The following is a 72,089-nucleotide window of genomic DNA, read 5'->3' on the forward strand; positions in this document are numbered from 1 at the left end:
GTTACACACCCGTAAAAGCTGTGTTCGTTTACGGAACACAATTTAAGATATTTTGGATGAAAACCGGGAGGCTCATGACCGTCCCATTGATTGCCAGGTAAATACCATTGTCAAAACGCAGAAAAGTATGAAAGACACCATCAAAATATTCCATCTGCCATCAGTGGTTCAATGAAAAAAAGATTTTATTCAACAATTTGCCTCCTCCACGTCAACGTAGCGCCATTTTTGAGACTATCTGCTGGATGCTGGATAAGCTGTTTTCGTTCAAATCAAAGCATAAATATACATAGAATCCGTGTGGTGCGGCTGACCATGGGCATCTGAATCATTGTATGTGCTGTGGGACAGGACCCACCCACTTTTGAAGACCAATGATATTGGACCCACCCACTTTTACCGTCTCCAATTCAGCAAATACATGAGAAATGCCCTAGTAAATTAAACTCCATTTAGCTACAGTCTTGAATTGTACACTAGTTCTTTCAAATCCATTCCACATGACCCATATAAATTCTGTTTTTTTTCACTGGTTACTCACGCCTGCTGCATGGCCACGACACACATCTGAGCTTACCTGTTGCTCAAATACACCTAACCCTACCCTATACTTTATTTCAACTTTTGATTGTTTCCTTTATTTTTATCTTCTCTGAAAACAAATGACTTTCCGTTGTGATATGAGAAGTGAAAAGGGACAAGAACGATTTCGGCAAAAGGCAGACGCAAACTCAGGTCTCTCGTGAGCAAAAACAATATGCTATGTGCATTATCATTTACACCACTGGAAATGTTGTTTAACTGCTGTCTTTTGTAATGTTGTTACACTAGCAGGCAGAGGTAATGTAGTCCCTACCAACACTGCGGCCTATTTGCACTGTGCAAAAAGACACTCCATTTATTAAAAGGCGGCAGACCACAGTAAATGGCATATACTCCAGTAATTATTTTCTGAGGGAGGACCCACCCACATTTATTTTGCTTCCAACGCAGTTTGTGTCCAGCGGATATTTTCCAAAACAGCGCTATGCTGTTGCGGAGGAGATGAATTCTTAAATAAAATCTTTTTTTTTTTTTTTTTGCGCAAAAAAAAAAAAGTATTGTCGTCACTTCATAAAATTCAGATTTACCCAATGATGGCAATGGACTATTTTTGCGATGTCTTTCATACTTTTCTGGGTCTTGACAGTGGCATTCACCTGGCAGTCAATGGGACAGTGATAAGCCTCCCGGTTTTCATGCGAAATATCTTAAATTGTGTTCCGAAGACTAACAAAGCTTTTACGGGTTTGAAACGACATGGGGGTAAGTGATTACTGACAAAATTTTCATTTTGGGGTGGAGTAACCCTTTAAGATCTGGCCAATCAAATTAAAGGGGTTTACTGCCCACAGAAGCAGAGTGCAAATTTCAGTGCAAAGTGTCAAATAAGAAATCAAAATTTTAAAACAAACCCCAAATCAAATGAATAACACAATGAAAGAAATCTATTTCAATTTAAAATTACTTTATTTTAATCATGATCCAAACAAAGATGTACTACACTATACTACATAAAACATCTGTACGAAACAAAAAAAGATGGGCTGAATGAGATTTATAGATTCACTCGCAGATTCACTCTCTGCCAGCAGGTGGCACTTATGGAACAGCAGTGATACAGTGTTTCCTTGGTTACCACTGTAAACAAAGCTGTGCTGCGGTTATGAACACTAATTAATTATGCATTATATAGAGACAAGATGAAAAAAAAAAAAAATACCATCTAAAGTTTTCTAAATAAAGTCATTTCCCCTCAGAGATACATTCTTATAAACTCCCACCCCCAACTGTATCACCCCCATCATTTAACATCTCAATAGATGTGAATCGTCACATATTTGTATCGATTTCCAACTGGCTCGGGATGCATTGTTACATCCCTACATTTCAAATTTGGTTTCTGTGCTGCATTTGATGTGTAAAGATGATTGGACTGTGTAGTTTATTTTAAATGCAATCTTATATTATCTGTTCTATACTTCTTTGTTCTATACTAATGTTCTACACTCTTTTCTGGTAAATAATATTATTTTTGGTAAAAACTTCAAAAAAATAATGTATTGATTATAATTTTATTATTAGTAGACTAGAACACATGGATATGTTACATTTCGTCAAGGGCTTGTTTACATTTATACTTTTTTATGGTACACTACTGAATGGCAAAGTTGCATGTTTAAGAAAATGTTCTTAAGTAAAATTGTTGTTTTTTTGTGTGGGAAATTAATAATTTAGATTATTCAGTTAATCTATAAATTAGTCAATAGATTAATCTATATAAAAATAGTCATTAGTGGCAGCCCTAGAATGGATTAGGAATGAATAGAAAAATGTGGCGTATGATGCTTTCATGTGGGGTAGTAAAGGGAGAATGTGAATGGAATGTCATACCAAAATCGAAGTCAAGTCTCCAGTTCACGAATCCAAGTCAGTTTTGTGACTTAAGTGCGACTAGAGTCCAAGTCGCAGACTCGAGTTCCCATCTCTGTGTGTCTGTGATGGTAATGTATTGGGCATATATTATCATTGCATATATGCAGTGCGTGGGGTGCCAAACAGAGAGGGGAGCCACTTTGCTGAAATCATTCTGTGAAATTCTTTGTTAATGATATAAATAACAAAAAGCTTTATTTAAAAAAAAATCATTTCAAAATCATCCTACATCACTGCAGAAGTACTGACCCAGTCTTTTCAAAGTGAACATGCAAAGAAGATCAAACACCCTTAACAAAAAAGGGTAAAACAGTGATATAGGACTATTTTGAAGTTGAGGGAGAACACGAGATGGGAATTTCTCGACATACCATAACTGTCATGAACTGTAAAAAAAAAAACACTTCAGGCAGAGCGAGACAAGACGAGCATTTGACATTAAAATGTATGTAAATTGTACTATTTTTATGATCGCTTTGCTAAATGAGACCCTTTTTCCTCGGCTGGGATCATTTACAACCTCATTTGGGATTGTTTGAAGCCACATTTAAACTACATTTTGGAAGTTCAAACTTGGGGCACCATAGAAGTCCACTATAAGGAAAACAATCCTGAAATGTTTTCTTCTTTTCTTCAAAAAATATAATTTTATTACAACTGAAGAAAGAAAGACATAAACATCTTGGATGACAAGGGGTGAGTACATCATCTGTCAATTTTTGTTCTGGAAGTGGACTTCTCATTTAACTGCCTTTTTCTCCAGCTGTATAAACACAGATGCTAAATGCTGCTGCTAATATGCTTAATATTTCGCTCCTGCATACAATGCAAACTGCTAACAACAAGGAGATTGTGTAAGCAGCACTAAACACCCATATGAAAACAGCGGTACAACCCGTGTTTTTAATAGCAAAGGGAACATATAGGAATTCCATGAGTGATGGACAGGAGCGTTGAAGTTTATGGCAGTTAGAAGAAATCTCTAGCATTAAAGAGATAGTTCACCCAAAAATGAAAATTTTGTCATTAATTACACACCCTTATGTCGTTCCAAACCCGTAAGCCTTTGTTCATCTTTGGAACACAAATTAAGTCATTTTTGATCAAATCTGAGAGCTCTCTGACCCTGCATCTTACAGGTTTGGAACAACATGAAAGTGAGTAATTACTGACAGAATTTTCATTTTTAGGTGAACTATCCCTTTAATTGTGATCATGGCTTGTCTTGATGAACGATGAAGTTTGATGTTTGTCGTAAGAGTAAGTCACACCACAGGACTGTGGTGGTTAATCAGCTGTCTGTGAACATGTCAAACTAAAGACCAAAAACGTCTCGGTTACGTATGGTAACCCTCATTCCCTGATGGAGGGAACAGAGACGTTGTGTCGAGTAGTGTATGACACTATGGGTCACTCTTGGGAGCCCAAACACCTCTGATAGTTTGAGAAAAGGCCAATGAAATTGGGTGTGCAGAATTTGCATAGCTGGCCATGCCCCGGGCAACCGGGTATAAATAGGGCAGCGCACACTCTGCTCACTCATTCTGTTCTGAGGAGTCGAGCGTCTCAACTCACTCAGAGGCAGTCCAGAGTTGTGGCATGGAGGACACAACATCTCCGTTCCCTCCATCAGGGAACGAGGGTTACCATACGTAACCGAGACGTTCCCTATCTGTCGTACACTCCGAGTTGTGTCGAGTAGTTTACGACACTAGGGGTCCCTATATACTCACGCCCCAAGTCTGGCCGCGTCACGAGTGATCGTGCGCAGATAGTAACAAGCCAAAGTGTTAACATAAGTGCAGCTCACCTCTTCGTGACCTTCCAACGTCCAAGAACTGACCTGTCACAGCAGTGTCCTGCAGCCGGGCCTTTCCTCAGTGGAACGGCTGAGTGTCTTGAGAATGTTGGAAAAGTGCCTGTTTCCCGTAGGAAAAAGGCACTACGGAGATCACAACCTGCCCAGAGCGGGTGTATAAAGTGAATATTATTAGATATGAGACCTGAAGTGGGTTTCACGCTAGGGGAGACTACCAAATTCAGATCTTAAAGACAAACCTGCCTTTAGGGGAAACACCGCACCGCAGAGAGTTATAGGTGGAATTACATACATGGGGCCACATAAGGAGCCACTACATATGGGGCACAAATCCAACAAAGAGTTAGTAAAGTAACCATACCTTGTGTTGGGTTTTTGCAGCGAGTTCTTCTGCCGAACTCTGCCACGTCCAGAAGTGCCAAGTGATGGAGAAGGTGTTCAGGGTTCACGTCAGGAAACTTACTGAAACTTAGAAGCGTAATCACCATTAGGGGAAGTGCTTAAGCAAGGTCTACACCCAACCAGAGTGCTGAGCCAAGAGCTTGCGTTTAAAACTCTAGCCAACACCAGTTCCATGCACAAATTGGCAAGTGAATTAGGTGTAGCCCAACCTGCAGCTCTGTGGATGTCTGTTAACGAGGCCCCATTTGCAAGAGCTGCCAAGGCAGCGATGCCCCTGGTCGAGTGGGTTCTCACTCCCAGTGGGCAGGGCAAGCCTCTGGCCTGGTAGGCTGTACGGATCGCATCCACAAGCCAGTGGGAGATCCTTTGTTTGGAGACAGCCTTCCCATTCCGCTGTCCTCCATAACAGACAAACAGCTGACCGGAACGTCTGAAGTGCTGAGAACGTTCCAGGTAATGCGTGGGACACGGACCGAGCATAATAGGGTCAGGTTGGGGTCATCTTCCTGGTAAGGAATTGCTTGCAGGGTCACCACCTAATCTCTAAAGGGAGTGGTGGTTACCATGGGCACGTACTCAGGCTGGGTTCCCAGAACAACGTGAGAGTTCACCGGCACGAATTCCAGGCACGAATGTTGACGGAGAGGGCTTGAAGATTTCCCACTCTTAACAGAGGTAAGCGCAATCAGGGAGGCCGTCTCCAGGCACCTCTTAACAAATCATGCCCCACTGATCTGCCTTCTACCAGGTCATGGTGGCTGTACATGGACCTTGATGTAGAAGCAGAAAGGTGCCTATCCAGGCCTCCTTGGAGGAGGGATAGCACAGATTTGATGCCGCAACTCCGTGGGTTCTACCCTTAGGAAGAACACCTGCGCCATTCCCAGGACATGCCACCGCCTGGTGGAGGGGGCTCAGTCCTGTATAGGGTGCTTACCACTGTGGGTGGAAGGTTTCTGGAAGCTTCCTGGTCACGTCCAGGGACCATAGAAGGCAGTTCCAGAAATCTGGGCACGGGTGCCAGATTGTGCCCTTTCCCTGAGGAAGGAGGTTCCTTCTCAGGGGGGGTGTGTCGATGGTAGGAGCATGAGCTCCGAGAACCAAATTCCGTTGGGCCGAACAGGGCTACCAAGAGAATCTGTTTCGAGACCTTCCCGACATTGCCCGACGTGTCTGTGCAATAAGGCTCACTGGGGAATAAGCGGTACGGTCAGCTGAGTGTCAATGGATCTGAACCGAGGGAGTCCTCGGTCAGGCCGTATTACCACAGAGGCTGCATACCCGCATATTACCGTGCATATTACCACCGAACCCCGAGGCTGCATACCTGTTGCACATGGCACCCCAGCTTGACTTGGAAGCAACTGTTGAGACACAGTGCGTCTAGACACTTGTCCCAGAGGCAAGCTTGCCCGCAGAACTAATGTGTCCCCAAGGGCTGAAGGTTTGGAACACAAAGTGTGATGTACACACAATGTGAGTCTGGTGCCACGCCCATCTCGGGACTCGGTATGAAGTCAGTGCTACAGCGGTTCCACATGCATTGGGTCCAGCAGCGTGACCGTGGCTGAAGATGCCATATGTCCCAGAAGCCCTGGTACATGAAGAGGGCCGCTGTGCTGAAGCAGAGTGCACTCACGCACTACAGCACTGACTATGCACAGTCCTAGGCAAGAAGTGAAGAACCGTGACCGAGTCTAGCCGTCACATGGAGGGCTATTGCTGCAAGATAACCGAGAGGGGGACCTGTACACTGACCAGGCAGTGACTGTCTGCAGGAAGACAGACAGTCAGAAATGGTTTTGTGCCAAACCCATCTCTTATCCCCAGGTCGAGAGTGGATCTGGGTGGGTCAGTTAGCCCGCCAGCTCTGGATTGCTCATCTGAGGAAAAAAACTAGAAACCTAACGAGGGTTCTAGCAAGCCTACTGACAAGCTGGTGTTGCCACCTTCCCGCAAGAACTTTGACCGTTGGGCGGGTCTGGCCGGAGGCCCGGCTGTCACGGGGCCTCAGGAGTTCTATAGGGGGCCGTCCGTGGCAACGAACAGACAGGAGTAGTCGGGGGTAGAGGGCTGAAGCCCGACCCACGGCTGAGGCTGGATATATGATAGCCTCTGTCTGCTCTTTTTAACTACCATAAAGGACTTGCGTGCAAATTCTATCACAGTGTCACCAGAAAGACCGACCTGGGAAATGGGGGGGGTAAGAAGCGGACTTCAAATTTCCCACATTTCTGACAGGTGAAGCCACAGGTGGCGCTCCTGGACCAACAAAGTGGACATCGCCCTTCCCAGAGCATGCGCCACGACTTCAAAGCTCAGAGAGCGTAATCGGTCATTGTACGCAGTTTCTGTAGCTCTAGGTTGGAACCACCCTCGTACAGAACTCACAACGCCGCAGCCTGAATGCCAAGGGGATGGCCGTGGCATGTAAGGCAGACGCAGCTTGTCCAGAAGCCATATAAGCCTTGCCCGGGAAGAACTTACAGGCCCTGGACGGGAGTCATGGGAGGAACCCCACAAGCGGCGGTGTTTTGCGGGGAGTACACCGCAATCTCCCCCTCCGCCTGGGAACCTCTGAAACCCCCTCGCTGGACCCCCATTGAGGGTGGTGAAGGAGGAGAAGTTGGTATATCGCGTTCCAACCGTTTTTTTTTGTTGTTGTTTTTTTTAAACTGGCTTTCCGCGATTTCATCGACTTCTCGTGCACTTCCGAGAAACAGGCACTGGAAACAAGCGTACAGGTCATTACCCAGATGTCTATTAATCAACTCCTCCTTGGCTGCCCGTTTCAGGCACGGCCGCCATTTTAGCGTCCGCCTCAAACTGAGAATCAGCCCCCCCCGCAGAGGTTTGCGATGCTGACGCTTCAGCTTTAACAGCTTATGCCCTCCTAGCGATGCTGCAGCTAACCATTTTTCGCCCATTTAGGAGCTCCAAATAAGAAAGTCAGCTGTACTGAGACAGACTCGTACCCGGAAGTAGAAGGACCGGAACGGGAAGCAGTCGGGCCAAAGCGCGCCCATGATCATGTTCTCGCAAGCAAAACATAAATCAACCACAAACGCTGCATCAGCGTGAGCATAACTCAACACTGAACACAACGGTCATGTCGATCGTTTGGGAAGGTAAGCCGTAACCAGGATGACACGGAGGAAAAGATATGTTTACCAACACCCAATCCCACCGCGCCAGCTCTTTCAGAGAAATTACTCTTTTAGAAGGAAGATTGCTCTTCAAGATCGCCGTCGACGCACGCAGGGGAACTCTCACAACACTCATCTGTGTATGAGAAAGGAGAGACCACTGCTTGTACCATGGATCCAACAACAAAAAGGTGAATGGTGCAGCTTCTCACAGAGAGACGCTGTATTCGACTCCGAAGAAACAGAATGAGTGAGCAGAGCATGCGCTGCCCTATTTATACCCGGTTGCCCGGGGGCGTGGCCAGCTATGCAAATTCTGCACACCCAATTTCATTGGCCTTTTCTCAAACTATCAGAGGTGTTTGGGCTCCCAAGAGCGACCCCTAGTGTCGTACACCACTCGACACAACTCAGAGTGTACGACAGATAGGGAACCACAGATTTTAGCCTAGGATCGGAGGAATCTTTTAGAATTTGCAAAATTTGTCTCAGACGGCCAAATCATGGGCAGAATCTTATGCTGCGTTCAAGTCCTCCTGGGACATTCGTACTTACGAGTTGAGAAGTCATCATTATAACATCAGGTGCTTTCAAGTCACTTTGGTCGGAACAAGATGGCAATTTACCATTTCTACATGAAAGTCAACATTTTTTTTTAACTCTGCATCAACAAAATGAATAAAGACTGGATCATTGTGCTTTTGCTTTTTTCAGTTTTTATTAAATTTATGAAGGTGATGCGAACTGCATCATAGATAATTATACAATAACATAATATTTTGTATATGTAACTTATATAGTTTTATTGTACATTAAAAAAATAATCAGTTTATGCATTTCAACAAATTTGCCGTCAATACAGATGCTGCATATATTGTCTTTCCAACACATTTTTTCACTCACACGCCCACAACTCGGAAACTCAGGGCTTAAAGAAAATTTCAAGTTTCCCACACGCAATAACAACTTTGCGGTGGCGTTCATATGCGTTGAGCTGGTAAATCCGATATATCCGACATGACTTGAATGCACCATTACAGTGTGTGCCTGGCTTAAAGAAGAACTCCACTTCCAGAACAACAATTTCGTAATACATTAATACAAAAGAACAATTTAAAAATTGTGTTAGCTAATGAATGTACATATATTGAAAAATTACCATACAGAACACGAGCAGAGAAAATACTTAAGGCTGGAATACACTATGACTTTTAAAACATAAACATATTTTTAAACACTGGGCGTCATACACTTACTGACTTGGTAATAATCACAGAGGAAATACTGGCCATCATACACTAAATGACTGTGGATCATACACTACCGGACTTCAAAGTTGTTGCATGACTCATGCAGAAACATGTGCCTTGTTGCTAGGAGACATGTGATCATTGAAAACAATATGTGTTCTAAAATCAGCTTAAAATATCAAACATGTTTGATATCCTCCAGAAAAATAATAAAAAATAAAAATCCTACATCCACATCCTAGATTCTGCCTCTTATCCTTGGCAGTGTTGTGCAAGATACTCTGGAAATGTAATTGAATTATTGATTACTGATTTGTCTTTTTAAAAGTAATCTAGTTACTGTTCTGATTACTTTATTTCAAAAGTAATTAGTTACATTTCTAGTTATGTAACTTTTTTTCTGTACATCTATAAAATAGTAAGTCTTTTGTGTTGCCTAGCCACAACATCCCAACATAAATACTCCCGATAAAATATGTTATTAAAGCATAGTATCTGCCTCAGGGTGCTTACCAGTCAAAGCAGGTCTCAGGTAAAGGACGTCGACTGTACTACACCCTTTTTACAATCTAGATGATGAAACTGCATTATTTTGGCAAAGATGTAATGCAACGGTAACATATAGAGATTTAGGCTTGTTACTATTGCTGCGTTCACGTCATATCGTAATTACCATAATGTCGAGATGACAACATGTGACGTTCTACTCGGAGCTGTTCATGTCCTCAGGCTCGGAATTATGCTTTTCTATGGTAACACTATCAACGGCTAAACAGAGCCTACGTTGTGTCAGGTGGTACAGCGGTCATGTAGTACAAGTCGTAGCTCTCAGAAGACTCCCAGTTCACAAGTTGTAATTACAAGTTCTACGAGGATGTGAACGCTTTTTACAAGTTGGAATCTCGTAATTACAGGAATTCCCATATGGCATGAACGCACCTTATAATAGGTTGTTTGCAATCACGTGATTCTGAGGACATGCGAAATGCAGATGGAGGACAGGAAGTGATTTTTCTCTATTGTAATCAATAGCAGAATCTCAAAATGATTTTGTTTTTAGTTGTTTATGGACATCGGTCAAACCGAGAAATTTCATTTCGTATCGTGTATGAAGATTTGCTGTTCATAAGGATGAAAAGGCAAGAAATTGACTGAAAAAAGCAGGGAAAAGTGGCTTGTAAACCTGCGTCTATGGTCAGGAGGAGAGTCAGATAATGCTTGTGTGTGCGAATGGTTAATAAAAGATATAATAATATTAATATATAAAGAAATATCTAAATAGATACAAGGTGAGACAGTGAGAATTCACTCAATGCTAAATGCCACACATAGACACAATGTAAATAAGACATATTTGCAATTGATTACAATGGAACCTTGTGAGATTGCGATAAATTGAAGTGAGTGACAGCTTTCTAGCGACTATATAAAAGCGCTATTTGCTCGCTTTCTAGGCTATAATCAATTCAGAATTTGAAAAAATGTTTCACTTTACATGCTGCTAACAGGGCCAATAGCCAAAAACCCTGTACAGCAGTAGTTTCAGGAGTGACATATATCCTGCATCCTTCATATAAATGTGTTTCTTTTTTATCAGGCTTAGTTGCAAGGAATGAGGCAAAAGGGTAATCCACTAGACAGGCGAGAGTTTATACGAGGGGCAAAACAGAGTCCAAAAACAACAAGACAAAGGGTAATCCAAGGCAAGATCAGGACACGGATGACTAGACTATGAAGAAACAAGACTAAAAGATACTCGGATGGCTAAGTAGCTAACACAGGGTGCGTTACACGCTAAACAATACTCGGCCAATAGGAGAAGGAAGTCTGAGGCTTATATAGAGTGTGTGATTGGATGCAGCGGTGTGTCATCAGCGTAAAGAATGATGGGGAAGGTAGTCCGGGGTGTGGTGCATCAGTCTGTGTAATGTGAATGGCAAGGCGACCTCTGGTGGTAAGCGGACTGGAGTTCAGGACCAGATTCATGACAATTGCAATCTCACAATGTTTCGTTATAATCAATGATGCTCTCGAAACTACAAATATAATATCTTACATTGTGTCTACATGTGGCGTTTAGCATTAAGTGAATTCTCACTGTCTCACCCTGTATCTATTTATATATTTATTTATTAATATCTTAACATATTATTATATCTTTTCTTAACCATTTGTACACACAAGCATTATCCGACTCTCCTCCTGACCACAGACGGAGGTTTACAAGCCACTTTTTCCTGCGCTTTTCAGTCAATTTCTTGCCTTTCCCCCCCTTATGAACAGCACATTTTCATACATGATAAAAGCTCTTGTGGTTTCTCGGTTTGACTGATTTGAGCATCCTTAAAATACCATACTTAAAAAAAAAAAAATCAAATAACAGTAACACATTACTAATTAATGCATTACTGCCCAACACTGGTCCTTGGGAAAAACTCAAAATTATTAGGGTTTCTTAAAAAGAGCAAAATTAAGGCAAGTTATTGTCAGGATAATGGACTTGTTTTGTCTTGTTTTGCCCCTGTCTCTGTTCCTGGTTTTCTTGTCCTTGTTTAATTTGATTATGAATCCAATCCAATCCAATGTTTCCCAATCACCATGTGTATTTAAGTTCCTGTCCTTGCTTTTTGTCTCTGTCACGTCTACCAGTTATGTGTGTGTGTTTGTCCATGTGTCTATTGTGAATTCATCCCTGTGTTCCGTGGATTAAAGACCGTTTACATTTATTTGTGCCTCCTGCATGCTCCCTCGTCCCTCCAGCTCCACCTTTGTCTGGCGCAGACCATCCCACGCCTTGGGACTCCATTCCTCCGGCTGCGCCTCATCCCTCCGGCTCCGTCAGGCTCCTCCATCCCTTCGGCTCCACCTTTGTCCTCTGTCGCTCTGGCTCCACCATGGCCCCCCGGATACACTCCTCCACGTCAGTCGCCAGCGCCATCGGCTCCACCTCGGTCCTCCGGATCCTCCTCATCACCCTGGCTCATCGGCTCTCCGTCTCCACCTCAGGCTCCTCCGCACCTGCTCCGCCGCCATTGGTCGGCCCCCCGGAGTCATCAGCCCTTCCTCCTCCATGGCTCCTCCCTCTGTCGTCTCCACCATGGGCCTGGGGATGTCTAATTCTCAGTCATGTTGACATTGCTAACTCCCTTTGTCTGATCCATAACGTTAGCCATTCTTCTTGCCCCCTCCTGCCTTGCTCCGTGGTAGCTTCGCAGACTAGCCTACATTTGTGGTGTGTCGACGCGCTGCCCACAAGGCTATTGGTGCCAGCGACTGCCCACGTTTTAACCCTGCTTGTTGACCTGATTCGGATTTACTCCCTGGAGTGGTTTGTGCTTTTATTAAAAGCTCTGAAAAGGGAGTCAAACTTGCCTGGTGTTTTGTCACAATAGATGTCTTAGAGATGAGCAACCAACTTAAAAAAACTTATGGTGTTTCAGATGTGAGTGCACAAATAAAACAGATGACAGAGTGATAATGTACATGTGCTGTCAAAGCAAATCTGCTAAATTCTCATTTTCAGGCACAATATTCATATTCGCTGATGTCATTTTGCCGTCAGTTTTGCATTAAGTTTTATCAAGCTGATGTTTTCTTTCTTTTCAGAATCAGAGGTTGCAGTTGTTATTACAGTCTGTCATGGCAACTGACCACATTGAGCTCCCAGCTGTTAGTTAAACAAAGAGTCTACCTGTTACTGTAAAAAATTAAGGGTGTGCAGAGGGTGGAGTATTAAAATTACTGAGATTTCAATATTGTTCTCTGAACTGAAAGTATTTTCTTTATAGACCTACTGGTCTTGAGGATATTTGTTAAAGTCTGAATGGTGCAGAGGTAACATGGCTGATGTTCGAAAAAGCTCTCTACAGCATTATAAAAAGATTTCTAGAATTGTTCTTCTAAGTGGGAGGGTAAATTGATTACCAATCCAAAGGAGGTGGTTGAAATTTGTAATCAATATTTTTTACTGTGGCATATAAATTAAACAGTAAACTTCCAGAACAACCACATATTTTTAATGAAAAGCAAGTGCTGTCATTAAGTACAGTATGTGAATGTGAAGTTTTATGTACACTGAAATAAATCAACAAATAAATAGATTGAACTTAAAAAAGTAAGTGTTCTTGCTGCTTTAAAAAATTAAGTTTAGCCAACTTGAAATAGTGTGTTGTACTAATCAACAACTTGGAAATGTATGTTCATTACACTTAAAAATTTAAGGTAGCAAGAAAACATACTAGAAGTTGAAACAAAATTTTTTTAGTAGTGTAACCAATACAATTTTTCCACCTTCTCTTTAAGCTTCAAATTTGTAAACTATCAATCTGTTCCAAAATGTAAATATTGTGTATTCCTGTGTTATATGGATGTCCCTGAAGTGATTATGATTTTCAGCATGCTTGTAAATAACTCTTTATTTATTTACAAGTCTTTATTTTGTATGTATTTATTTACTAAACTCAAATGTCAGCCAGCTGCTGTGATGCAAACAAGATTTTAACAGTATAATTTCATTTGACTCGTTTATGTGAACTTGCATGAACTTCATCCTGAACTCAGAATACTACTATCACAAAACAGCCACATTTGGCAGAGCACATCATGAGTATTTTGTTGAGCTGCTGTAGTGGCTGCAAGGAGTTTGAACATGCATGAGATAAGCAAGCAGAACACAATACTAGAACACCCTGTGTTACACTGGGAACTTCAACTGTAGATATCTAATTTGTTTTTATGTTTTTTTTTTTTTTTTTTTTTTTCAATATTTACTGGTCTGAGGAAAAAGAAGGAAGTGCATTAATACAGTCATGTCACATGTTTGAATGTACTGCAGTTTTGCATTGTTGTCACTGCTGTATCAATTGATTGGAGCTATATACTATTGGTGAATTCAGCAGAAGGAGTTTGAATTAGGCCAACAAAATGGCATGTAATAATAAATGATCTTTATAGCCTAACTTTAATCCAACATTGTAAAGCTTTAAGAAGAATATATAAATTTGTGTAACATGAAAAAGTGTACCTGCTGTACGTTACTTACTCATTAGTTAACCATAAACCATTACCATCATTTACAGACTACTGAAAATGTTAATTTTAAATTATTTGTACAGTATTATTGCTATGTATTAAAGTATATTCCTAAATACTTACTAATATTAATATTTACTAATATTAGCTGCAAAGTTAATATGAGTGGAAAGTGAACACTTTAACCATTTACTAATTTTAAATCAGCAGCACAAACTACATCACCAATCAGATAGCAGATATCTTTTACTCAGTGCTGGTATATAGTGTCCTCAAGTGGGAGTAATGAGTTAACAAAGATCTGAGAGAGACAGTCACATGATCATAGCGACTGTTTCAAATAAAGGAATTTCACTATCAAAACAAGAAGCTCTGGCAGGGTTATTTTGTCTGAAAGACTTTCAGAGAGAGAACACCTGAGTGAAACAATGCAGGAAATTCCACACAGTAATAATGCCCTCGGGAGAAGGTCAGTTTAAAAATTTAAATAGACAGAAAACATTTAAAATTATGTACTTGTCAAACTTAATAATGGCATAAAAACATTTGTCTTGATTATACTCTCAATTCAACATAAATCTTTGAACATTTAAAATAAAAATAACATACTGAGCAGTTATTTACACTTAAGCAAGCACTCAAATTCTGGGGGAATTGGCACCAACAGCAACTAATTAGTATTTTTTTTTTCAGTAGTTGTAAGTAAACTAAGACAATTCAAATCTACAGCCTATTGAAATGACATATGCTTACTACAGACAAAATTTGTAAGATCAGATCAGAGTTTCACCAGTTGTTCAACACATTTGAACAAACAGTTGTTAATACATGAGCCCAGAGAGCAGAGAGAATGTATGTGTATATATATATATATATATATATATATACGTATATATATAATTTTTTTATTATTTTTTTTTTTTTTTATTAGGTGATCTAAGGATTATCCCACGTAGGAGGAGACGTTCTCGCAACATTCCCTAAAAGTTCTCTAAAGGTGACGAATGTCCCTAACCTTTACAGAACATTGGAGACGTTCCTAAAACATCCTCTTTTGGTTACAAAAGTGCTAGTACTCAATGTTCGTTATACGACTTTAGGGGGACGTTCCATTTTGGTTATTTTTTGGTCACATAAGAACGTTACAAAGATGACATTTGGGACAATAACAGAACGTTCTCACATGGTCCTCTTTTAGTCATATAATAACGTTCACAATACGACTTTAGGAGGACGTTCTATATTGGTTATTCTGTGGTCACATAACAACATTACAAAGAGGACATTTAGGACGTTAACAGAACGTTCTCACATGGTCCTGTTTTAGTCATATAATAACGTTCACAATACGACTTTAGGAGGATGTTCTATATTGGTTATTCTGTGATCACATAACAACGTTACGAAGGACATTTAGGACGTTAACACACTGAAAAAAAAATTTGATTGAAAAAAATGTTTTCATTCATCCAATTAAAACAATTTTGAGTAAAAAGATATAGATTTAATCAAAACAAAAATTCCCATTTAAGACATAATTTATTAAAACAATTTATAATTACTACAACTGACTTCCAGTCACAGCCTTAGATAAAATCAACTAAAATAAAAGATTAAATCTCTCAAGATCTCAGCAGAGGAGGATTAAACTACTCCACAAACAGCATCAGCAGCTTCACTCATTACTAACCAGTTTGACTTAATTTCTGTCATATGTCTAAAAAAGTTTTTATTGAGAACAGAGGTTTAGATGTTTGTGTTTATTTGAAGTCACCATTAATGTGGTCAGTGTGTGCTTTAGTTGGGCTCTTGACCCTTGACTTTTTAATATTAGCTTTTCTGTGGTTGTTGTAACTCTGTGTTTGCAAAACACATTTGTTATGGTAAAAAAGCCAAAAGAAAACATGGTCAGATAGTGTTGGCTGGTTATTAACAATAATGTTGTCATGTACTGGCCTGACACGCCGATCTCATCCAAAACCTGAGCCTATGAGCATTTGATTGTAAAAAAAATAACTTTATATTGTTTATAAAAGTAATGTTTTAATTTGGTAATTTGAACATCTGTTCTAGTTAACCACACACAATCATCAAGGATCAGCATATGAAGCTCAGTGATGGTGACAATAAACAAAAAGCTTCATGCTGCAGTGCATTCTGGGAACTCCAATCAAAACTCAGTAATGGCTCCCAGAATGCATTGCAACATGAATAAATTATGCACCTGAATTGTCTTAGTATTTTCTTTTATTTTTACTATTTGCTTTAATTTTTGCTATTTGTGTTGCAACTTATTAGTAGCTTGTTTTTTATGATGTTCAAAGATCTGTTTATCTGAATATTTTGTTGACTGTCACCATTGTTGAGATTCTTACGCCGATTCTTCATGTCTATGTGTGCCGCAAATCAATCTTTTTTGTGCACAAAACAAATATGTTCACATGGTCAAAAACACAACCAGTACACTGATGAGCTACTGTAATAAACTATGCAACAATCAATGAGTCAAGCCACTATATAAAGATTTCACCAGCATCAAGAGGCCAACATTACCTGATTGCATTTTATCTTTGTTTACTCTGCTATCATAATGTGCTTTCTCAACACAGAATTGCTCAGCAAAAGAAAAAAACACTGTGGTATAATGTCAACAACCAAGTGACCAACTAAAGCAAACACTATTCACCAAAATGGTAACCTTCAAATGGAATTCACTAAAACTGTGAAAATAAACCTCTGTTAATTCTCAGTAAGAACTTCTGCATGACACATAAAGTCAAACTGTTTGTGGAGTTGTTTAATCCTCCTTTGCTGAGATCTTAAGAAATTTAATGTCTTTTATTTCAGTTGATTTCGTCTGTGACTGGATGTCAGTTGCAGTAATTCTAAATAATTTATAATCTTATTTCTTAAATGGGAACTTTTGTTTTGATTAAATCTATATCTTTTTATTTAGATCAAAACTTAAATTAATTGACTTTCTTCAACAAGAAAAATATACTTTCATGCCAGGTTTAATAAAACAGTTTTCATAGAAATATTGTTTAGTGCAAATTATTTATTTTTCATTGGCTCAAGTTATAAAATCTAGATCCGAACCATTAACGTCCTGAATGTTCTGTGAATGTCCTCCAAATAACATCCCCCAAACCTTTAAAGAACTCCACATCATGACCGTCTCAGAATGTTATGGGGATGTCCTTGATACCAGTGGGGACGTTCTGGGAATGTAAAATTTCTAGCGGGGTCAGGCTTATTTTGACAACTACATGGTTTGTGTGTTAGAGCAGGGTTGGAACTAAACTCTGCAGGGCTCAGAGTTTAAAACACCTGATCTAGATATAAACAACAACAACACTAAAATCACTTAATTTAAGATTTTTATATGAATTTATGAGTACACAACATTCTTAATGTTTGAACAATTACAATAGATATAATTCTTCTTACAGCCTGGTTGAAGCATAAAGACTCATGCACTGATGTTGTACTGTCTTCCTTTGTGTTTATAGTTCTTATTAACTGCACAACACCATACCAGCTAGAAGAACAGATGAATAAACAATATTGGAATTTTCAATGAATTCACATCCATATAAATTAAACAAACAATCAACTTTACAGCAACAAAATCACTAAATTAACGCTAACATTTATCATAAACAACATAAAATTACTCGTAAATTAAACAAACACATAAAACAGTCATAGAGACAGGATGTACGCTATGTATGTGTTTATAAGTGTGTAAATGTTCTTGACTACCTTGTTATCCTTTTCAACCAGGTGCCAAACAGCAAAGTAAAAAAATAACATAAAATAAAAAAAACACTGAAAAACGAAACGATAAACATTGATTAGATGCCTAAATTAACTTAAATGTGTCCTTAATCCTCTGATTTAACTCCGTGATCCGTCTCCATCTGTGCTCGCTCTCTCTCTCCGTATTCGCGATATTCGTGCATTTCCGTCAACCCGCATTTCAAAATAAAAGTCTCTATCGGTTAAATAACTTAAAAAGTGCAAAGAAACGATCCAAATTCTACAAATAATCTTGGTAATTAATTCAAATAAATGAGGGTTACCCTCATTTATTTGAATTAATTACCAAGATTATTTGTAGAATTTGTAGAATTTTCGACAGGCCATTTTTAAAATACCAAAAACTGTAAATATACAGTTTTTGGTATTTTAAAAATGGCCTGTTGAAAATTCTTATACGTCAGTGACCCATCTACACTAAAGAGAAAGTGGCAAAAACATTTGTACTGTTGTTGGAACTAGTGCAAGCGTGTCAGAATTAGGTCAGAATAATGATTACACAAACTCCCCCGCTAGAAATTTTACGTTCCCAGAACGTCCTCAGAATGTCCCCACTGGTGTCAAGGACGTCCCCATAACGTTCTGAAACGGTCACGATGTGGAGTTCTTTAAAGGTTTGGGGGACGTTATTTGGAAGACCTTTACAGAACATTCATGACATTCTTGGGACGTTTAGAGGACCATGTTTTATTTGGAAATATGATGTTCCCAAAACGTTCCTAGAACGTCCACGCTGGTGTCAAGGACGTCACCTAGTAACGTTCCCAGGACGTTCCGAGACGGTCATGATGTGGAGTTCTTTAAAGGGTTATTATGATCTATATTTTATAACTTGAGCCAATGAAAAATAAATAATTTGCACTAAACAATATTTCTATAAAAACTGTTTTATTAAACCTGGCATGAAAGTATATTTTTCTTGTTGAAGAAAGTCAATTAATTTAAATTCTAGTTTTGATGTAAATAAAAAGATATAGACTTAATCAAAACAAAATTTCCTATTTAAGAAATAAGATTATAAATTATTTATAATTACTAATTATATTACTAATTAATTATAATTATAAATGAAAACATTTTTTCAGTGTGTTAACATCCTAAATGTCCTCTTTGTAACGTTGTTATATGACCACAGAATAACCAATATAGAACGTCCTCCTAAAGTCATATTGTGAACGTTATTATATGACTAAAATAGGACCATGTGAGAACGTTCTGTTAACGTCCTAAATGTCCTCTTTGTAACGTTGTTATGTGACCACAGAATAACCAATAGAGAACGTCCTCCTAAAGTCATATTGTGAATGTTATTATATGACTAAAAGAGGACCATGTGAGAATGTTCTGTTAATGTCCCAAATGTCATCTTTGTAACGTTCTTATGTGACCAAAAAATAACCAAAATGGAACGTCCCCCTAAAGTCATATAACGAACATTGAGTACCAGCACTTTCGTAACCAAAAGAGGACATTTTAGGAACGTCTCCAATGTCCTGTAAAGGTTAGGGACATTCGTCACCTTTAGAGAACTTTTAGGGAACGTTGCGAGAACGTCTCCTCCTACGTGGGTCGAATGATTACACAGAGCCGAAGCGGAGGAGTTCTGGCACTGAGCTGAAATGAAATATTCTGAGCAATCCGATCACATACAGACCAGCAACAGCAGAATGCAGACACAAATCTGGATTCTCTTCGTGTGGGGTGAGAGATTTCTTTATAAGATACAAATGACTCATAAGTAAACAATGTTTCAAGTTTCTTTTAGTGTTTGTTTTAGCCTAGAGTCATTACAAGTTTATGTAAAACTATATGTGTTCATTTAGATGTCTGCATGTTTGAAGAATAATTTATTACATTTACATCAAGTTAAAGTGACAAAGCTCAGCTGTGTGTGTGTTGGTTGTGTGGTGGCTTTATATTAACAACTCCGCTAGAAATTTTACATTCCTAGAACATCCTCAGAACGTCCCCATAACGTTCTGAGATGGTCACGATGTGGAGTTCTTTAAAGGTTTGGGGGACGTTATTTGGAGGACCTTCACAGAACATTCAGGACGTTCTTGGGCCGTTTAGAGGACCATATTTTATTTGGAAATGTGACGTCCCCCAAACCTCGTCAGAACGTCCACGCTGGTGTCAAGGACGTCACCTATTAACGTTCCCAGGACGTTCCGAGACGGTCATGATGTGGAGTTCTTTAAAGGGTTAGGGGATGTTATTTGGAGGACATTCACAGAACATTCAGGACGTTAATGGTTCGGATCTAGATTTTATAACTTGAGCCAATGAAAAATAAATAATTTGCACTAAACAGTATTTCTATGAAAACTGTTTTATTAAACCTGGCATGAAAGTATATTTTTCTTGTTGAAGAAAGTTAATTAATTTAAATTCTAGTTTTGATCTAAATAAAAAGATATAGATTTAATCAAAACAAAATTTCCCATTTAAGAAATAAGATTATAAATTATTTAGAATTACTGCAACTGACTTCCAGTGACAGACGAAATCAACTGAAATAAAAGACATTAAATTTCTTAAGATCTCAGCAAAGGAGGATTAAACAACTCCACAACAGTTTGACTTTATGTGTCATGCAGAAGTTCTTACTGAGAATTAACAGAGGTTTATTTTTACAGTTTTAGTGAATTCCATTTTAAGGTTACCATTTTGGTGAATGGCAATGCTTAAGTTGGTCACTTGGTTGTTGACATTATACCATTGTAATGTTTTTTTTCTTTTGCTGCTGCAATTCTGTGTTGAGAAAGCACATTATGATAGCAGAGTAAACGAAGATAAAATGCAATCAGGTAATGTTGCTTCTTGATGCTGGTGAAATCTTTATATAGTGGCTTGACTCATTGATTGTTGCATTGTTTATTAAAGTAGCTCATCAGTGTACTGATTGTGTTTTTGACCATGTGAACATATTTATTTTGTGCACAAAAAAGATTGATTTGCGGCACACATAGACATGAAGAATCGGCGTAAGAATCTCAACAATGGTGACAATCAACAAAATATTCAGATAAACAGATCTTTGAACATCATAAAAAACAAGCTACTAATAAGTTGCAACACAAATAGCAAAAATTAAAGCATAGTAAATAGATCGTCATTTCACAGAGAGAAGAGAGGGGTGGGGTGAGCAGAGCTCATTTGCATTTAAAGGAACAACCCCTTAGAATGAGATGATTTTTCGATCTCGACAAATCTCTAAATTTGTCATCATTTATTCTAGTTTTTCCAAATTCACTCCTTGATTCAAATTTCTCGTAAGCTACTAAAATAAATGTTGGTAACTGCAGTTTTTTTAAAAGTAATGACTAAAATGACTAATTTGTGACTAAGACTATTAAGCATTTTTGCCTCAAGATAAAGACTAAAACTACATAAAAAATGCCTGTCAAAATTACACTGCAACTCACCACATTTGGTGAGTGTAATCTAAAGCCCCTTGAGACATTAAATTGCAGTAGCCCCTCACTGCAGAACACAATTGATGTTTTGCCATGGGAATAGAAGTTGTTGTAGCTCAGCCATAGAACGTTCAAACTGCCCCAAACTTCACACGTTTAATAAGAGGCCTGGGCTGAGCATATCTTATGGCCAGTATTAATTAATAATCATAGCACCATCTGCTAGGAACAGGAAATTACTTGTTTTACACCAACTTCACATGTTTGTTAAGACTCTTGGCCTGCAGACACCTAAAAGACATGATTTAGACTAACTCAAACATACCATGTTTAATCTGCACCAGACTTCACATGTTTGATAAAACTTCTGGCCTAAAGACTTATGCATGCCAATATTTAGTTATAGTCATAGTGCCACCAGCTGGCAGCAGGAAGGTGCTGTTTTCCTAAATCCAAAGGTAGGGGTGAGCCTGGGTGTGAGTACCCTTTCAGCGCTGCCTGCAGCTTTAATTTAAAAAATAATACTGTTTTTGTGTCACAGAATGTAGTTTTAAGAGGTTTTCAGGTGAGAATGTACTTGTTTATAGTTTAAATATGCAGTTTGTTAAATGGAGATGACATCCATTTGAAAATTTGCATCAGTGTTTTCGGAGGTGTGAGCTCCAGGGTGTCAGTGGCTGTTCAGCATTCATGAACACACCAAGAAAAGCCTCACCTTGGCCAGATCTTCTAGAATTTACTGCTTTAAGTTATTTTTAACTTTAAGTTATATTTAACTTCAACAGCAGCTTGACGTAGCCAGCAAATTCACTGAGCAGCGCTGTCATTGGAAATCACCCTTCTGAAAGTCCACTTCCAGAACAAAAATTTGCAGATAATTTACTCACCCCCTTGTCACCCAAAATGTTCATGCCTTTCTTTCTTCAGTCGTGAAGAAGTTATGTTTTTTGAGGAAAGCATTTCAGGATTTTTCTCCATATAATGGACTGCGGCTTCAAATGATCCCAAATGCGGTTGTAAACGATCCCAGATGAGGAAGAAGGGTCTTATCTAGTGTAACAATCAGTTATTTTCATTTTTTAAAAATACAATTTAAATAATTTGTAATCTCAAACACTCGTCTTGTCTTTCTCTTAATGAACTCTGTATTCTGGCGCAAGACAGTTAGGGTATGTCGAAAAACTTGTATTTTCTCCCTCAACTTCAAAAATCATTTCAATGCTACATCAATGCAGAAGTACCAACCCAAAATGCAAAATAAACATGCAAAGAAGACAGCAATATAGAACGATTTTAAAGTTGTGGGAGAACATGAGATGGGAGTTTTTCGACATACCCTAACTGTCATGAACTGGAGAAAAAGGCAGTGTTTAGGCAGAGTAAGACAAAAAGTAAATAAATTGTATTATGTTTTATAAAAATGACTGATCGTTTCGCTAGATAAGACCCTTCTTTGTCACCTGGGATCATTTACAACCACATTTGGGATCATTTGAAGCCGCATTTAAACTGCATTTTTAAAGTTCAAAATCGGGGCACCATAGAAGTCCACTATATGGAGAAAAATGCTGAAATGTTTTTCTCAAAACAATTTCTTTACGACTGAAGAAAGAAAGACACATCTTGGATGACAAGCGGGTGAGTACATCTGTAAATTGTTGTTCTGGAAGTGGACTTCTCCTTTAACAGATGAAAGGATAGTAACATTCCAACAAAGATAATGCTTTCATAATGCTTTACATTCAAACTAATGTTTTATTGAGAATATGAGATTGAGCTGGAGAAAGAATGCTGTATCAGATGCAGGTAATCACACTCGCTCAGTCTAATTTAATGAGATAATGACTAAACATTTTTTTGAATGTGCCAATCAGCCACTGTGCACACACACACAGACACACACGTTTATTTTTGTGAATTGTGGGGACTTTCCATAGACTCCTATAGTTTTTATACAGACCAAACGATATTATCTATCCCTTAACCCAACCCTAACCCTAAACCTACCTCTTACAGAAAACCTGTTTGCATTATTACATTTTCAGATAAACATAATTTACTATTTTTTTTATCATTTTTAATCATAATCAAATTTCAGGTTTTGCTATCCTTGTGGGGACATTTTGTCCCCACAGTGTAGCAAGAATAAGTACACACACACACACACACACACACACAACACTTCAAAGTCAGATTAAATTCCTACTAAAAATGTCTAGAGGATCCTACTTGTTAGGTTTATTGTTTATTCTACCTGTTTTGCAGAATTTTTTCAATTTTGAGTTATAGAAATGTTTGTTGTTGTTGTTGTTAGCCTGTTAGTCTGGAGCTGCCCACTAGTTGGATGTATGAACTCAAGTGTCAGCGTAGCATATCACACTCAAAATCAGTAGTAAAAGTTTGCAAATAAATCCATTTCCTATCTTTTCTTTTAACTCGATTAAAATCCATATCAATAAATATCATCAGAGATGTTTAATCGACAAGCATTCTGAGCATTATTTCTCCTTGCTGGCATTCACATCATCCTCAGGTCGTCCATTTAGGTTAGGCCAGTGGTTCCCAATTCTAGCCCTCACATAACACCAGTCTGCACATTTTGTATGTATCTCTTATCACTTCATACATGTGTTCATTTAAACCAAGTGCCCTGCAAAGTGTACATCACAGAATATTCTGTTCCAGTCTCACAAACATGTGATGGAATTCAACAGTCTCTCTTGCTTCTCCAGCATCTCTGTCAGAGGCCTTCAACATCGACACTGAACATCCACTGAGATTTAATGGCACACCAGAAGATTTCTTTGGATACAGCGTTTATCAGACTGAGTTTGGAAACAGGAAACAGTAAGTCAAACACACACGTGCGTTGCTAGGGTGTTCTGAGTGGTTGCTAGGTGTTTTCTGGCCGTCTTGTATGTCTGATTGATTGTGTGGGTGTTTTTCTCAGGATCATTGTTGGAGCCCCATTACAAGGAAATTTAAGAGGGGAAATTTACAGCTGCACTGCAGATCTGCAGTCCTGCAAACAGCTGCAGCGGCCAGGTATCACCATTGCAGCCATATCAGTGACTGCTGTTGACTTTCATTGCTTTTATATTGAGCTAATGATATTGTGCTTTCTCTCTCTCTCTCTCATGTTTTTGCTGGTGTTTGACAGGTTCAGAGAGCGTCCGGTTCTTCGGCATGTCTGCTGCTGTGTCGTCTGCTGCTGTGACTGTAAGGGTCTTATCTAGTGAAACGATGGGTTATTTTAATTAAAAAAAATAATAATTTTACAATTTAAATACTTTTTAACCTCCAACACTCATCTTGTCTGGCTCTGCCAGAACTCTGTATTCTGGTTCAAGACAGTTAGGGTATGTTGAAAAACTCTCATCGTATTTCTAAATCATCTGACATTGCTACAGATGCACCAACCCAGTCTTTGCAAAGTAAACATGCAAAGAAGATCAAACACCCTTAACAAAAAAGGTAAAACAGCGATGTAGGACGAACCAAATCTTCTTATAAGAACCAGGCTAAAAAAAAAAAAAAAAAAAAAAAAAATGTGCCCCCCTGAGTATAAATATCTAGGCTGAACCATCATTACAGTTTTTTATGAGTATACTTCGCTGCAAAAAGAATAAATAAAAAGCTTTCTTAAAAAGTCAAAAGAATGCATGGATGTTTTCTTAGTATGATAATTAAAAACCAACAGACTGATGAAAATGCGGGACATTTTCTCAGTATGCGACGTGTGGGACAAGGGGTGAAAATGCTGTGTGCTGTGTCCTGGGTTTGCAGAATTACCAGACTTGGATCATCCCGTTACCGGGAACTCACACTCCCGAGTCAAACTTGCAAAGTCCAAACTTAAGGACTCAAGTCCAAAAGTTGTGCACAGTCCTACGTCACCAGAGTATTTGCCTAATCTTTACAGTACTCTAGACCATGATGGAAATGCAGACAGCAACAGGTCTGGGGGAAAAAATGTTTCTAGGGCAAATTGTTCCTGGTAAGTTTGGTGAAAAAATAAAGTGTGGGAACTAAAGTGTGACTAAACATTAAGGAATCAAAACATTTTCAAATAATAAATCTAGGGCATGTTGTAGTCCATATTAAAATGTAAAAAAAAAAAAAGTTTGAAAATAAACAGCTTATTAAGTCTAAGTATTTACATGTTTGGCGCTGTGATGAAAACCACAGCGAACACAAAAATCTGAATGGCTGTTTAAATCATTTAAATCCTGTTCAGAAAAAGAAAGTAGTGCAAAAGAAAGTTCTTTTTTTTTTTTTTTCACAGGGTTACCAGAGTCATGACTGCATTTCCACCATTCCATCAGCGCCATCTGCTGTCAGAGAGTGAATCTGCTTGTTAAGTCATGACTTAACAAATGCTGTTTCTGGGTCCAAGCCTCAATTTGTTTCATATGAGAATACTGTCTCAACAGCCATTTATGAGCAGTTTTTTCATATTACACATTTAAGCCAAACACTTAAACACACATGTGCTCACAGCATCCTACACACCAATATTTTTTATATTTATTTATATTTACATATTCATTGTATGGCTATCTGGGGTTTCTGGGATTCCGGTATGAAGTTAAGGGTTAGGATAATAATTTATTTTGTTAGTATTATATGACATTGTGAGTGTATATTGGCAATGTTTGCTGTTTTCTTGAGGCATCTGTTAGAGCGTTTGGAGCCAGAAGCGGTGACATTCGACGTCAGACTTAACAAGCGGATATGCATTTTCATTTAGCGCATCTCTTACACTGGTTCCGCCATACACTTCCCATCATGTTGGGCTTGTTTACATCAGAGTGCGCATGCACTTGTTGTGCATTTTAACCAGCTGATGGGAAAAGTATTCTTAAAATTAGTTAAAAAAAAGAATAATTTGTAATAAAAAATATTTGTGGTATTTTGAAGTGCCTGTGGTATCAATATTTTGCATATTCATTATCATGATATGTCATATTGCCAAATACCGGCACATGTCTACATGTGATGTCTATTTTCTAACTCAGTTTCAGCTGATTTTGTGATTTGCTGAAGCTCCTAAAGTCTCAGATTCTGTCTGTCTCTTTCTCAGAGCTGCGGTCCATATTTTTCTCCTGAGTGTGATGGAAACCCGTATCTGATCGGCGTTTGCTACCAGTTCAACAGCAGCTTACAGGCTGTCTCTAACTTTACTGTTGCTTACCAAGGTTTGTTTAGTCGTACATACAAACTGCTGACACTACCAAGACAAGAAACAATTTCAAACTTTAACACTGTGAATCATCTATTGGTTTGTTGCATTTCATTTGGAGGTATATTTCTTGACAACTCAGTTAAATATTTAAGACAGGGGTGCCCAAACTCAGTCCTGGAGGGCCAGGGTCCTGCACAGTTGAGATCAACACACCTGCCAGGAAGTTTCTAGTATGCTGAGTAAGAGCTTAATTAGCTGGTTCAGGCGAGTCTAATTGGGGTTGGAACTAAACTCTGCAGGACACTGACCCTCCAGGACTGAGTTTGGGCCCTCTAATTTAAGATATGATATTACGTTATTGATATGTATTCCCTTTGGGCCTCAATTATGAACGAACGTACCACAAAAAATTGGGCGTACGGTTGTTTCTATGCAAAACTCGGAATTTATTAATATGGACGTGAGTGGTGGCTACGATCAAATCTCACATCAGGTCTGAGCTCGTGTACGCATGTTTTTGAGTTAGCCTGAATTTGCGTGCAGCATAGAGGATTTCGGAGAATTGTATAATGACAGCATTTTGTTCATTTAGATTATTTCCCTGGCCGACAAACAAAGCTTTTTTTTGGGTGTTAGATTTATATGTGCAAATAGCAGCATAAATAGACCATGACGATTCACACGTCACATCACCCACCTGCTGCATTTCGGTGAACGGACAAAAACAGAAATTAAAAAAGAAAGAAAATAAATAGGGCTAGCCTACACAAAATGTATTTCTCTTAATTAACAGATTAACAAAAGAAACTCAGTGACAAGAAAAACTCTGTGACATGTATAGGCCACTTTTGTTTTTGTGACACTCATGCATTTTATTTGTTATATCTTTACGCAGGCGCCTCACGCACGCACACAAATGTCAGCGTTGCTAACTTGACATTTCAGCCATTAATCAAACTAAAATGCAGTCAACCAAACATAAAAGTTTCACTGCTTAGTTTTAAAAGGTGCAAAAATGTGCAGCCCCAAAAATAAACATTTTGCGCATGTGAAGGATGATTTACGTGGATAATAATACAAACAAAGACTTGTTTACATCATGGATACTAGTTTTTTTTGTCTAAATATTTTTGTATTTTTTTTTTTATTTTGCATTTTAACAACACCATGGATAATAGTTTAGCAACCAAATGTTACATGACAAAAAAGAGGAAACATTGGATGTCGATGCTTGTGAGCTCATTGATTTTTTGGTTTCGCTTTACCCATTTATTCATTTTTAGCATTTTAGCATATTTTCCCTTGTGCATGTGCGTATTTTCTTTTGCATTTTAGGGACAAACAGACATCTCATCTCCATTAAATATCACCTATTGCATCATCAGAGTTTAAATCAGCATACGGGTAAGTAAATATGAAAATGATCAGTTTTGAGTTCTTCTCTGAGTGTAATAGTTTTATTGCCTTTGCAGAATATTGCAACAAGTAGCACATATTAGTTTTTTTTTTTTTGTTGTTGTTGTTTTGGTCATTTGCAGATACTGTGAGCCATTTTAAATTGTTTCTTTTTATTAATAGATGTCTGCCACTCCTTCTGACCTTGAGAAACCTGCCTGTGACTCCTAGCTTGATCCTTCTTGGTAAGTATATGTCTGCATTTTGTTTCACTAAAACAAAGCTCATGCTCCAGACTGACACTAGTTTCTATTATCAGGAAAAGATCCACCTTAATGTGCCTCATACTAGAATCCATTTATTATAAATGCAGCATGTATGACTTGTGCAGTGTATTCTGAGTTCTTCAGTTAAAGGAGAAGTCCACTTCCACAACAACAATTTACAAATATTTTACTCACCTCCTTGTCATCCAAGATGTTCATGTCTTTCTGTCTTCAGTTGTAAAGAAATTATGGTTTTTGAGAAAAGCACTTCATGATTTTTCTCCATATAATGGACTTCACTGGTGCCCCGATTTTGAACTTCCAAAATGCAGTTTAATTGCAGCTTCAAAGGGCTCTGAATGATCCCAGCCAAGGAAGAAGGGTCTTATCTAGCGAAACGATCGGTCATTTTTTTTTTTTTTTTTTGAAAAATAAAAATTTGTATACTTTTTGAGCACAAAAGCCCCTGTAGCACAGGCTCTGGGATGCGTATCCACAATGCTACGATTTAGTGATGGGGCGTTCTTGAACGATTTGTTCATTTTGAATGATTCTTCAGTGTGACTCGGGAAGAATGAGTCGGACCTTTGATCCAAACTTCCCATCACTACTACAAATCACGGCTAAGCTCATCGTCTGTGTCCTCTGGCTAAAAAAGGTAGAGTATGGCGAAAAAAAATCTTACTTTCTCCTACAACTTCAAAATCGTCCAACATCGTTGTACCTTTTTGTTTGTAAACAGCGTTTGACTTATTTGCACTTTCTTAGTCTTTGCGCGTTCGCCTTGTAAACACTGGGTTTGTAGTTCTGCCTACGTTCAGCATGACCTTTCGACGTGATTCAATAGTATGTAGCATCGTGGACGCACATCCCAGAGCCTGTGCTACACAAGCTTTTGTGCTTAAAAAGTATACAAAAAAATTTTTCTGAAAAAAATTACAGATTGTTTCGCTAGATAAAACCATTCTTCCTCAGCTGGGATCATTTAGAGTCCTTTGAAGCTGCATTTAAACTACACTTTGGAAGTTCAAAATCAGGGCATCATTGAAGTTCATTATATGGAGAAAATAATTTCTTCACGACTGAAGACAGAAAGACATGAACATCTTGGATGACTAAGGGGGTGAGTAAATTATTTGTGAATTGTTGTTCTGAAAGTGGAGTTCTCCTTTTGATTATTGACTAGTTTTTAGAAAGTTTAATTTGACCAAATCAAATTATACACAAGAATATGTTTTGAAGCTTTTCTTCTCTTATTTTTCAGATACTTTATTGGAATAAATTCAGAAAAGAGGATCAAAGCTGCATGGAGAAAAGAGGTGTCTAAAATAACTGGAAAAACTGCAGAAGAAGACCCAAGATGATGAAGAAGAACATCAGTCCAGAAGTATCTCATCCTTAACTCAACCTTATGGTGTCTCAAACCAGTAGGACTTTCTCTTAGGACAAATGAAGATATTGTCATAGAGAAATGTTTGCCCATACAATAGAAGACAAATGGGAACCAAACCTTTGAGCTCCAAAAGGAACATAAAAGTATGATTAATTAAAGACACCAGTCATTTCATCTGATATCTTTTATAAACAATTTGTTAAAAAAAACAAAACAAAACAAAACAAAACAAAAAAACATTAGCTGGTGTTTACTAAAGCCTGATTTGAGAGTACATTTGTATTTTATGAACAAATAAAGATTTTATGCATGTGTGTATGTTTGTATGTATGCATGCCTGTTTTATGGAATATTGTAAAAGTTTATCTAGTGTTATATCAGAATAAAATAACAGAACATAACTTGACTTTGTTCTATTTTGTAATACAGTCAAATAGAAAATGCAGGGTATAATATGCATTGAAAATTGAGATCATGGAGTTACGAGAAGTGTGTATAGATATATGATGCTAAATTACAGTTGTATACTGTAGATGACAAAACAGTATTTTGCTGTTAATTTCAAAAACAGTAGCACACTGTATTTTTACAGTATAATGCTGGCAACCACAGCTGCCAGGGAATTTTGTTTACAATGTAATGTGTGTTTTACTTTATAGTTTAATATAAAATTTTATAGCTACTCATTTTTCATTCTTCTGTAATACCTTTCAATTTAAAGTGGATTAAAGAGAACTAATATAATGTTTGTAAATGTTTTGTTATATTTATTGATATTTTATATACATACTGTATAAATTAATGCCATTGTTTGCAAATATAAGGTTAAGATACTGAAAAAAGCACAAATGTCAGGGCATGTCAAAACTTCTCCAGGGCCCCAAAACACCCTCAGACCCCAGAGGGTTAAAGGGTGTTTTTTTTGGATCAATTTCTCTTTCGTGAGTTAACCTCTTTTTGGCCGGGTTTCGTTTTTCCGTGTTTTAAACTCTAGGGGCAAGGCTTCTAAATCGGGGTGTTTTTAGGGGCGTGATATTTAAATGATGATAGTGTTTTCAGCCAACACATTTTTTGACGGGATTGGCAGCATTGTCAGCATTTATTGACGGGATTGGCGACCTACAAATGTTTCATGAATCACATGTAAACTCTGCCGTAAATTGATTTGTGCGCACTGATCTGCACTCGTTTCTACATTAGACTGATAAATGAGGCCCAGTGTGGACCTTTCTTATTTCCTGTCTTGTGCCATGTTTTGAAGTTTTTTTGTAGTGTTCCCTCTTAATTAGGTCCGCAGATGTTTCCTATAAGCACACCCCCTTGTTATCTTGTTAAGCTTGTTTCCCTTGTGTATACATAGTGCTTGTGTTTCACTTGTGGCTTGTCAGTTGTTGCACAAGTTCCTTATGTTTACCTGCTTGTTTATTAAAGTTCACCTACACTTAGAGCTGCTTTTCTACATGCTCAGTTATATGCTTGGTAAATTATTGATTTGGTTTGACTGCTAAAGTGAGTTTCTGTATCCTGTGATCTTTCTGCAGAATGCACCAAGAGAGAAGTCAATGTGGTGTTTCTCTTTGATGGATCCGCCAGTATGAGTGCACATGACTTTAACATGAGCAAAGACTTTATTAAAGATGTTATGGAGGAACTTTCAGACTCATCCATAAAGGTAAACGGGTACAATTTTCGGTAGTATACCAATGGTATTTTGTGTGCTAATTAGTGAAGAGGCTAAGTGTTTTCAGATCAGTGTTTACTTTGTAAAGTTGCAAACCTTTATGATGTCATTATGGTGCTCAGGGACAGCATGTGCTGCTGTGACCGCATGTTGTGTTCACACATCATTAGCAAGTTTGGATCGCTAAATCTTGAATGATTAACTATGTGACATTTGAACCGAGGCATCTGAGCTTGTTTAAAAGGGGTGACAGATGAAGTCTTGATACAAGCCTTGTGGTGTTAATGTAAAAATCGTGAAACCAGTGACAAATGAAGCCTCGCTTTCTGTCCAGTCCCGTGTGCCATTCACTTTGCGTGTCGGAATGTTCGAACCTCCAGATCATACTTATTCAGACTTATTTAATTACACTTTTAAATACCCAGTTGTACAAGTAATTAAATATTCAATTCATATTTATGTACATTATTCTTCTATTACATCATATAGATATTTGTACTGGCATTTAATGCCACAGTTTAATGGGCAAATTAATTTATCAGATACAGAAATTCAGGAAATTATCAGTGCTTTACAAGGCTTAATTTGCTGTTGAATGAATGTGTCACGTCCTGCTTGTTTACTTTGAAACGGCAGACATTCCCACTTTTGACGCAAGGCCTCATGAGGCATAGGAAACTTGTGGATATGTGAAAATACTGAACATGTGAAATTGAAAAATTGAGCTTGAACATGGAAAAAAGTGTGCAGTGCAAACACTGTACTGTGTAATGAGGTGTGAACATGACGTCTAATGACGTTAATGTTGTTTGTTGTCTTTCTGTTTGTCAGTTTGCTGCTGTCCAGTTTTCATCAGATCTTTAAACTGTGTTCTATTTCAACGATTATCAGAATGGCTTCGCTGAAGAGAAACTCATGAAAGAGAGACATATGAAATCTCTCACAAACACACACAGAGCGATCAACTACGTTCTGTGAGTGAAAATCTTATGTGGTTATAAATAGGCATGTAACAATATCAAAATCTCACGACACGATAATACTGCAATAAGAAGTCCACAATGTGATATTTATTGCAATGTTTAAAAAAAAAAAAGACAAATGAAGACTTGGAAAAAATGAAAATGTACATTTTTAAAGTCAAATTCTTCTATCTAATGCACTTTGAGAGTTCAAGATTGAGGGCCAAGTTCCTAAGAAAACACATCTTTAAAGACCTTTTATGTTAGAATATTTTAAAAATCTAAACTTTTTGCCTGGAAGACTTATATCGTTTCATAGCGTCATGTGACCACGATAATATAAATTTTATTTGAGACATTTGAAATCGTGATACCACAATATTGATAATATCCCTAGTTATGAATGCTCACTGAATTTACACTTGGATAGCAAAAGACTAGAAATTAACATAAATGACTCCTACTGTTTTTTACAATCGATAGGACACATTTCTCAGTACTGGGGTCACTTTTTTTAAAACTATTCACACAGTGAAGCACAAAAGTGTTACATACAGTATATTATGATACACCCCCCAAAAAAAACAAATAAATAAATAAATAAGCCTTATATAGATGATTAATATTTTATTGGCCATGTTATCATTGAGAGAGACTAATTTTAAGATAAAAGCTTATTTTTGATCAGTAAATTAGGTGTACAAAACAATCACTAAACAAAGAAGAATAAATATCTAGCTGAGGAAATTAATATTTTCAAACAAGTTTAAAGTGATTTTTTTTAAAACCTTTTATAAAGCCATTTTTTTTTTCTGAAAGTGTGCATTGTTTTGCGAAAATTCTTATATTTAATCAATAAAGTCACTTAGAATAATAAGACATTTCAGTCTGTTACCACACAAATAAAATCATGATCAACAAAATTCATCTTTTCAATATAGAGGAAATACAAACGCTGCATCTGAACTGGCATTTAGATGTATTTACCCACTGTTTAATGCAGGACATGAATGCATTTAACTTGCAGTTACAAATGCATGAATAATGTTGTAATATTTTAATCCTAAAATGTTGAATGCTAGTATTTGACATTATTAAAAAATAAAAGGTATTTTAAATGTAGTTCCAAACGTAGGTTCGGGAGGAGCCTAATCATTCAGTCCTGTCAATCATCGCTACGAGCGTATATAAGCAGCAGATGCTGCTCCGCCCCAGCGACAATTAATCCGGCATACGGTCTCGCCCTATTCCGTGAAACATGTCCCACCCTGACGAACTCCAGTTATTTACCTCCGACGAGGAACTCTCCCATCCCTCTGGATCTCCTTCGTCCACCAAGCTGACCTCGGCTTGTCCTAAGCCTGGTCCCAGTACCGGTCAGACCAGCAAGAACCGTGGTCACCCCCCTCGGCGGTTCTCCCCGGCCCCGGCTAGGCAGTCACGTACTTCGGCCGTCTCATCCGCTCCTCGCACTCCAGCCCAGCCAGGTCCATCAGGATCATCACCCATCCCTACCATAACAAAATGGACAGTTAACGGATTGCGGCACGCCCTCGTAGCCGCAAACATCCATTTCTCCCGCAGGCAAAGCAAAGCCCAACTGTATGAGCTCTACCTCAATTCGCAATCCGGATCGTCTCCTTCGTCTGCCCCTCCCGCTCACCCTCAGGAGGCCTCCAGCCGCCCATCCAAGAGAGATAGGCGCGCCTCCCCTAGCCAGGAGGCCGCGTCAACCTCCAGCTCTCCCAGCATTTCCACTCCGACCGCTGTGCTGGCACCGCCCGACCCCCACCCTTCTCGGGCAGGCCTTGCTGCCGCGGCCCCAAGCCCTCCAGTCTGCCAAGCCACTTCAGCTCACCAGACGCATCTTTCCCAAGCATCCACTTCGGCCTGTGCTTACACTGTTGTTCCTCCTGTTCAGCCTCACCTTTTACCCACCTCAGGCTTGCTGAATCTCGCTCATCCCGCTCCAATCTCTGTTCGTTTTCATCTCCCTTCTGTCTCTCTTCCAGTTATCCCCGGAGTGCCCCCTAGCGTGAGGCTGCCTTCGCAAACGGGTCCCGCTCCAGCGCTTTCTCCTCATCCTCCCCCCTTTTCCCATCCACGAGCACAGAACCCAGCGTGAGGCTGCCTCCGCAAATGGTGCCTGCCTCGTTTTCTCTTCCTGTCACCTATCCTCCCTCTACATCAGCTCGTCCACCATCCTATACCCTTTTCACATCTGTCCCCGCTCCAACCCCAATGATCAACCCATTCAACTTACCCACCCACCCAAACCCCCCGGTTCCAAATTATATATATATATATATATATATATATAAACCCCATTGGTATAGCCACCAGAAAATTCACGGGAAAAAAGCGCATTATTATCAACCTCTCTGCTCCCCATGAGTGCTTTGTCCCTAGTATTAACAGCCTAATTCCACTCTCAGGATTCTCCTTAAACTATCACGTTGTAGATCAAGCAATTCAACTAATTAAATCCGCCAGTCGCGGAGCGTGGCTAGCCAAAATCGACATTACCCCAGCCTTCAAAGTCATGCCAATAAACCCCGACTTCTGGCATCTTTTCGGGGTTCACTGGTGCGACAAATATTATTTTGCTGTCCGCTTGACTTTCGGTTGCAAAAGCAGTCCAAAAATCTTTGACATGCTTTCCGAAGCCCTCTGCTGGATTCGAGCCAATAATTACAATGTCCCTTATCTTATCCATTTGCTCTGATTTTCTTATTGTATCACCAAGCCCTTCTCCCCCGGCTGCCCATCTTAACACTGTCCAAAAAGTTTTCTCCGAACTAAGTATTCCTATCGCTTCTGAAAAAACTGAGGGCCCCGCCACCTCCCTCAAATTTCTCGGAATTTGCCTCAACTCAGTCAAGTTTCTCACTCCCTAAAGAAAAAAATAGACAGAATCATCAGCGTAATCAATAACCATATCTCGGCCTCAAATTTCTGAACGCGGCCTTCTTTTCCTGCTTGGGCACCTTAAAGTATCCTCTTCCATTGTGACAATGCCACAACAGTGCACTGCATTAATAAAGGCAGATCCAATTACTCTGAAATAATGCCTTTTCTCAGACGTCTCATTTGGTCTTCCGCCTGCAATCAGTTTATAATTAAAGCAGTTCACATACCAGGTTTCAACAATCAAATCGCTGACTCTCTCTCCTGTTTTGCATTTCAGAAATTCAGATCATTAGCCCCCCGTGTGGACCCGTTGCCTACTCCAGTGCCTCCTTATTCGGATCTGACATTCCAGTAAACCACCCTCTTTACCACCTCCGCGAATTATCAATTAATCTCATCATCCAAGCTGTATCCCAAAGAACACTCAGCTCTTACTGGACAGCTTGGAATTGTTTCAAAACCTTCCACTTTCATCATAAACTCCAATTTCCCAACTTTTCTCTCACCACCCTTTCTTCTTTCGCAACCTTTCTCCACTACTTTAAAAAGATCCAACCCGGTTCAATTAAAGCTTAGCTGCATTAATTTTTTCTACAAACCTATTTATGGTCATCAGTGCCCGGCCATCAATAACCCTCAAATCTCCCTCCTTATCAAAGGCATCAAAAATCCCAACCCCGCCATTTAGATTCTCGCCTGCCCATCACCCGAGAAATATTAAGGAAATGCTTACTCACCCTTCGTTCAGGCTACCACTCAGAAAACACAGCCAGATTACTCAACGCTCTATTCATCCTCGCCTTTTTCGGATTCCTTAGATGCTCCGAATTCACTTTCAACTGGAATTCGATGCCAAAATCCATCCCATTTTTTCAGACCTCCAAATTCTGGACAGTGACACCATTAGCTTCAACGTCAAACATAGCAAAACAGATCAATTAATGCGTGGCCATTTAACGTTCATTTTTAATCTACCTACTCCCCTCCAGCCTTATCAGTCCGTTGCCCTTTTCTTAACTCACAGAAGTTCTCAGTTTCCTTCTCCCACCGACCCTCTCTTTTTAGATGATAACAATTGCCCAATCTCCAGACATTGGTTTCAGAGACACCTCAAGTCCATTTTGACCAAATCAGGCATTCCAGCAAACCATTACTCCAGCCATTCCTTTCGCATAGGCGCCGCAACTACAGCTGCTCAAAACGGTCTCCCGGAAATCCAAATCAAAACCTTAGGTCGTTGGTCCTCGAACGCCTTCCACTCGTACATCAGATCAAACCTTAGCCAAATTCGGCAAGCACACCAGTCCCTCATCCAATAATCCAGCCACCTTGCACCTGTTCTACGATAATCAATAAACTCCTCCCTTCCTCCATTCGCGGAAACAGCAGGGATTCCCCCTCCCCCGCCCTTTAGCTCTCAACACGTCATAGCTCAACTTCTCAGAACGAGGGTTCCCCTTACTCTTCCGCCAGCCACTTGGCCTATACAGCCTCTAAACCCCAAGCTGCCGCAGCAGCGACCTCCTCTCCTTCAAAGTTTTAATCGCCTTACTACAGCAGTAAGATTTAACATAACATTTCCACTGCCGCAGCAGTGACTTTTCACCCAACTATCTTCTTTTCGCAGCTCACTGCCGCAGCAGTGAATTGTCCCACCACCCTCGCAAGCAAGCTATAAAGCTTTGTCACTGCCGCACCTTTTTGAAGATATTCTAATTATATGACCAGCACCTGTAGTTCGTACATCTGCACTTTGTTGCTTATGTTGAGGGAATTCGTGTGTGATTGGTTATAATACGCAACTCTGTAAAAACGTGTAAAAATAAAACATAGTTTAATGTGAGGAGGTCTAAATTTAATACAGCAATCAAATCTTTTTGTTTTCATTAGTTTTATGTTTTAAGTATTGTAATTTTATCAGAAACCATCTTTTTGGGTGTTATAGGGGGTCCCTTAATGCTTAAGGGAGGTCCATTTTTGTTCAAAGAGTATTTCACAAAGTGTTTTAGCACTAAAACTAGCTAATAAGTCTGTGAAATGTTAGTAGTGAAGAGGATTCCTAAGACACTAAGACCAAGCCAAAAACTATCCTAAAATGGCTGTTGCCAGCTATCTGCCTCACAACATCATGATTTTGAATAGAAGTATTACAAAACGTTGGAATTACACACTTTGACAATATGCCAATGATAACCGTAAAAAGAAAATAACGATGTAACCACTTGTCGGCTCTAGTGTTATGCGCATCCAGACGCGGAACACCTTCACACAGTATGTGCTTTTGCGTTGACAAAGATGCGATGCAGGCAGTGGAATAGAAAAAACAAAAGGAGGTGGGAGTGAACGTCTTTTAACTTAAGTGAACCATTTTGTAATGCCATTTCATGCATAAGATGCTGCAAGAAACAGTGCAACAGCCAAACGCGTCCATGTTTAATTAGTGACATTTAGCCTGTATTTTAAAATCTTTATATATATATATATAATACAATATCTACAATATTTCTATGAATAGACCTAAATCTCTGACAGACAGCCACCCCTATCAGCCAATCACTGTGTGCATAGTTAGTAAGTATGCTGACATCATCCATAGCAATGAGGTCAACCCCTCCCTTACTCTTCTATTCTCTATTCTCTTTATTCCTTAGTAAAAGTGTGTCTCAGCAGCTTTGTTAATAGGTTTTAAGATAAAACTCTTAGCTAAAAACTACTGCTATTTAGGAGAACTATTAGTGGTAAGATAAAATGTTTGTGAATACGGGCCCTGATGAGACAAACTTTTTCTAAGGAGTAGATAAAAAGTATAAAGGCACAATATGTAAGTTTTCACTGCTAGAGGTCGCATTTTCAAAACAATAACGGAGGCGAAGCTCGATGACGGAGCATGGAGCGTTGGGAGAATTTTGAATGAATCCACTGTATTTACAAGTATGGCTAAATGTTTTTGTGCAGCACATACTGTATTTAATTACCAGAGATGGCAAAAGTACACACATCCTTCAATCAACTGGAAGTACAGATACTCAGGTTTAAAAATACTCTGGTAAAAGTAGAAGTACTGACTACACTTCAAGTTAAAGTAAAGGAAGTATGGGCTCAGACATGTACTTAAGTAAAAAAGTACCCATAACTAGTACCTGTTTTAGTGTCACACTGGTAACTGGACCTCACATCATATTGACACATTAAAGGGGTCCTATTATGCTCTTTTTCAAAGTCTTGATGTTGTTTTGGGGGTATACTAGAACATGCTCTCATTGTTGGTGGTTCGAAAAACGCATTATTTTTAACTAAATATACATCATTACAATACTGCCCTACAAAGGCAAAAGACCTTAACTCGCTAGAGTGTGAAAATGAGAAAAATGACTTTAAAGTTTTTTATTTGTCCAGCCAAATTAATTATAGGTAGGACACTGGAAATTTGGCAATTAGATGTTTTAGCAATGAAAATTATCTACATTAAAAAAATTTGGAGCTCAAACTTGATTTTTACCCCTATTTCGGAGTTAGTGTACTCTGCCTTTGCATTTGTCTGCAAAAAGTGAGAAGTCACACCACGGCAAAATGCGGTAACTTCCTCTGTGTACCACTAGAGGGAGCCTGAGTACCACTACTGGTACTCGTAGTACGTACCACAGTTTGCTATGTTCCGTAACGTAAGAGAACGCTAGCCATAGCATAATAGTTTTTATATTGACTTGAATGAAATATCCTAACCTAAAAGAACGACTTGTGGATTGATGTGAATGCCAGCAAGCAGGAATGGCCAGAATGCTTGGGAATTGATTTTATCGGGTTACAAGAAAAGGTAGGATATGGATTTAATTGCAAACTGTTCGTAGCATACTGATTTTATAATTGATCGTGCTACATGCTACGGCATTCGATTCCACACGTGTCCAACTAGCAGTGACAGCCTGCTGAATAATCTGCATTATAAAAAGTAAAAAAAAAAATCTTTAAAGATTATTCACATTTACATATTGTTGCCAAAATATCTCTGTACAGTGCGTTATTATATGGAGCTGTCTGGCCGATCGCTATCTATCCAATTCTTTTGTCTAATGCTTCAGTGACAGATCAGATGTATGAAAGTATACAAGTTACCTTGTAATTAAAACGTAGCAGACTTTAATGGACAGTAAAACAAAGGCAAAACACCATATAACTCAGAGTCAGCATTGTAACTTTATACTGACACGTGGCTAAACAAAGGCAGAACGCCCTAACTCAATTTGAGCATTCCAAGCAAAGTCAAAGAGGGGTAACTTGTGATATAAGGTGCTTTGCCTTGGTTTCTCCAGGGGTTTTTGAAGTTACGGTTAAGACAATTCATTATTTTCTCAGAAAAACAACTAAATTGACTCAAGATACTTATACACATGATAAAGGATGTCTTGAATGTCCCAAAAATATCAATAACTCATTTTTGACCAAAATCCAAGTTAAGGTCTTTTGCCTTTGCAGGGCAGAATACCTTTCCCCCCCAGTCTGGCACAAGTAGCTTGATTTAGTTCCGGGTTTAACGAAGGCCAGCTTTCCGAAAAATCCGGCAATGTGTTATGAATTGTGAACTATCCGTGCGTTGTGATTGGCGAACAGCTTAGACAGTGTTTCAGTACTGCCATGCCCCTTGACAAAGCAGTTAGCGCAAGCTAGATTAATAGTGAATCTTACGTTTTAAATATGGATGTTTTTCTTATGAAAATGTATCGCTACAGGAGACCCCTGGGAGCCATGTGAGGCACTTTTTATTATGGATGGATGTACTTTATTAGACTTTATTAGACTCCTATTGCATTCGTCTGAAAGAAGGAAGTCATATACACCTAGGATGCATGAAGGTTAGTAAATAATACGCTACAGTAGTGTCAAGTCCTGCCCTCTGCCTGCGAGATCACCGATACATGATATTATCGTGATAATGTGTTTAATTATTTTACATACTTAGTTTCATTGCCTGAAACCAGCTCCAGCATAAGACTAAAAGCAGCCTAACATTATCAGAGAACATCATCACTGATTAGCCTAGCCTATTCTAGTGCAAGTTCATGCATTTTAAAAAACACTCAAGTTATAAATGAAGCTATCTACACTGTATGATGAATAAATCTCTTACCACACACTGCACACTGCTGTGGCGCGTTACGGTTCCAACACGGCAACCGGAGTAGATCGCGGCTCCGGCATGTTTCGATCCCCTGTACTGGACATGTTTGTGGTGCATTACAGCTCTGAAGCGGCCACTCTAGTCAATGCTGGTGTTTATACCCACTGCGCTGTGGCTTGTTGAAGCGGCTTTCCGTGCTGCATTGTTAAAGTTTGGCTAATTTTGTATGGCCAGTTTTATTCCTAATAGGAATATTTATCATTGTCAGCCACTTTAAATTTCACTAACACTGTACAGTGCTTACAAACAGGTAAATAAAAAACTTAAATAATGATTAAATGAAAATGTATTGTGTTCTAACATTAACTTGTATATAATTCAGTCATTCTTCTGCATACCACTAGAGGGACTTGTACCATACTTTGAGAACAACTGACATTAACCATTATCTCTTCGAATTAAAAGACGACGAACTACCATTCACTGTCAAATAGGAACAGGCTACATACATGTAGGCTAACACTAAACATAACTGTAATTTATTTTTTTCCTTTTCACTAAAAGATGTCTGAAATAAACATTTGTGTATGGCTTGAATTGCAATGAATGTGATGTTTGTTGTCTGAAGTTTTAGTGAGCAAATAGTGCAGGCTATTTCCCTTATCAAACTGCGGGGGTCATGATCCCCCTTCCCCTGCATCAACCGCGCACCTGGTGACTACATTTTTCAAATTACATCAATTCTTTTCTCACTTTTCTCACAAGCACCAGCACAGCTCTTTATACTTACAGGCCAGTTTGCATGTTTACATACTTTTCACAAAACCCTCAAACATAAGTTCAAAACATACTCGTCTTATTCATAATAAAAAATAAATAAGACAGAAATTTGGTGCACTTCTACAGTAATACAGTATTCAGATACATTTAAAATAAAAAAATACTATCAAAGCAATCTTATGTAGTTGAACACCTACATAAGGTATACGAAAGGGGAAAAGTAAGAAATAATGTTGTACTGTAATGTAAACATGGACTATGAACAATTTCAGTGAATTATAAAAAGTAAAGTGTGTCATTCTTGTTCTGTAAAGAAATGTAATAAAGGCAACCTCTGTTTGCTGTAATGTGATCCTACCTGTTAGCGTTTATTAGGTCACTGTTTCATGAGCGATATAAAAAGTGTGTTTGTTGGTTGAAAGTCTTTGCTAGTGTTGTGGAAGAATAATCTGATTTGAGATGTATGAAATGTTTTTGTAGTTTTAGTGCATTTTGAATTTGAAATGACCTGCTGTGCCAAGAAGAAAGTTGGTTAGGATAACTTTTTTCTTTAAATTATAAGTTAAAAATATATTGGCCTAGAAACTATAGAATTAATTACATTTATGTTTAGTTTATTTATAACTTATTTATTTACTTATGCTATATCATCAGAAAGAATCTGCTGAATAATGTGTCATCTGGAGCCAATCCCAATGCTCAGAAAGCTCTGGTAATCATCACAGATGGAGACCCATCTGATAATGATAAGGAAAATGTCCTCAGTAGATGTGATGAGCAGAATATCATCCGTTACAGCATTGGGGTGAGTTTCCTTACAGATCACCCTCATTTACTTTGAATGTTCAGACAGTTTGATCATTTGGTGTCGTTAGTCGTAAAGAAATTGCACACTCCACACTTTTTCAGGTGGGAAAGGTTAGTTTATCCACAGTCACTCAGCTGGCATCAGAACCAAAACATAACAACGCCTTCCACATTCAACAATACAGTGGACTCCTGGGACTTCTTGATAATCTGCAAAAAAAGATCAACAATATTAAAGGTAAAATGCAAATATAAGGAAAATGGAAGCTTTAAAATAGAAGCAGCTAATGAAGAATACAGTAAGAGTTTTTCTTTTGTGTTTCAGGGTCAAAGGAAGCACACGGCAGAAACGGATTCAGTGTCATCCACCAGGAGGTTAGAAAAATGTCATGTATAAAGTAATAAATTATTATTATTTTCCTTAAGGAATAGTTCATGTAATTCCATAAAAGTAGTTTATGTGATTTGTGTGCTATATTCAAAGTCTTCCGAAGTTATTTGAAAATTTTCAATCTCAAAATCTCGTCAACTATTCAATAGGCAGCGATGTTCCCTGGTGCACTGTGGGAATGTTTAGGCAGTGCATGTTTCAGTGCACTGGAATGATTTCGATACTGTAACAGACACATTTTGATAATATAAAATCTAATAATTAAAGAAGTCCACTTCCAAAACAAAGATTAACATATGTACTCACCCCCTTGTCATCCAAGATGTTCATGTCTTTCATTCTTCAGTTGTAAAGAAATTCTTTTTTGGGGAAAACATTTCAGCATTTTTCTCCATATAATGGACTGATATGGGGCCCCGATTTTGAACTTCCAAACTTTAGTTTAAATGCAACTTCAAACGATCCCAAATGTGGTTGTAAATGATCCCAGTCGAGGAAGAAAGGTCTCATCTAGCAAAATGATCAGTTAGTTTCATTAAAAAAATACAATGTAAATAATTTTTAATCTCAAACACTCATCTTGTCTTGCTCTCCCTGAACTCTGTGTATTCTGGTTCAAGACAGTTAGGGTATGTCAAAAAACCAATCGTATTTTCTCCCTCAACTTCTAGTACTGACGCAGTCTTTGCAAAGTGAACATGCGAAGAAGATCAAACACCCTTAACAAAAAAGGTAAAACAGTGATACAGGACGATTTTGAAGTTGAGGGAGAACATGAGTTGGGAGTTTTTCGACATACACTAACTCTCATGAACCGGAACAAAAACAGTCCAGGCAGAGTAAAACAGGACGAGCGTTTGACATTATTAAATATAGAAATTGTATTATTTTTATGAAAATAACCAATCATTTTACACTAGATAAGACCGTTCTTCCTCAGGTGGGATCATTTACAACCGCATTTGGGATTGTTTGAAGCCGCATTTAAACTGCATTTTGGAAGTTCAAAATCGGGGCACCATAGCAGTCCATTATATGGAGAAAAATGCAGAAGGGTTATATAAGGGTTGATGCAAAATATATTGTAATGCGGACTCGTAGGAAGCGTGTAAGATCCAAGTGCGAGCTTTTATTATACAGATCGTAGTCAAACAGGCAGGGTCAATATCCAAACAAACAGTAATATCCTGGGCAAGGCGAGAGCATAAATCCAATAAACAAGCAGAGTCCAAAACCAGAGAGAGCAGTCCGAAAAGCAACAAATAAACAAGGCAAGGAACGATGGCAAAAACTAGACAGAACTATGGCGGTGAACTTGACAAAACAATGGCAAAAAACAAAGTAAAACAATGGCAAGAAACAAAACCGAGATATTCAAAACAGGGCAATGAAAACAGGGAAAACGCTTGGTAAAGTCCACAAGAGCAAAACAATACTTCGCACTTCCTGTTTGGTGTAGGCCTCCTTTTTATGGCCACCAAACAGGAAGCAACCAACGAAGCAGCAGAGGGAGCATCAACAGTCAGTCAGTGGGTGAAGGCTCCCTCTGCTGGCGTGGCGTTACATATATTTACTATTTCAAAAATATATTTAATTGTTTGCAACATAGCATATATTTCAAATATATTTTGGCCATATGGGTTGTGAACTGGAGTTCCTCTTTTGCTTCGGATGCTTTTGCTTTCGAATTCTCAATCTTGTCACGTTTTATAAGAAACGATAATTGTCTGTTTTGCTTATCTATACACCTTTCACTTTTTAAGACTAAAACAAAAGATGGTTTCATTGTTATTGTTAATTAAAAAGCACAACAACAATGAAACAGTAGGCTACAATGACAAACTAGCTTAACGTTTATTAACAAAAACGTTTTCTCAACATTCACATCATTTTTGCCTCATGCTTGTGCTGACACGGCGAGTACAAACCAGGCACCTGAAGCACTCACACTGAAAATTGCTGCTCTTCACATGAATGTGCTGCAGCTCTGCAACGTGCACTGTATGGAGCAGAGGCTTTGGAGCAGTGCAGACCATGCACTCGCACAAAAGCGACCACGTCAATTTTAAATTAACTGGTACATTCTGAAAAAATTGTTGCAGTCTAGAACCCTGCATTGTGAGTGTATATTGGTAGAGTTTGTTGTTTTCCTGTGGCATCAGATAGAGCATGTGGACCCAGAAGCAGTGACGCACAACGTCAGACTGATGGGAAAAGTATTCTTAAAATGGGTAAAAAAATCTGAAAAATGTTTGTAATACAGAATTATTGGTAACACTGTACTTGAAGGGGTGTGCATAAGACTGACATAAGACCTTCATAATCATGACATGACACATGTCATGAATATGAAGGAGGTTTTATGCATGTTTATGACAACTGTCATTAAGTGTCATTTGCTCAGTTATGTCATTTTAAATGCAAAGATGACATTGTTTGAGATGCCTTTGTTATGCCAACTTGACATAAACCAATACATCATAACCTGTCAGTGTCTTTGTCATGACAACTTGACATTAACAAGACAATTTTGTACTATTTGACAGCTATATATGTTAGAAATATGTGACCCTGGATAGGGCTGTAACGATAATCGCACTATTTCGTGAGGCGCGTTTAGTCAATGAAGCCGGTACTTTGATTAGTAGTAAAGCTCCATCACGTGCGTTCAGCTGGAGCGGCAAGTAATACACAGAGCCGTAAAGCACTGACAAGCTACGCCAAAATCGCGATTCGATTTTGCGCGCGATTTTGGCGTAGCTTGTCAGTGCTTTACGGCTCTGTGTATTACTTGCCGCTCCAGCTGAACGCACGTGATGGAGCTTTACTACTAATCAAAGTACCGGCTTCATTGACTAAACGCGCCTCACGACATCGTGCGATTATCGTTACAGCCCTAACCCTGGACCACAAAACCAGTCATAAGTAGCATGGATATATTTTTAACAATAGCCAAAAATACATTGTATGGGTCAAAATTATTGATTTTTCTTTTATGCCAAAATTTATTAGGATATTAAGTAAAGGTCATGTTCCATGAAAATATTTAGGAAATTTCCTACCGTTAATATATCAAAAAAATATTTTTGATTAGTGATATGCATTGCTAAGAACTTCATTTGGACAAATTTAAAGGCGATTTTCTCAATTTGTATTTTTTTGCACTGTTATGGTGGTGTCTTGGGTAGACTTTTCCATGATGCACTGTAAAAAACAACCTATAGAATCTACTCAATAAAATTAGGTAACATTAGGTAACAATTTGCACTCAGTTTGTTTGGGTAGATTCTATTCTATATATTTGAGTAAAGAATACCTAAAATTAACAGCTATGACAAACTAAAAAAAAAAGTAGGTGAAGTCTACACAGCTAAAAGCCCAGTGTTAAATGAACTCTCCCGGGAGTTTATTTAAGTCCATACTCAAGAGTGTTAAAATGAACACTAAAGCAGTGTTAAAGTTAATGAGGTAATTAAGTGACTCATTCAGTGATGATTGACAACTATTGAACACACCTGATGTTAATAAACAGAATCACCAAAAGAAGAAAATCAATTTTTTATGTCACCATTACAGTGACCAGTGTTTGTATTAGTTGGGCTCTTGACACTTTGATTTTTAGTATTATTTTTTGTTTAACTGCTGGAGCTGAGTTAAAGCAGCCAGACAAACCAAACAAAGAACAAAAATTATCTGGTGGTGATAATTCTGTTTTAAATTAAACATAATTTGAGCCACTGAAAACGTTTAGAGTCTAGTCTTTTCTTTATTGATTACAACTGCCTTGTGGTTTAAAAGCCTGTATTTTCTTTACATTTTGAATGGTTTTCTTACACACTCCTCTGATCAAAAAACTTTCAAAATTTATTCTTCCAGGCTCACACAGACATCAGGAATCAGCATATGAATCTCAACAATGGTGACAAACAGCATATTCAGAAACAGATCAACTCTAAACATCACAGAAAAAGTGACTAAAAAGTCATATAAAAAAATAAAAAGTAAAAAGAAAAGAAAATAGAATAAAAAAAATTACAAATACAATTTGTTCAAGCCGCAATGCATGATGGGAGTAATGGATGAGTTTTGATTGGCTACAACATACATTTTTGATGGTCACCGTTGTTGTGATTCTAATGCTGATGTTTGATGTCTGTGTGTCTAAACTATATATATATTTTTTTGGTCAAAATAAGTTTTAATGACATCTGTCTGATTAAACCAACATAATCAATAAAGAAAACCTAACTCACTTATTCAGATCACTACATAATGAGTATGTCAAAGCATATTTAATACCATATAATAACCTTACCTGTGGTTTGTCTGGTTGTTATACCTCAATACCTCCAAACAAAATCTAACAATAAGTTAAGGGTAAAGAGCCCAACTAATACAAACACTGACCACTACAATGGTTACATATACAATTTGATTTTCTCCTTTTGGTGATTTTGCTTAGTAACATCAGGTGTCTTCAATAATGGTCAGTCATCACTGAATGAATCACTTAATTACCTCATTAACTAAAACACTGCTTCAGTGTTCATTTTGACTCAAATAAACTCCCTGGAGAGTTCATTTAACGCTGGGCTTTTTGCTGTGTAGACTTTTACCTACTTTTTTTTTAGTTTGTCATAGCTGTTAATTTTAGGTATTCTTTACTCAAATATATAGAATAGAATCTACCCAAACAAACTGAGTGCAAATTGTTACCTAATGTTACCTAATTTTATTGAGTAGATTCTATAGGTTGTTTTTTACAGTGTGTAAAAAAGCATGTCAAGAAAATATAAATGTGTGGGACGCTCTAATTAACTATTTTTGCAGTGATATGGACCAAACTCTGCATGACTCAACCCACCATTGTACTGTTTTCATTTTAATTTTTGGGTGAATCGCTCTCCAAATGCAATAAAATAAAATTTTATATATTTACTTATTTATTATTATTATTATTATTATTATTAGGGATGTCCAGATCTGATCACGTGATCGGAAATCGGGCCCGATCACGTGGTTTCAGACTCGATCGGAATCGGACGTTACCTCCCGATCAGGACTCGAATATATATGTATATGTAATTTTTTCACACCTATAGTTATGCGGTGGCACAGAGTTAGGGGCCGTTCACATATCGCGCCTAAAAACGCATGGAAAACACTAGGCGCGCCAATCTTTCCTCCTTTCCAAAGCGCTCTATAGCTTGCGCTCCCGTGATAATGGTTGTGTGTGCGAATGGTTAATAAAAGATTAATAATATTAAGATATAAAGAAATATATAAATAGATACAGGGTGAGACAGTGAGAATTCACTCAATGCTAAATGCCACACGTACATACAATGCAAATAAGATATTATATTTGCAGTTGATTACAATGGGACCTTGTGAGATTGCCATAAATTGAAGTGAGTCACAGCTTTTTAGTGACTATATGAAAGCGCTACACTCAAAAAAATATTTCAGCCCTTAACTTAATTCAATTACGTACAAAATTTCCATGCATTTAGATTACATAGTTTTAATTTAAACAAATCAGTTAAACTTAATGTGATTCAAATGCATCAGTCTTACATAAATGAAACAGGTAAAGTTGATGTAATAGTTCCCAGTGTTAAACAAACCCTGCTCAGTGTTCATGTGTTTCCACACTACAGAGTGTTCAAGTAGCATTGACACAGTGTTGGAGTTAAGGAGATCATTATGTCATGATTGACCAATAATGATCAACACCTGCTGTTTACAAGCAAAATCATCGAAGGAAAGAGAAACACACGAATCAGCCACAGCCAAAGATAAAATGAACTTAAATAAATGAAGACATTAAATCTCTGATTAAACAACTCCACAAACAACATTACAGATTGACTTGATTTCTGTCATATATCCACAAATATTATTTCAGAACAACTAAACAGAGGTTTAGATGTTTTATTTTTTTTGAAGTTTCAATTGACCTCACCATCATGGCGAACAGGGTTTACTTCAGTTGGACTCTTGACTTTTGATTTTTTTATGTTAAATTTTTTTGGCTGCTGTGATTATGTGTATGAAGCACATTTATTACAGCAAAATAAAAAAAGCCAAAAAGAAGTCTGATTAGGTGTTTTTGGTTAATTTTTATTTTTTGTTAAATCATTATCATCCAGTGGCCTGATGCACTGATCTCATGATGCAGTGGTTAGTCTATTATTTTCTAAATGTTTACAACAGGTGTATGAACTATTATGGATGTTTATCTTATACACTAAGCCTTGAAATCTACAGCGCCAGTTTGACACACACAGACATCAAGAATCAGCATTTGAATCTCAACAATGGTGACATTCAACAGGTGCATGCTGGGTAGCAGCAGAGTACAAATCTCATCCATGACTCCCAGCATGCAGCTGTTGAATGTCACCATTGTTGAGATTCATATGCTGATTCTTGATGTTTGTGTGTGTGTCTAAGTAATACTGGAGATCTTAAAGTAATAATAGTAACAGTTCATACAACTACTGTAAATATCATGAAGCCAACAGGTAAACCACTGGATGGTGATTACAATATCAATAATAATTAACCAAAAACAGTTAATAAGGCCCCGCCTTTTTTTTTTTGCGCTACAACAAATGTGTTCTACAAACACAATTACAGCAACCAAAGAACAAAAAAACTATACTGAGAAAGTCAAGGGTCAAGAGCCGAACTAAAGTAAACCCTGTTTGCCATGATGGTGAGGTCAAATGAAACATTTTTTTAAATAAAACATCTAAACCTCTGTTTAGATGTTCTGAAATAATATTTGTGGATATATGACAGAAATCAAGTCAAACTGTAATGTTGTTTGTGGAGTTGTTTAATCAGAGATTTAATGTCTTCATTTATTTAAGTTCATTTTATCTTTGGCTGTGTCTGATTCTTGTGTTTCTCTTTCCTTCTGTGATTCTGCTTGTAAACAGCAGGTGTTCATCATTATTGGTCAATCATGACATTTTGAATCACATTAAGTTTAATTGATTTGTTTAAATTAAAACCTAAATGCATGGAAATTTTGTACATAGTGCTTGTGTTTCACTCCATGCCCCCTTGTTTGTCAGTTTCGTTATACATGAGTTCCCATGTTGTCAGTCTTGTGTTTCCTGCTTTTCCCGTCTGCTTGCTTCCCTTCCCTACCTGCTCAGTTATACAGTAGTCAACATTTGAAGTGGATCAAAACCTTTCATCAAAGTTGTTCTAAAACCAAAACAATACCTGTTCTTGTCTTAGGACAGCTTTGAACTTTATTGATCCACTTCAGATGTTGACTACTGTATACTTGGGCAATTATTGATTTGGTTTGACTGCTAAAGTGAGTTTCTGTATCCTGTGATCTTTCTGCAGAATGCACCAAGAGAGAAGTCAATGTGGTGTTTCTCTTTGATGGATCCAGCAGTATGAAAGCACATGAGTTTCAAATGAACAAAGACTTTATTAAAGATGTTATGGAGGAACTTTCAGACTCATCCATAAAGGTAAATAATCCATCAGCTTTACATGTGGAAATACTGAACTGTGAAAATCAGTGTTTAAAAGTGTGCAGTGCAAACACTGTACTGTGTAATGAGGTGTGAACATGACGTCTAATGATGTTAATGTTGTTTGTTGTCTTTCTGTTTGTCAGTTTGCTGCTGTCCAGTTTTCATCGGATCTTCGAACTGTGTTTGATTTCAACGATTATCAGAATGGCTTTGCTGAAGAGAAACTCATGAAAGAGAGACACATGAAATCTCTCACAAACACACACAGAGCAATCAACTACGTTCTGTGAGTGAAAATCTTCTATGATTATAAATAGGGATGTAAGGATATCAAAATCAATAATACTGCAATATGAAGTCCACAATATGATATTTATTGTGATGTTTCAAAAATTGACAAATGAAGACTTGGAAAAAAATACATTTTGTACATTTTAATGTGAAATTCTTCCATCTAATGCACTTTTAAAGTTCAAAATTAAGAGCTCCAACCCATGTTCCTAAGAAAACTTGTATTAGAAAAAAGCTGAAAAAACGTCAACCTTCTTTTTAGTTGTGATATACTGTCTCAGTCTAAATTACATTCACACTGGTGTTTTAGAAGTCAAGCAAATTAGAATATTAATAATAATAATAATAATAATAACAATTTTATATTATTGTTATTCCTATGACAGTACTAGCCATATATTGTAAAACAACTGCATTGTAAAATAAAATGAAAATGAAAAGTGCAGCAAAAACAGACTTGATGAAGGGATTAAGCCATATTGTGCTTTCAGTTTTAGTTCATTTGACAGATACTGTGCCAAAGCATAATGGCACAAAACACAACTTTAAAGACCTTTTATGTTAGAATATTTAAAAAATCTACACTTTTTGCCTGGAAGACCTATATCGTTTCATAGTGTCATGTGACCATGACATCGTCAATTTTATTTGAGATATTTGCTATTGCGATACCACAATATTGATAATATCCCTAGTTACGAATGCTCACTGAATTTACATTTGGAGAGCAAAAGACTAGAAATAAACATAAATGACTCTTACCGTTGTTTACAATCGCTAAGACACATTTCTCAATACTTAGTTAATTTTTACACAGTGAAGCACAACAGCAGTTTGTGTGAGCTAAACTTCGTATCATTGCTTTGACACAAAATGCATTTAGTGATTACCAGGGCACACATTTTCAGTGGGGGGGGAACAAAATGCAAGCAAAAGCCCAGATTATGATATATTATAACTTTCCTCATCATTAATAGAATAATATAGATTATTATTACAGTAATTATTATTACAATTAAGAAGTACATATGAATGATCAAAAAGAAGAACTCTACTTTCAGAACAACAATTTACAAAATATTTACTCACCCCCTTATATATAGATGTTCTTATCTTTCTGTCTTCAGTCGTGAAGAAATGATGGTTTTTGAGGAAAACGTTTCAGGATTTTTCTCCATATAATGGACTTCTGTGGTGCCCCCAAATTTGAACTTCCAAAATGCAGTTTAAATGCAGCTTCAAAGGGCTCTAAATGATCCCAGCCAAGGATGAAGGGTCTTATCTAGCAAAAAGAAGCCTTTTATGTGGGACGTCTCAGCTTTCAGACATGCACAATTCTACTTTGATACATTTTGATTCTGTTATTTCACACTATTCAGATGAATAATTGCTAATAATTACATGAGATGATTATATGTTATGAAGCTTTGAATGAAGAAGAGTTAACACAGGTTACCACATGGTTATGATCCAAACAGATACAATCGATTACGATTATCTTTTGATTAAATAACTTAATCATTTCATATATATTTCGCTGGCTTCATCTTTCTGGTTGTGCCAGACAGACTACAAGAAACTTGTTTTGCAGCTGAGACGGGCACAAGTAAGACTGCTAAATTCGTTGTCTGTTTAGGACCACTGTCAAAAGCAGCATTGGAAGAAGCCGACATACTGTTCACTGTTAAATAGGAAAAGGCTACATACATGTAGGCTAACACCAAATGTAATCATTTATTTTCTCCTTGTCACTAAAATAAACATTTAAAACTTAACATTGGTTGATTACAGTGAATGTGATGTTCGTTGTGGGAAGTTTTAGTTGGTGCATAGCACAGGCTATTTCCCTTATCATAAGTGCGGGGGTCGACTGCTGTCTTTTCAAAACTGCAGGCTTAATATTTGACTAAAAACTACAGAATTAACTACATTCTTGGTTAGTTTATTTATTTATTTATTTATGTTATGTCATCAGAAAGAATCTGCTGAATAACGTGTCGTCTGGAGCCAATCCCAATGCTCAGAAAGCTCTGGTAATCATCACAGATGGAGAACCATCTGAAAATGATAATGGAAAAGTCCTCAGCAGATGTGATGAGCAGAATATCATCCGTTACATCATTGGGGTGAGTTTCCTTACAAGTCACACATGTCATTTACTTTGAATGTTTAGACACTTTAGTGATTTGGTGTCACTAGTCGTGAAGACATTACACAATACACACTGTTTTTCAGGTGGGAAGGGTTAGTTTATCCACAGTCATTCAGCTGGCATCAGAACCAAAACAGTACAACACCTTCTCCATTCAACAGTACAGTGGACTCCAGGGACTTACTGACAACCTGCAAAAAAAGATCAACAACATTAAAGGTAAAATGCAAATGTAAGGAAATGGACGCTTGAAAATAGAAGCAGCTAATGAAGTATACAGTAAGAGTTTTCCTTTTCCTTTTGTGTTTCAGGGTCAAAGGAAGCACACGGCAGAAATGTACAGAGAGAGTTATCACAGAGTGGATTCAGTGTCATCCACCAGGAGGTTAGAGAATTGTCATGTATAAAGTAATAAATTATTATTTTTCTTAAGGAATAGTTCATGTAATTCCATAAAAGTAGTTTGTGTGATTTGTGTGCTATATTCAAAGTCTTCTTAAAGGGGTCCTCGGATGCTAACTTCACTTTTACATGTTGTTTGAACATTAATGTGTGTTGGCAGTGTATGTACAAATCCACCCTATAATGATAAAAATCCATGCAGTGGTTTTTAATTAATCTGTAAAAATAATATTCCCTTTTTCAAATTTAGCCATTCTCAGATGCCTGTCAGTGTGCCGTCACACAGACAGAGGCCGCTCCCACAATAGTTGATTGACATGAGCATCTTATCTCAGATCAGTTGTAACAGTCCAACCTCCATTGTTTTGATGCCGGAGCAGGGATGTTAGTTAGACAAGAATTGAGCGTTTGAGGTGTTGTGTTGGTGGATGTAATAATGAACACAGTGGTCGTCATTTACTCCCGACACCTGAACCGCTGAAGATGCAGTAGATTACGTTTGTTTGTGAATGGAATGCACCTGCCGATCTAAATATATCCGTCTATGTTCACACAAATCATTCATGATCCAGCTTCACTTACAGCAGAGGTGAGTATAAGGTTTTTTTTAATGAATCTTTGCGATTGCCTGTCCTAATAATGTGCTAGTTAGCAAGCTTAGCAGCTAAAGTAAACAAGCTCATCACTCCACAGAGAAAAGAGAGGGGCGGGGCGAGCAGAGCTCATTTGCATTTAAAGCAACCTAGACCAGAATAGGATGATTTTTGCAGAGCTGATTTTGGCAAGGTAAAAAGGATGTTGTTTTATACAACCATTAAGAATTTTTAACCAAAGTTAAAATAGACTATTCATTAAGACCCTAAAGAATCATATAAACTTGTGGAAAATGGGCATCCGATGACCCCTTTAAAGGAGAGTCCACTTCCAGAACAACAATTTACAAATAATGTACTCACCCCCTTGTCATCCAAGATGTTCATGTCTTTCTTTTTTCAGTCAAAAAGAAATTGTTTTTTGAGGAAAACATTTCAAGATTTTTCTCCATATAATGGACTGATATGGTGCCCCGATTTTGAACTTCCAAAATGCAGTTTAAATGCATCTTCAAACGTTCCCAAATGCGGTTGTAATGAAGGGTCTTATCTAGCAAAATGATCAGTTATTTTAGTAAAAATAATACAGTTTATATACTTCTTAATTCCTAACGCTCGTCTTGCCTTACTCTGCCTGGACTCTTTTTGTTCCGGTTCATGACAGTTAGGGTATGTCTCAAAACTCCCATCTCCTGTTCTATCTCAACTTTGAAATCATCCTATATCTCTGTTTTACCTTTTTTGTTAAGGGTGTTTGATCTTCATTGCCTGTTCACTTTGCAAAGACTGGGTCGGAACTGTAGGATGGTTTTGAAATTATTTTTTAAGTTGAGGGAGAAAATACGATTGGAGTTTTTCGACATATCCTAATTGTCTTGAGTCAGAATACATAGAGTTCATTGAGAGCAAGGCAAGACGAGCGTTTGAGGTTGAAAAGGTTTGAATTGTATTTTTTTAACCCTTTCACACGTACGATCACACAAGTGTGATCATTCTTGGCTGGTCCCTGGAGCGTATGATCACACCGGTGTGATTTGAACGTTCAGCGCGTCACGTGATCAACTGCTGAATTCAAATCTGCTTTGGCGCTTTGGCTGGTGCTGAGCCAGATCGGACACGCTGAGCGCTTGTCACATTATCGCAACTATTCAGTGTTTTCAACCATATAATGCTTATTTTAGGTTCCAGACATTTACATACATATACATCCTAGTAAAACGATGCATTTATAGTTAGCAAAATACACGCCGATGTCTATGGAAGCGGCAATAATGATCCTTACAAATGTTATCTGACGACATGTTTTATTGATATCATATACACATTGTGTAGGTAACTATAAAGTTTACTCTGCTCTTCTCCAAGCTCACCAGAGACTTACTTTTATTTTTTTTTGGGAGGAGAGGATGAATTTGCGTTTTGTAAATCCCACAGCTTGGATTTAGCGCTAACTAACATGGCGGCGCCCATCACTCGGCATAGATCAACTAACACGCTCATTATAAAGTGGTTAAACCTCCAAATACATTTACTTGCACATATTTCAGAATCGGAATATCAGATATTTCATAATACAGTGAGCATGTTTGCGAATATTAATAATAAAAAGGGAAAAACTATATAAAAGTGATACATGTGTCATACAGCGCTATTGTGGCTGCGTTGTGCCACGTGACAAACACGATGCGTCGCCATGGAAACAATAAGGCTATACGTTATAAATAACGGTCGCCTAAAAAAAAACTCACTCTGGGGGCTCAGCTAGAATATTTTAAACTCACGTGTGAAAGGGTTAATAAAAATGACCGGTCGTTTCGCTAGGTAAGACCCTTCTTCCTCGGCAGGGATTGTTTACAACCTCATTTGGGATCGTTTGAAGCTGTATTTAAACTGCATTTTGGAAGTTCAAAATCGGGGCACCATATCAGTCCATTATATGGAGAAAAATGCAGAAATGTTTTCCTCAGAAAAAGTGAATTCTTTATGACTGAAGAAAGAAAAAATCTCATGTCAACTAGCAAATAGGCAGTGATGCTCTCTAGTGCATTGTGGGGATGTAAATGGAGTAAACGTTTCAGTGCACTGGAATGATTTCGATACTGTGACGGAGACATTTTTGTTTAAGACACAATCTAATAATCAATGCTGGGTCACTACTTGATGTAAAATCTGGGTCCTGAAATAAAGCCAGAGCACCACTGATCTGGTTTATTTGCTGCTAAACATCAAAAACAACTTTCAAAGATTGAGTGTCACGGACCTTGTTTAGTTGAAAGATCCAGGGACTAGTTCTCAGCTGATGGGAAGAGTGGTCTTGATCACTCTCCATTATTGAGTGTAATTTGTCAATTCTGAGACTGAAACCACTGGCTTTTGTTTCAGGACTCTGTGATTGTGGGTTCAGTTGGATCAAACGACTGGCGTGGATCTTTGTATGAAGTGACAGGATCAGGATCTAAAGAGACACAGATCATCGATCCAGCTGTCAGTAGAGACTCGTACATGGGTATGTTGGAGCTTTTGTTTGTTCCTTGTGTGATGTGAAGAGTTTGTGCGTGTTTTAATGATGCTGATGATGTTCAGGTTACTCTTCTGTGCTGGGAATGAGACACGGCGTCGCTCTTCTGTTTTCTGGGGCACCACGGGCCGAACGCACAGGTCTGGTGACTCTCTTCACCAAGAAAGAAAGCACATGGACAGTGACGGGGCACATCAGTGGAGAGCAAGTCAGTGAAAAAACCCTCAGACACAATACTAGCATGCTCTATCGGTGAGACCAGGGACTCCCAAACCTCTGGTTCACCAATAACATCACCAGACCCTTTCAAACCACATGCACTCTCATGAGTTTTAGTATTTCACAAAAAAACTAAATTTCACTTACAATATGGACTCTGCAATGCCATATCTAACACAGACAAGGAGCAAAATAATTTCACAGAGACCTAACTCATTTCTAGTTAGTATTGTGTGACCCTGTGTTTGTGAAGCAAAACATGTTGTTTTCGTATTTCATCCGTGAACATCAGGCTATAAAAGCATGTTACAATGCAGTGCCATTCATTTTTTTCATTTCTGTCATCAGGTTGGCTCATATTTTGGAGCGTCTCTGAGTCTGTTGGATGTGGACTCTGATGGAGACTCAGATTTCCTTCTCGTTGGTGCTCCATTATTTTACCAGTCTCAGCCGAGGGCTGATGGGAGGCTGTATGTCTACGCTTTATCAGAGCAGGTACGCACAGATTCACTACTATTAATGTGACGTTCTTCATGAACACAGGTAACTGTAACTGGAAGGCTGCTAGTCATCATCATTATGTTACTCCATTGGGATTGCTGTTGTAATTGGTTCCTATGATGTGACAGTCATGGAAATTGTAGCTGGTCATGTGCTGATGAATGAAGATTCTGTTCACTTTCTCTCTCTGTAGCATTTTCAGAAAACCCTGAATGTGAGCGAATCAACCACAGGCAGATTTGCTGCATCTGTGTCCTCACTGAAGGACCTGAATGGAGACAGTCTGTCAGATGTGGCGGTCGGGGCAACGCTGGAGAATGAAGGAGTCGTCTACCTCTACCTGGGCGATGCGACGTGTGGCATAAACCCTGAACACGCTCCTGAAGTATGATTTTGCTGTGCTTCACTCAATCATAAATGTCTCTGCCCACGTTTAACCCAAAAAATTAGTACTTATAGTCATATGGATGATCATTTGCTATAATTTCTACAGGTTTTGGTAGGTTAACGTGGGGCTGGGTGATAAAACGATAACAACAATTATTGTTCAACGTAACAGCGCTACTCATTTGAACTGCGCCACAAGCGGACCATTTTTCTGCTCTCCTAAACGTTCAAACGGAAGCATAGCACAAGTTCGCTAGAGCAGATGTGTTTACTTGCTGACGAGTCTCGGTCACGCAAGGATTAAACAGCACTAATCCAGTGTGAAGCTCTTAAATAATCTTTAAGACAGCAAAGACAACAAAAAGACAACAAAAGACTCTGTTTACATCCAGATGAAACAGCGCTGATAAACAGGTGAAAGCTAAAGTGTGGATTATTATTGTCTGCTTAATAGGTATTATTTTTCAGATTTTTACACAAAATAGGACGGGTTTCATTCATACTGGACACCAGAGGGCACCCTTGTGCAGAAAATCCACATATGCAGAAAATTGCCACATGCATCATAGAGATAACACTGATGACGTTCCAGCCAGGAAATCTCTAACATGGATAAAGGCATCGCTATTACTGTAACTGAATAAAAACATGATATAACGTTAAACATTTTGAATGATGAAGTATAAGGACAATAAACACTTGTGTGTTTTATCTGTGTTCTTCAAGCCATCTCGGGTATTTTCATAATGATTAAGTGTATTTGTAAGCCATTGCAAATCGACATAAGGTATAGATAATATTGTCTGCCTTACTCTATGATAAGAAGCCACATCAGATCACAAAAGGACATTATTTCAAACACTCAACTGATGCTGTGAAGTAAAAATAAGTTATAATGTTCTTTTTTTTGGACAAGTTTAGAAAGGCTTATCATTGCATTTCATTAGAAGAGAAGAAGCTCAGCAAGTGCTGCAAATATAAATGCGGAAGCATTTCCTCATCTCAGCATGTGAAATCATGAGCACACACAGCAAATTTCAAGAGCAATAAAAGAAGGAAATTATTTAAATCCAAAACCGAAAAACTGTAATTCACAAGCGTGTATTGAACCGTGGATGTCGGACCGAACTGTTCCATATTATATTGAGTATTGTGACATCCTTAGTCACAATAATTAAATTTCACAATATAAAAATTAGGTTGTTTCATTTTTTTTTTTACAGTTTACTGTTTTTGATAATGAATATAAATTTACATCTCCATCCTAACTTAAACTTTTACTACTGTCAAGTCAAGCTACAGTCAAATGTGTATTTCACATGAGACAAAAGAGATAAGGAAATACAAAGGTAATATTATTAATAATGCAGCCAGCACTGTGCATCTGTGCTGAAAATGCGTCATCAAAGTCAGGCAACACAAACCTGTTTCATGATTTGAATCAATATTATTTATTAGAACATGCAGAAACTAAAAAAATAATTTATTTTGTAAAAGTGTAAAGAATTCAAAAAGTTCTTGTCATGTTCTGACCATGAAGAGTAGTTTAAAACCACAATTAATGGTCTAGTTTTTACATCTTTCACTTAACAGCAAAAATCTGCTTTAAATTTGAAAGAAATAAAGAATTAAAATGTATCATGATAATTAGCGTTATTGACCGATATGACATTTTATTGTGGGTTTTTTTTTTTGCCCATATCACCCATCCCTAGGTTAACAGTACAGTTATTCTAGCAACTTCCATGCATGGTGTTCTTTTCTTAAAAAACAGAGAAACTAAGTTCCATTCGGAAGCAACTATCGTAAGGGTCACAGGTGAGTCCACAAATTTTGTGAGGGCACTTCTTATCTGGGTAGCTGCTGATTCTCCTGGAGAATATTCTGAGAGCGTAGTCAAATGCCTATCATATTCCTGAACAACCTCTGCAAAAACTACATCATATATACGCCATTAGATAAAACATCTTAAAAGCTTATATTTTTCCCCTTCAAGGTTGAGCTGCAGCACATCATTGGAGCACAACAACACATTCACATAGAGCACTGATGCAAACTTCTACACACAATTCACTATCATAGTTTAACATATTGTAACTAATGGTGCTTTAAACCCTAAAAAGAATTACGAATGTTAAGTATACATAACAATGTGGCTAGTGGATACGTGTGGTGTGGTGGTCCTTACATGTCTCGTGTGGCTGTCATGAGAACCACATAATAAAATGAAGAAAAACAAAATTCAATCTACAGTGAGTTAAACACTAGAATGAAAAAACAGTTACTGCATTCCTGACACAGATTAGACCCTTAGTCACCTCTCAGACATGAAATGCAGACATTGCCTGTAACACTAAAAAAAACAGATTAGATACATTAGTTTTAATAAAACTATGAAAACATATTCACTGTATAATAGAAGAGTTGGGTATTGGAAATCCACCCCTTCAAAGTTGTAAATAACCAATACAAACCACCCTGAGGACAGGAGCCATTTAAAGCCCAAGTACACTACAGTTTTGAAACGAATGCTTAACATGTTCAAGTCAAGTCACCTTTATTTGTATAGAACATTATACAATACAGATTGTGTCAAAGCAGCTTTATACAGAATAAAGAGTAAAAAATGGCATACTTAATTATAGAAACACAGCTGTGCAGACAGTTCAGATTCTGCTGAAAAGCAGCATTAAAAGACAATTTATGCACCAAACTGATGACACTGAATTTTGATGCACTGCCATAATAATTACAAGTTCATTTGCCCTTACCCTCTTTTGGATGTTTTTTGTTGTTGTTGTTGTTGTTGTTGTTGTTGTTGTTGTTGTTGTTGTTGTTGTTGTAGCTGTATTGACTGTAAAACACAGCACTCGTCACTGTCACTATTTACCCAGCAGTAAATAGAGGACGGGCGGGACAAATACCGACCAAACATCCTACTTGTACAATGACTGCCTACAACAATGAAGTAGTAAATATTACTGCTTACTGTTTTTTTATATTAAGTAAAATTCTTTAAAATGAGACACTACAATTACACTGCTTCCAAAACCGGGCAAGGACAAACAGAAATGTGACTCATACAGACCCCTCAGCCTCTTAAATGCTGATTATAAGATATTATCTAAATTAATTGCTCTAAGACTGGAAGATGTTATTCCAAGGATAATTCATGCTGACCAAACAGGCTTCATTAAAAACAGATACGGAGCAGACAATGTGCGGCGACTGCTACACATACTGAACACTGCTCAAAAAAATCAAAATCCTATGCTAATAATGTCTATGGATGCAAACAAAGCATTTGACAGGATTGAACCAAGCTTTTTATTTCGGACTCTAGAGGCTATGGGCTTTGGAGAGAAATTTACTCAATACGTTAAAACACTTTTTAATGCCCCCAAAGCCAATATTTTAACAAATGACATTCTGTCTAACACTTTCTCACTATCCAGAGGGTGCAGGCAAGGCTGTCCAAGCTCCCCCCTGCTCTTTGCACTCGCTATCGAACCATTAGCCATCGCCATACGCTCTAACACCGCCATAGCAGGAATTAAATTTGGCACAAATGAACATAAACTTTCTCTGTATGCAGATGATCTCTTATTATATATAACTGATCCACAAGCATCGGTCCTTCCTCTGTTGAAATGCCTCAAAGAATATAGTGCAGTCTCAGGATATACATTAAATTACGGTAAAAGTGAGATTTTACCACTGAATATACAGGACAATAATATTAGAGCACTCACTGGCCCATTAAAATGGTGCAGCATTGGTTTCAAATATTTGGGTATACAAATTGGTAAATCAAATGAGCATATATTTAAACATAACTATATAAAGCTATTGGAACAAACTAAACTTAACCTTCAAAGATGGATTGATCTTCCTCTGTCTCTCATAGGAAGAATTAATACTATTAAAATGAGCATATTACCCAAGTTTATGTACTTATTTCAATGTCTTCCGATTAATGTTCCCAAAAGTTTTTTCAAAGAACTTAACAAACTTTTAACTCCTTTTATATGGCAAAGAAAAAACCCCAGGGTCAAACTCATCTCTCTACAGGCTCCATATTCAAGGGGAGGACTCAACTTACCAAATTTTAGGAATTATTACCTTGCTTCTCAGTACAGATCGATTTGGATCTGGCTGCATGCAGAGAACAGTGAAGTTAGGTGGGTCCCAATAGAACAACATGAGATGAAGTCTATGGCTTTAAAGGATATTCCATTCATAGGCACAAAAAAATGTTTAACTGCACTCACAAATAACTTAATAATATTGAATACATTTGCTGCTTGGCAAGAATCTCATTCACTTCTCGACACAAATATTTCTTTTCTTAGAAGAACACCTTTGTGGGGTAATCCCAACCTCTCACACCATCTAGCTGACTCAGTGTTGCGGGGGTGGAAGGAAAGAGAGATCCACACAGTGGCTGACTTATACATTGATGATACTCTTGCTAACTTCCAACAACTAAATGAAAAATTCAACCTTCCCAAAGAAAGTTTCTTCAAATTCCTACAAATTAGAGACTGGGTTAAGGAGAAATCCAAAGAAACATTCCCATATATCCCGAAAGAAACTCCTCTTGAATTCCACCTATGTAATAATTTACACAGATCAACAAAAGGAATAATATCTTCTATATATGGTATCATCAATGGAAAGTTACCGATTTATGATAAAACATCTACAAAAGGGAAATGGGAGAAAGACCTAGACTGTACTTATGAGGAGGCAGATTGGTGTCATCTATTGGAACAAGCACAGACTGTACTAACCTCCACAAAACACAGGCAAATTCAATTTAATATATTCCATAGGACATACTACACTCCTTACAGGTTACATAAAATTGACAGCAACATTTCTTCCAAATGTCAGAGATGTAAAATGATTGATGGTGATCTTATACACATGCTATGGAGTTGCCCAATGATAGAAGAATTATGGAAACGTGCCATTGACTTAACATCAAGGGTAATAGGAAGTCAAATTGAAAAGGACCCAAAACTATGGATCCTGGGGGATACAAGCTCTATTAATGTGAACTACTACAAAAAATACTTTATCTTACTGGCGAGCACAGCAGTTAAAAAATTTATTCTGATCAATTGGAAATCTGAAAATTCTCCGCTAGTAAAACATTGGATTAATGAGCTTGTATCTTACTGCACACCCGAAAAAATATTGTATAATGTGAGAGGGAAACATGCAGCCTTTAGAGAAATCTGGGGCCCTTTCATGGACATTTTGCCTTCTCTAGACTTGACTGTCCATGTTAGTATGAGCCCTCCTGGATCGACTTCAAATTAGCCCTCTGCAGATCTATCTTGTATAACTTCCTTATAACTTGATGCATTTATTGTGAATAATGTGTAGATTTAACCCTTTCAGACCTGAATTTTTTTCACTGGACAAAAAAAATATTGTCCTCTTGATATTTGCTCTTCTCCAACATATAAATGAGTCCAAAAAAAAAAGATTTGTGCAAAATCATTTTTTATTAGATTTTTCTCATGTCCACTACAATGGACGCCAGGTCTGAATAAAAAAAAAATCTACATATTTTAACCATACATAATAAGTAGAGTTTGTGCACTATAGTTGAACTAGTGTTTAAGATTTTGAACAGAATACATATTGTAAGAATGAACAATGCCATAAGAATGTGGAAAAAAAAGGTAAGATGATATGAAGTCTCAAAAAACTTGTTTTTTGGTTGAAGTGGGTGAATCTGAGTATATGTATAAATGTCTTTGTGTGTATATGTATGGGTTTATGTGTAGTTGCTGATTGTTTTGATAAATATATGATTGTGTGCATTATAGCATCAAGCCATCGGTGTGTGTGGAGGGGGTGTGAGTGTGTGTGTTGCTGTGTATTCACTGATCTCATCCACTATGGCTGTTTCTCAATGAAACCAATGAAAAATTGACCTACATATTATAGTCAATCTGAAGACAAATGAAATCATATTAATATTAATTGCATTAATTAACATCAATGTTCATAAAACATTGACACTTGAATTTGTACTTCTGTATTTAGCTTTGAAATGCTTGCACAAATTTCTCAATCTGTTATACAACTAATTCATGAGGTTCTGCTAAGACCTGATGTCCATTGCGATGGACAGTAAATTTTAAAAAAATCCTGTGTTCTGCAACTCTGACAGATCTTCAAAATTACTTTAAATATTATCATTTTAGAGTCTTAATTTTATAACCGGTGCAAGTTGATGAGTCTACCATTAACAGAATTCTGCATATAAAAGGTAAAATATGAGGTTCCTCCTCTTCTTGCCTAGTTGGTTAACATGTCTCTCTTTTGTGATGTCTGTAGCTCAATCAGAATAAGTTAGGAGTCAGATCTTCATTGTAATTGGTTGATCAGGGACCAATCAGTGACCAGGCATTGCTCATATTTTAAAAACATAACATTTTATTGGTTTAAACAAAAAATCATGTGATGTCCATTTCAATGGACGCAGGGTCTGAAAGTGTTAAGTATGTGAGTATACAGATGGATATATGTATAAACTGTATAGACTACTTAGATATATAAATGAAAAGAAACTGACAACCATACAAGGGAAGAGGGTGGGGGGTGGGATGGGAAATGTTTTGTGTAATATTTGTTTTTGTTTAGTACTGATTTTATTTATTTATTTATTTATTTTTATTTATTTTTTTTTTCTGATGTTCAAAATTTGAAAATGTTAATTCTTTGTACTTAGGATGTAAGTAATGTAACAAACTGTAGATACTTTGTACAGTCTATTTACATCTTGTAAGTAATTATGTTAATAAAAACAAATCTTTAAAAAAAAAATAAAATGAGACACTAGTAATACATTGCCACCGTGCATAGCCTATTCCAAATTATAGCAACTAATGCATCTCAGCTGGAAAAACAAGGCGTTTTCAAGCACCTCCAGCTATTCATTTTAATAGGAGCGCCTGACATTTTTTTCAACTGGCTAAAAACTTCTTGGTGGACACGTTATTGAATATTTATTGTTAGGCATGTGGCCTATTAGTCTTTTTTGCAATTATGCAATATACTGGAGCCAAACCTGAGAAAGTACACCAGAATATTCCACTACGTTCCTAGACATGAAATTTGCCTAGCTGTAATTCATAGGCGGGGATTGTGTAAATTGTGAATGAGCGTGCACCACAGCCCTATTTAAGAATAAATGGAATTCATTAACCTACACATTTAAATATCAAATCAGACGTTTACGAAACATTTGTGAATCTGCAGGGGAGTTTTCGGGAAGGTCTGTTTTACTGGTTTCACAATTTAGGTGGCCCTTCCTCTGGGGGGTAATGTGTGTGTGTGTGTGTATATATACTGGTTCACATTTACAACTTTCTGTGTTTGCTGCATAAAAACATCAATTTTCAATCAATTTTTGCATTGGTCTGAACGAAAACAGCAGATGGGCTGATTTAAAATGCAGATTCATTCTCTGCCAGCAGGAGGTGTTGTGGAGCAGCAGAAATAATGTTTCCCAGGTAATGTGGCTGTATTTAGAAACACTGCTTTATCAGGCATTAGAGGCCAGATGAAATGAAAATGACATCAAAAGTTTTCTGAAGACAGCTGAAAAACACCCATGCCACGTTTTGGCTTTGTTGAATAAACATGAACACCACACATTTCAAAGTCAAAGACTTTTGGAAAATCTATATATGGTGGTCAGTTTTGATATTGTGGCGGACCACCACATATAAATCAATGTATGGTAAACACTGGGTTGCATCCCACAGCACAACAACCTGAGCCCAATTTCAGTCTACTCATCACCTTAAAGGAGAAGTCCACTTCCAGAACAAATATTGACAGATAATGTACTCGCCCCCTTGTCATCCAAGATGTTCATGTCTTTAGGGTCTTATCTAATGAAACAATCGGTTATTTTCATAATAACTAATTCAATTTATATACTTTTTAATGTCAAACGCTCATGTTGTCTTACTCTGCCTGAACTTTTTTTTCCAGTTCATGACAGTTAGAGTATGTCTCAAAATTCCCATCTCATGTTCTCCCTCAACTTCAAAATCATCCTATATCACTGTTTTACCTTTGTTGTTGAGGGTGTTTGAGCTTCTTTGCATATTCACTTTGCAAAGACTGGGTTGGTGCTTCTGCAGTGATGTAGGATGATTTTGAAATGATTTTTGAAGTTGAGAGAGAAAATACGAGTTTTTTGACATACCCTGTCTTGAACCATAATACACAGAGTTCAGGGAGAGCAAGACAAGACAAGCGCTTGAGATTAAAAAGTTTAAATTGTATTTTTTAAATGAAAATAACTGATCGCTTTGCTAGATAAGACCCTTCTTCACTTGGGATCGTTTACAACCACATTTGGCATTGTTTGAAGACCCATTTTAACTGCATTTTGGAAGTTCAAAATCGGGGCACCATAGCAGTCCATTATATGGAGAAAAATCCTGAAATGTTTGCCTCAAAAAACATAATTTCTTTACGACTGAAGAAAAAAATACATGAACATTTTGGATGACGAGGGGGTGAATACATTTATCAGTAAATTTTTGTTCTGGAAGTGGACTTCTCTTTTAACTTTATCTGTGATTGTAGTTGGCACCATATTACTAGTCACTAGCTGGACCGATAAACAAACACAGAACAGAAGTTAAAGGGGGAGTAACACAGAGTTTTACCCAATCTCATGTTAATTTTGAGTACATATAGAGCAGTACTGCATCTTTTATTTCTCCAAAAAGTCTTTAGTTTTATCATATCTACAAAAAAAAGATAGAGCTTTACAATTCTCTCTGAAAACAGCCGAGCTCCTGGAGGCACACCGTGGGCAAAGTTAAAGATTGACGAGCACTCACACCGATTGCCAACAAAACACAGATGTCATTTCACTTACCATCTGGAGTTCTGAATCATGACTACGGTTGGGTATCGAAAATCGATTCCGATTCCAGAATCGGATACTTAAGGTCAGGACTCATATACTTCTTGTAAAATTAAAAGTTTGATTCCGCCTATCGATTCCTATATGCGCAGGGATTAAAGTTCTCCGTCGCTACGACGGATTTCCGTTACCTGCAACAAGTCTATGACGGATTTCCGTCAATTAGAGAACATGAGGGGAAAAGAAACGTATATATAAACGTATACGTACGTATATACATTGTTGTTGTTGTTCTGACGGCAAACCAAAAATCATCTCGGCCGCGGATGCAGCTTCTCAATGACAACATAGTGACGTCACTGGCATCATTCACATTTAGTTATTTAGCAGAGAACACAGAGCAGAATTAGAATTTCGGGGCGGGTATTAATACACATTGGAATCTATCATTTGCACGTGCTTTTCAGTCCTGCTTATTAAATGTGAAAGAGAGACTCATTTGCGCGCTCTCTTAGAGATTATTGTCTGTGCGCCCACAGAACGTGAAAAGGAGAGTGACAGATTTAAACAATTGTTAAGGGAGTAAGCAAATGTAAAATTGATTTATTACAACAGTTCAATAACAAGAAAATATAAAATGACTTACGTTGTCTGACTATATCTCTATTGCCTGATTTTACTCTATTTTTTAAAATGAAAATATTTCTAAGTAACAAAGCCGCTGCGCATCTCTAAAAGCAAAACAGCGGTGTTTCATTCATGAATGAAAGCGCGTTTTAAACGAATCTTCAGTTCATGATTATCCATTCATAAAGACAGTCACTTGCTTCATTCCCGAATGAATCAGCCGTTCAAACGAATCATTTGTCTTACTGCCACCTGCTGGCGAATTTAGTGTCATTGTAACGTATGCTTAGTTATTTAAAACGCAATATTTCTATATTTAAAATGTATATTTAAAACATTTATCTCAACATGAATTTATTTGCACTTATGCCACCTCTGAGCCTCATTAAATGTCTGAAATTGCACCTACAAGCCACTTTTGTGTTCCTTTGTGCCACCTCTGTAGTACAAATTATTTTTTATTAATACTAATTTTATATGATTGGTAATTCGTTTGTCTTATTCTGCTATTATATTGTTTTAATTAGAAATTTTAAAAATTAAAATATGATAAATACTTTTTTTTTATTTGACAGATAATGACATTTAATACAATTTTAAAAATGCCATTAAAGGTAAAAAGAAACTGCCACTGTAAATCATGTTAATGAGTCAATTATCAGCTCAAGGCTAATTTTTTATCAGAATTTTTTATTATTGATCAGAAAATGCTTTTACATTATTTTGATTAGGAGGACATGCACTATACGAAGGGAAAAAAACTGCTTATAAAGTGGGTGTGTGACAGGGATGGCTGTGGAATGGTGTTTGGCAAAGATTTTTTGAAGGAAAAATTTTCAGTCAGAAGATTTTTTTTGCTTTAATCCCTGTGCTGGTGTTTGACAGGTTCAGAGAGCGTCCGGTTCATCGGCATGTCGGCTGCTGTGTCGTCTGCTGCTGTGACTGTAAGGGTCTTGTCCAGCAAAACGATTGGTTATTTTCATTAAAAAAAAAATAGTACAATTTAATACTTTTTAACCTCAAACACTCATCTTGTCTTGCTCTTGTCTCTGAACTCTGTGTATTCTGGTTCAAGACAGTTAGGGCATGTCGAAAAACTCCCATCTCATGTTCTCCCTCAACTTCAAAAACCATTTCAAAATCATCCTACGTCGCTGCAGATGCACCGACCCAGTCTTTGCAAAGTAAACATGCAAAAAAGATAAAATACCCTTAACAAAAAAGGTAAAACAGCGATGTAGGGTGAACCAAATCTCCAGGTACTGGAGTGTGGGACAAGGGGTGAAAATGCTGTGTCCTGTGTTTGCAGAATTACCAGACTTGCGTCATCCCGTTGCCGGGAACTCACACTCCCGAGTCGAACTTGCGAAGTCCAAAAGTTGTTCGCAGTCCTAGGTCATCAGAGTATTTGCCTAATCTTTACAGTACTTTAGACCATGATGGAAAACAGCAGCAGGTCTGGGGAAATAAAGTGTTTCTGGGGCAAATTGTTTCTGGTAATTTTGATGGAAAAGCAGTTTAAGATTAATGAACGTTCAGAAGAATTTTTTATTGCCAGTTTATGTTAACTAATTATTGAACTATAATGTTAATAATTAGAGTGTAACAGGACTCAATAGATAGCGTGGATAGATCCAAGTGCAAGCTTTATTGGAACACAACGTGGTCAAAACCTGCAGGGTCGATCTCCAAACAAACAGTGATAACCTGGGCAAGACAAAAGCGTAATCCAAAAACAGGCAAGAAGATCAAAATATCAGAGAGCAGTCTAAAGTATCAAATGAAACAAGGCTATGAATCAAGGCAAAATTATGACAATGCAATGAAACAGGGAAACCGCTTGGTAGAGTCCGCTACGGCAAAGCAATACTTCACCAATGCCTGTTTGGCATGGCCCTCTTTATATAACAGGGAGCAACCATAGAAGAAGCAGAGGGAGCGGTAACAGACAGTTCTTGGGCAAGGGCTCCCTCTGCTGGCGTGCTGTTACATGGCGCTTTAATATAAAGCTACACATTAAAGAATCAAAACATTTTCAAATAATAATAAATCTAGGGCATGTTGTAGTGCATATTAACAGAAAATAAACAGCTTATTAAGTCTAAGTATTTACATGTTTAACGCTGTGATGAACACCGCAGCGAGCACAAATATCTGAATGGCTGTTTAAATCATTTAAATCCTGTTCAGAAACAGAAAGTAGTGCAGCTGATTTTTTTCACAGGGTAAAGCTGGGCTTACACTACAGGATTTTTAAAATCCTGACTGATTATGAAATCCGGTTGCAGGGCACACATAAGGAAAATCTTTGTAAATTATCTTCCCTTAAATCCCTTAAAAAGGGAGCACCTCACATGATCTTATGCAACTGATTGTCATTTCAGCAACTAATGTTTACAAATGTTAGTTAGCGTGCTAGCAGCTTTATGCACTCACCTGGTACGTTCAAAACTGAGACAATTTCACTTCAGAGCTTTCATTGCTCCATGTGGTTGTGGTATGTTTTCAACATATTATACAGACAATGTTACTACAAAAACATAAGAAGCAGTTTCCTCCATCTCCACTATCCAATGGACGTACAGCAGCTGTTTTGCGGTCGTGCATTGGCTGTTGTGAAAGTACTGATAGCCGTGATCATCCTGATTTAAAATCCTGAATATCAAACATGTTTGATATGATCGGGGCAGCCCCAATTTGTGTGAGAGCAGATCGGGAGGTGCAAGATTCGATCTGTGAACGTCTCACATTAACAGATAATCTGCACTGAACATTGGGACCGATCGAGGTGCTCGAACATTTTTGCTCCAATTCTCGGGAGGGGAAAATCGGGCTAAAAATCCTGTAGTGTGAGCCCGGCTTTACCAGGGTAATGACTAGATTTCTGCCATTCCGTCAGTGCCATCTGTTGTCAGAGTGAATCTGCTTGTTAAGTCATGACTTAACAAATGCTGTTTCTGGGTCTAAGCCTCAACTCGTTTCACTTGAGAATACTGTCTCAACAGCCATTTATGAGCACTGTTTTTCATATTACACATTTAGGCTGGGATTATAATTTTTTGATAGTATTATATATACACATTGTGAGTGTATATAGGCACCGTTTGTTTTCTCGAGGCATCTGTTAGAGCGTTTGGAGCCAGAAGCGGTGACGTGCAACGTCAGACTTAACAAGCAGATATGGATTTTCATTTAGCGCATCTCTTACACTGGTTCCGCTATGAACTTCCCATCATGTTGAGCTTGTTTACATCATGCGTCTGTGATGCAGCATACAGCAGTGTTGTGCATTTTAACCAGATGATAGGAAAAGTATTCTTAAAATGTGTTAAAAAAAACTGAATAATTTGTAATAAAGAATTATTTACTGTATTTTTAGGCGCCTATGGTAACAATATTGTACATATTATCATGATATGTCACATTACCGAATACTGCCATGTCTACATGTGATGTTTATTTTCTAACACTTGTTTCAGCTGATTTTGTGATTTGCTGAAGCTCCTGAAGTCTCAGATTGTGTCCGTCTCTTTCTCAGAGCTGCGGTCCATATTTTTCTCCTGAGTGTGATGGAAACTCGTATCTGATCGGCGCTTGCTACCAGTTCAACAGCAGCTTACAGGCCATCTCTAACTTTACTGTTGCTTACCAAGGTTTGTTTAGTCATACACAGAAACTGCCGATGCTACCAAGACTTACAGCACTTGATGCAGTATAACAATTTCAGACTTTAACACTGTAAAGCATCTATTGGTTTGTTGCATTTCATTTGGAGGTATATTTCTTGACAAATCAATTAAATATTTAAGACAGGGGTGCCCAAACTCAGTCCTGGAGGGCCAGGGTCCTGCACAGTTGAGATCAACACACCTGCCAGGAAGTTTCTACTAAGTCTAGTAAGGGCTTAATTAGCTGGTTCAGGTGTGTCTAATTGGAGTTGGAGCTAAACTCTGCAGGACACTGGCCATCCAGGGCCGAGTTTGAGCACCTCTAATTTAAGATATGATATTATGTTATTGGCACGTATTCCCTCTGGGCCTCATTTATGAAATGAACGTACAACAGAAAATTGGGCGTACGGTTGTTTCTACGCAAAGTTTGGAATCTATTAATATGGACATGAGCCGTGGCTACGATCAAATCTCACGTCAGGTCTGAGCTTGTGTATGCATGTTTTTGAGTTAGCCTGAATTTACGTGCAGCATAGAGGATTTCGGAGAATTGTATAATGACAGCATTGTATTCATTTAGATTATTTCCCTGGCCGACAAACGAAGCCTTTTTTTTATATGCGCAAATAGCAGCATAAATATCACATCACCCACCTGCTGCACTTCAGTGAACGGAGAAAAACAGAAATGAAAAAAGCAATAAAATAAATAGGGCTAGCATACACAAAATATATTTCTCTTAAATAATTAACAGATTAACAAAAGACTTTAATTTTTGTGACACTCTTAATGCATTTTATTTGTTATATCTTAACTTTAATAAATGTAACTGATCACGCAGGCGCCTCACATGCACACGTACAAATTTCAGCATTACTAACTTGACATTTCAGCCGTTAATCAAATTAAATTGCAGTCAACCAAACATAAAAGTTTCACTGCTTAGTTTTAAAAGGTCCACTGTAAAATCAGCGTGCAGCACCAAAATAAACATTTTTGCACTTCTGAAGGATGATTTACGTAGATAATTTGAACACAAGTGAAGTACAAAGACTTGTTTAGATCATGGATAATAGTTTTTTTATGTCTAAATATTTTTATTTTGCATTTCAACAACATCGTGGATAACAGTTTAGCAACCAAATGTTACATAGCGAAAAATGGAAACATTTGGATGTCGATGAGAGAGGCTTGTGAGCCCAATGCCTTTGAGTTTCACTTTACTCGTTTATTCATTTTAGCTTTGCATTTAGTATTCACTAGTATAGCCTAATGTGTGTTTTACTTTAGAGTTTAATATAACATTTTATAGCTACTAAATTTTCGTTCTTCTTCTGTAATACCATTCAATTTAAACCGTTTCTCCCTGTTGTAAACTCTAGGGGTGTTTTTAAGGACGTGATATTTAAATGATGATTGTTTTCAGCTGCCACGTTTATTAACGTACGACCATTCATACAAGTTGATTTGTGCGCACTGATCTGCGCTTGTTTCTACATTTGATTGATAAATGAGGCCCAATGTGTTTGTGGACCTTTTTCCTATTTCCTCTCTTGTGCCATATTTTAAAGTTTTTTTTGTAGCGTTCCCTCTTAATTAGGTCCGCAGGTGTTTCCTATTAACCACACCCCCTTGTTATCTTGTTAAAGAGGTCATCAGATGCCCATTTTCCACAAGTTGATATGATTCTTTAAGGTCTTAATGAAAAGTCTCTAATATACTTTGATTAAAAATTCTCAATGGTTTTGTAAAACAACACCCTTTTTACCTTGTCAAAATCAGCTCTGCAAAAATCATCTCATTCTAAGGGGTTGTTCCTTTAAATGTAAATGAGCTCTGCTCATCCCGCCCCTCTCTTCTCTCTGTGGAAAGATGGTCTTGTTTACTTTAGCCACATTTAGCCGCGTTTAGCTGCTAAACTTCCTAACTAAGGAAAGCTGATCGCAAAGATTCATAAAAATAAACGTATACACACTTCTGCTCTAAGTGAAGCTCGATCATAAATGATTTGTGCGAACATAGATGGATATATGTAGATCAGGAGCCACATTCCCTTCACAAA

General features: G+C 37.7%; 1 protein-coding gene across 1 annotated transcript; it reads left to right on the plus strand.

Annotated features, from left to right (window-relative positions):
- The first annotated feature begins 7,805 nt into the window (after positions 1 to 7,805).
- Positions 7,806 to 58,868, plus strand: LOC127161238 (integrin alpha-L-like). The gene is made up of 16 exons (XM_051103879.1): positions 7,806 to 7,824; positions 11,853 to 12,203; positions 24,079 to 24,211; positions 24,315 to 24,409; positions 24,525 to 24,583; positions 26,448 to 26,562; positions 49,619 to 49,749; positions 49,899 to 50,041; positions 52,022 to 52,172; positions 52,282 to 52,417; positions 52,510 to 52,583; positions 55,576 to 55,699; positions 55,777 to 55,919; positions 56,279 to 56,425; positions 56,625 to 56,816; positions 58,815 to 58,868. The coding sequence occupies exons 1-16, from the start codon at positions 7,806 to 7,808 to the stop codon at positions 58,866 to 58,868; spliced, it is 2,067 nt and encodes a 688-aa protein (XP_050959836.1).
- The last annotated feature ends 13,221 nt before the right edge of the window (positions 58,869 to 72,089 follow it).

This window comes from Labeo rohita, unplaced genomic scaffold (genome assembly GCF_022985175.1).
Source record: "Labeo rohita strain BAU-BD-2019 unplaced genomic scaffold, IGBB_LRoh.1.0 scaffold_60, whole genome shotgun sequence".
Lineage (NCBI taxonomy): Eukaryota > Metazoa > Chordata > Actinopteri > Cypriniformes > Cyprinidae > Labeo > Labeo rohita.

Excerpts from the sequence above, each read along its gene's own strand:
- LOC127161238 (XM_051103879.1), top strand. Across the intron at positions 24,410-24,524 it reads CAAACAGCTGCAGCGGCCAG|GTTCAGAGAGCGTCCGGTTC; the intron begins GTATCACCATTG and ends GGTGTTTGACAG. Across the intron at positions 49,750-49,898 it reads TTTCAGACTCATCCATAAAG|TTTGCTGCTGTCCAGTTTTC; the intron begins GTAAATAATCCA and ends TCTGTTTGTCAG.